This window comes from Natrix helvetica (assembly GCF_964273705.1).
Source record: "Natrix helvetica genome assembly, chromosome: 14".
NCBI lineage: Eukaryota > Metazoa > Chordata > Lepidosauria > Squamata > Natricidae > Natrix > Natrix helvetica.
In genome coordinates, this window is record NC_138564.1 from 109,452 (window position 1) to 179,657 (window position 70,206).

Sequence of the window (70,206 nt, forward strand, 5' to 3'; positions counted from 1 at the left end):
TCCTTTCTATTCCCCCCCTCCCAACTACTACACTATTGAAACAGCATAGAAAATTATAAGAAAGTGTGGCAGGCCAAAGATCCTAAAGAGAACATAACTACAGGCCTGACACCTACTCCTTTCTATTCCCCCCTCCCAACTACTACACTAATGAAACTGCATAGGAAATTAATAAAAAGTGTGGCAGGCCAAAGATCCTAAAAGAAACATAACTATAGGACTGACACGTTACTTTAGACCGAGAGCTCAGTTTCGAATGACATACACATATTAGTGGTACGCTGAGTCGGGAAAGCTAAAAAACCACTCCTTTCGCTGATCTGAGCTTTCCCTGAGGAGTTAGACCAAAGCTTATATCAGAATTGGCAAAAGAACCCAATTAAGCCAGAAACGTTACTTTTGACCCAGAACTCAGTTTCGAATAACATACACACTGGAAGTCTTTAAGATGTTGGATAGCCATCTGTCTCAAACGGTATAGGGTTTCCTGCCTAGGCAGGGGGTTGGACTAGAAGACCTCCAAGGTCCCTTCCAACTCTACTATTGTATTGCATTGTATTGTATTGTATTGTATTGTATTGCATTGTACACATATTAGTGGTGTCCTGAGTTGGGAAAGCTAAAAAACAACTCCATTCACTGATCTGAGCTTTCCCTGAGGAGTTAGACCAAAGCACATCTCAGAATTGGCAAAAGAATCCAAATTAGCCATAAATGTTACTTTTGACCCAGAGCTCAATTTCGAATAACATACACATATTAGTGGTATCCCGCTTCAGGAACGCTAAAAAACCACTCCTTTCGCTGATCTGAGCTTTCTCTGAGGAGTTAGACCAAAGCTTATCTCCCAATTGGCAAAAGAACTCATTTCAGCCAGAAACGTTACTTTTGACCCAGAGCTCAGTTTCGAATAAGATACACATATTATTTCCCAAGGTTTCTGCAACTTCAACCCCTTCTACCGTTTTATTCCTATTAATAATTAAGTCCAGTATAGCAGATCCTCTGGTTCCTTCCTCTACTTTTTGGTGATAAAGTTGTCTGCTTGTGTCAGTACTGGCCAGCTGACCTCGGCCTTCTTTTAAGGCTGTTTTTCCCCTTCCGGAGGTTTTCCTGAAGCCTCCAGAGGACGAAAAACAACCCAATGCACAAACCGGAAGTTCAGGAACAGACTTCCAGTTTGCTCGTTGGGCCATTTTCTGCCCTCAGGAGCATTCAGGAGGCTTCAGAGAAGCCTCCAGAGTACGAAAAACAGCTCTATGGGCTAACCAGAAGTCACTTTTCACCCTCTGGAGCCTTTAGGGAAGCCTCTTGAAGGCTCTGGAGGATGAAAAACGGCCCTACAGGCAAACCGGAATTTTGTTCTCGGGGAACAAAATTTATTTTCACCCTCCCTCTGGACCCTGGGGAGGGTGAAAAATGGGTCCATCGTGCACCAAAAGTGTGTGTGTGTGCCGTGCATGCATGAACGTGGGGTTGTGCACGTAGCATTATGGGTGAGGGGACACCCACACACGACCCCCCCTGCCCTCCCCTTGCTTTTGGCATGCGATGGGAAAAAGGTTAGCCATCACTGCTCTATACCATGTAATATGTATGTGCACATATGGCATATATATATATAGGATTAAATAGCGTATTTTGGATGTTCAATAGTAATAAATAAATAGACAGGGAAATTGTATCTCCTTGAAGCCTTTGAGGCGAGGAAAGGCCAGGCAAGGCGCCCCTTGGCGTAAGTGACGTCAAGCTGGCCACATCCATCCAATCATATGTTCACCAAGTCACATGAACACCAAGCCACGCCCACCAAGCCACACCCACAGAAGCAGTAGAATTTTTTTTTGAATTCCACCACTGAATGAGTGGTATGTCCCACACAAATGACTGTTTCATGTCAGATGGATTGGGATGGATTGGAGCCAAATTGTATGTGCCTGCCAGCCTAAGGGACCCTGTCCTACAGCAGGCTCACAATTTCAAAACTGATGGTCATTTTGGTTTTGTAAAGACTTTGCACTTCCCAGGTGGTGACAGGCGGGTGGACTATGGCAGAGATTATTGCTTCCCTACAGAAGGGGGTAGTGCCCCTTAGGTGTTATATAAATTATCAGCTAGATAATTGAACTGACCTACTGCCTTTCACAGAGGTCACTTATAATAACTCAGTGCATAGTAGTACCAGTTTCACTACTTTCAAGGTACCTTCTGGCCAGGATTTTGCTCCATACCAGAACTGGCCCAAGAGAAGCCTCTGACCCCCTCCTTAGTGGTATAGATTGAACAGCTTCAACATAACTGACCAGTAACACATAAGGTGTTGGAAGATGCACATCAAACCCATAACAGGCTGAAACCAACAGTTCCAAGTGGATGATAAAATATATTTGTCCACAAAGTACTTACAGACTACCCAAAAATCAAAGAAATTGTGATCCAAATATGTAGGATCACATGTGAAAATAATAAACCCAGTTACTCTGCAATTGGACCTGCCAAAGAAGCTTAAACGGATCCATCCTGTTTCATTGTAAGCCTGAAAAGATGTCTCCCCTTCACCCTGCTCAGCCAGCCCCTCCAGTGCTCATTCTTATAGAGGGGGAAGTCAAGGAAATTTTAGACTCTGGAAAGCATAAAAAGAAAATACAATACTTAAGTGGTCTGGAAGCATCTCTCCTTCACAATCAGAATGGGTGAATGCTCGAAATGTTCGGGTCCCTAAACGCCTTCAGGTGTTTCACAAGAAATATCCTGATAAACCTGAGTTAAGTATGTTCCTAAATTGACTTGTTTCATTTCAGCTCCTACTTTAGTTTTGTATTATGCATTTTATTCTTTTTTTACGGAGTTTTAGGGTTGTCAAAGGTTGGTGTGTGTGTGAATGCCAGCTGCGGTTTGCAGTTTGCCTGCCCTTGGCTGCCATAGAAACAGGGAGCACAGGTTCAGCACTTGGGGTGGGGAAGTGAGCTGGTGCTCACGCATTCCCCTTGAGAATCGGGAAGTTCGCTACCCATCAACTGAGTGGAGTTGTTTGGATTGTTCCAAGGTAGACATCGTCCTGGGTCTCTGAAGGCACACAACACCTGCTGAAGAGGTTTTCCCATAACATCATATGGGGCGCTGATTTGTCTTTCTAGGCTGGACCCTGGGGGCAGGGGGAGGGATTTGGAATGACTTTCAATGTGTAACTTTCCCACAGATTTTTCCCAGATCTTTTGTTGCTATCAGTTCACTCTTAGTAAAAGCACCTCTTCTCTAACTCCACGGAGTCGAGGGTTTTCTTTCTTAGTATTTGAACGGAGACAGACCCGACAGCTTGGCTCATCAGGAACCTCTTCGATCTTACATTTGTTGCAGAGTTTGCCTCCCAGTTGATGCCAGGGTCGCTACAATCCCCCATTACTATTGTGGGGTGCTTCCTGCACATCTCAGCTCGCTGACTAGCAAACGGTTCATCTATTTCCTCGGCTTCGTTGGGTGCCCTGCTGTACACGCCTATGGCGATGCCATTTCTTCTTCCTTTTCTATCATCCTGGGGCTTTGGCACTTCTCTAGAGGGGATTCTTTAAGTTCATCGCAACTCCGCCTCGTCTTTTGTCGGGTCTGTTTCTCCTGAGGAATTCATAGCCTTCTGCGAGGGCTTCCAAGCGCTCATCCCTTCCTTGCTCGGGCCAAACCGGAAGGGCTTCCACGCGCCGCCCGCGGCGTCCACACTCCGCCTCTCGCCCAGCCCATCCCGCAGCGACGCCGCCGGAAGCTCCGCCTCCCAGCTCCTCACCTCACCCTCAGCGGCCGGCCCGGTCTCCACGGCGACCCCCTCATACGGGTCCCGAGGGGCCGCGCGTGCGCGTTGGTGTCGTGCGCTAGGCCTTGCCCAGCCATGATGATGATGGCGCTGAGCAAAACCTTCGGGCAGAAGCCCGTCAAGTTCCAGCTCGAGGAGGATGGCGACTTCTACATGATCGGCTCTGAGGTGGGTGGTAGACCGGGCCAGTGCCCCGGCTCCGCGGCCTTGTGGCGGGCAGTTCCAACGCCGCCCTTCCCCCCTCCCTCCCCGTCCGCAGGTGACACCGAGCCCGAGCCCGCTCGTCCCCCCGGCCCTCCCTGCCCGGTGGCGTCGGCGTCTGACCTGCCGGGGGCTCCCCTTGTCTTGCCCTGCAGGTGGGCAACTATCTGCGGATGTTCCGTGGCTCCCTCTACAAGCGCTACCCATCGCTCTGGAGGCGCCTGGCGACGGTCGAGGAGCGCAAGAAGATCGTCGCCTCGTCCCACGGTGAGCCCCGTGGGGGGGAGGGGGAGGGGGCGGTGGGGGCGCGGGGGAGGCCCGGCGTGACGTTCTCTTTGGTCTTCCCCCGCAGAGTCGCAGCGGAGCCACAGCCCGAGAAGATGTGAGTATCCCGCGCGGGGGGAGAGCAGCGGAGTCCCGTGGGAGGGCTCTTGCCCCGAGCGCTCGGGGGGGGGGGGCAAGCAACAAAGAGACTGCTCCGCCCCCTTCGGGCCCTTAACGGCGGAGCAGGGGAAGGCGGGGGGGGGCAGCGACCGAGGGCTGGGGGAGGGGGGGGGCAGCGACTCAAAGGCGGCTCTACCCCGTGGCCGTTTTCGTAGGTTGGCCCTCCTCGGCACGAAGAGCTTGGAAACCGAGGTAAGGGGGTCCCCAGCGGCCCCGCCAGAAGGGAATGTAAAGTACTGATAAAGGAGAATATTTGGAGTTCAGGTCTGGCATGAGGTCTCCAAGGGGTGACTGGCTTACTTTCTTGAAGACGTTTCATGGCCCAACTAGGGAACATCATCAGTGCTAGAATATTATGGTGCCTTGGCTGTGGGTAGCTGTGGCCTTAGAGCCGGGATGGCAAACGTGCCACAGGTGGTATGCGGAGCCCTTTGTGTGGGCATGCGAGCTGTCGCCCAGTGTACCTCCACTGCGTGTGCGCGCACGCTTCCTGCCGGCAGCTGATTTTCAGGTCTCCTGTTCATGTGGAAGATGCACATGCATGCATGGGGTGTGTGGAGGGGGGTGCACTGCGCCCCCCTCCATTTATAGTACCAGGTGACTTTAGGGAGGGCCGAGGGAGGCCGTTTTCACTCTCCCATAGGCTTGAGAAAAGCCTCCAGATCCTGGGGAGGGTGAAAAATGGGACTTCTGGAAGTTCTGTTCTTTGCCCTCTCCAGGCTCCAGAGGCTTTCCGCAAGCCTCTGGAAGGGTGAAAACGGTCCCGTCCCCCCCACCCCGGCTCTGGAGGCCATAAACATGCCCGTTTCTGAATTTCCAGAAGATCTGTTTTTTGCCCTCCCCGGTCTCCGGAGGCTTTCCTTGAGCCTCTGAGAGGGTGAAAACGGCCTCCCCTGGGCTCCGGAGGTCCTCCCTGAAGCCTCCTGGTGCCAAAAGCGGAACTTGTTTTTGGCTTCCAGAGGCTTGAGGAAAGCCTCCAGAGCCTGCGAAGGACGTGCACACATGTGGGGTGGTGGGCGTGCAGGTGAGCGGGTGCATTGCATTGTGGGGTTGGGGCACACGCTATTGCACACATGCTTGCAATTTCAGCAAGTGAGGACAAAAACGTTTGCTATCACTGCCTTAGAGAATCTTTGGTTGGGCTGTTTGCTGTTGCCTTCCTGGTAGTTTCTTGATTGTTGGTTTGATATTAACCCTGGAATTAATCTATGCTGATTTGAGTGCTGACTGCTGGTGGAGAGGTGCTTTGGGTCCTTTCTGGGGAAGAGTCCCTTTTACATAGTTTATAGATGTTGTTAATGTCCATGTGTCTATTGATGGCTGATTTGTCAGAATGCCAGCCTTCTAGAAATTCTTTGGTGTTTTTGGACTTGGCTTGGTCTAGGATGGTCACATTTTGTCAATTGAAATGATGATTAAATCTGTCCGTTGTGAAATTAAAGAATTTTCAACTTGTCTCTGACTGCTAGTTGGTGTTTGCGGATGCATTCTGCCAGTTTTCTGCCTGTTTGTTCTACTAGTTCAGATGTTGGCAACCTTAAACACTCAAAGAGCCATTTGGACCAGAAGAAAAAACACCAGGAACCACAAAACCCTTTCTGTGCCTGACTATTTCCTGAGCAGCTACAGAACTAGCATATGAGGTTGAATTAACTGTTCTCTTTTCTTCTGAAACTTCTCTTTTGTTGGATTTATCCGTGGTTGGCCTACCGGGGATTGAAAAGCTCAATAAATTGCATGCTGGCGGATATCACACATTGGCGGTTGTGATGCATATTTTGAGCGATGGAGCCGCAGCAGAGGGATGAAAGAGCTAGATGAGGCTCCAGAGCAACGGGTTGCTGACCCCTGTACTTGTGGTTATTGCAGTCTACATTGTATGTTGTAGATCAGTGCCCCCTCCCAACAGGGACCTGTTCTGTGGAGAGAAAAGGGGGCGTGTGTCATGTGCTGCCTGCATCCCATGGGCTGTCAGGGAAGGTCTTCTGATTCTTCCTTTTGCTCACTCAGCAGCCCCCAAGCCTCTCTTTGAGCCCCAGATGGTAGTTCCTCCCAAAGGAGGTACCCCAGCATCCTCCTCCTAATGCTACTACTAATATGAAGTCCTGATTAATCTTCCTCCATGGTATCCACCACATTGAATGTATCCTTTTTAAATTAACCAAATGCTCCAAATAGAATCTTGCATTGTAGGGAAGTTGCTTTGCATTTTTTAATTATGGGATGGGATGGAATGGAATTCTTTATTGGCGAAGTGTGATTGGACACACAAGGAATTTGTCTTTGGTGCATATGCTCTCAGTGTACATAAAAAGATAAAATACATTTATCAATGTAACACAATGATAGTCATAGGGTGCAAATAAGTACCGTATTTTTCGGAGTATAAGACACACCTTTTTAGGTCTTGAGATATGATAGAACCTAGAAATTTGAAGGTTTCTACTGTTGATATTGTGTTGTTTAGTATTGTAAGAGGTGGTAGTATGGGAGGGTTTCTTCTAAAGTCTACCACCATTTCTACAGTTTTGAGTGTGTTCAGTTCCAGATTGTTCCGGTCACACCACGAGGCTAATTGTTCAACCTCCCGTCTGTATGCCGATTCATCGTTGTCTCGAATGAAACCAATCACTGTTGTATCATCTGCAGACTTAAGTAGTTTAACAGAGGGATCGTTTGAGATGCAGTCATTGGTATATTGAAAGAAGAAGTGGAGATAGCACACAGTCCTGGGGAACACACAAGTGTGTTCAGGTACTGCTAGCTGATGGTATGGAATGCTGAACTAAAGTCTACAAAGAGGACCCTTGCGTAGGTCTTTGGAGATTCAAAATGTTGTAGGATGTAGTGCAGAGCCATATTAACAGCATCATCTGTCGATCTATTTACTTGGTATGCAAATTGCAGGGGGTCCAATAGCGGATCCGTGATGGTTTTCAAGTTGGTTTGGTTTGGTTTGGTTTATTTGGATTTATATGCTGCCCTTCTCCAAAAGGACTCAGGGCAGCGTACAACATTAAAAAACACACATCCCAAAAGTTAAAAAAGATTAAATCCATATCTAAAAAAAAACAAAACCAAATTTTTTTAAAAAACAATACATTTAAAATAAGTTAAAATTAACAGGCCAGGCCGGCTTGCTGGAAAAGCCAACTTTTTAGGGCGCGTCGGAAGGACCGGAGGTCGGGGATTATGCGAAGCTCCGGGGGCAGCTCATTCCAGAGGGAAGGCGCTCCCACAGAGAAGGCTTCCCCCCTGGGGGTCACCAGCCGACACTGTCTGGCCGGCGGCACCCTGAAGAGGCCAACTCTGTGGGATCGTACTGGACGGTGGGAGGCTACTGGTGGCAGTAGGTGGTCTTGCAGGTACCCTGGGCCTAAGCCATGGAGCGCTTTAAAGGCCATAATTAATACCTTGAATCGCACCCGGAAAACAACCGGCAACCAGTGCAGGCCGCCTAAAAGGGGTGTAACATGGGAGCACCTAGGTACCCCTATGACAACCCGCGCGGCCGCATTCTGGACCAGCTGAAGCTTCCGGGTGCTCTTCAAGGGCAGCCCCATATAGAGAGCGTTGCAGTAGTCCAGGCGAGAAAGGACGAGGGCATGAGTGACTGTGCACAGAGCATCCCGATCCAGGAAGGGGCGCAACTGATGTACCAGATGAACCTGGTAAAAGGCCCCCCTGGTCACGGCTGTCAGGTGTTCTAAACTAAGCCGCACATCCAGGAGGACTCCCAGATTGCGAGCCTTCTCTGAGGGGGCTAAAATTTCTCCCCCTATCGTCAAAGATGGAACAAGATGTATAAATCGGAATGACGGAAACCAAAGTCTTGGAGGGATTGAGCTTGAGTCTGTTCCTCCCCATCCAGATCCGCACATCCTCCAGGCATCGGGACATCACGTCGAGGGCATCGTTTGGGTGGTTTGGGGTAGAGATGAAAAGTTGGGTAACATCAGCATATTGATGATACCGTACCCCAAAACCACGGATGATCTCGCCCAGCGGTTTCATGTATATGTTGAACAGGAGGGGTGAGAGAACAAGTGACGCGCCTGGGGGTCAATCTCTGCCCTCCCAGTCAACACAAACTGCGACCGATCCGACAGGTAGGAGGAGAACCACTGTAAAACGGTGCCCCCCACTCCCAACCCCCCGAGTCGTTGCAGTAGGATACCATGGTCGATGGTATCGAAAGCCGCCGAGAGGTCTAATAGGACCAGGACAGAGGAACAGCCCCTGTCCCGGGCCCGCCAGAGATCATCGACCAACGCAACCAATGCCGTCTCCGTGCTGTACCTGGGCCTGAAACCCGACTGAAACGGATCCAGGTAGACAGCTTCATCCAGGTACTGGGGAAGCTGACGTGCTACCACACTCTCGACAACCTTTGCTACAAAGCGAAGGTTGGAGACCGGACGATAGTTGGCTAAAGAAGCTGGGTCCAGGGACGTCTTCTTGAGGAGGGGCCTCACCACCGCCTCCTTCAAGGTGGTGGGAAAGAACCCCTCTCTCAATGAAGCGTTGGTAATCGCCTGGAGCCAGCCTCGTGTCACCTCCCGGGAAGCCGAAACTAACCAAGAGGGACACAGGTCCAGCACACAAGTGACAGCACTGAGTCTCCCCATAATCCTGTCCATGCCTTCGGGGGTCACAGGGTCAAACCCATCCCAGATTGTCTCCTCAAGATTCATCCCCGTCGGCTCGCCCGAATCTACCCAGTCAGAGTCCAAGCCTGTCCGGATCTGAGCGATTTTATCCTGCAGATACTGAACAAATTCTTTAGCCCTACCCTGCAAGGGGTCTTCCCCAGTTCCTTGGTTAAGTAAGGAGCGGGTCATCCTAAACAGGGTGGCTGGGCGGTTATCTGCGGACATGATAAGAGCGGAAAAATATTGCCATTTTGCCGCTTCTATCGCCACTAAGTAGGATTTAATATGAATTCTTACTAGTGTTCGATCAGATTCTGACCGGCTGGCCCTCCAGCCACTCTCTAGGCGTCTTTTCCGGCGTTTCATCTCCCGGAGCTCCTCGGTAAACCAGGGAGCCATCCGGGATTGACACCGGGTCAGAGGCCGCAAAGGCACAACACGATCCAAAGCCCCAGCGGCAGCCCTATCCCAGGCTTCCACTTAGGGCTTCGGTCGAGTTGTGAGCAAGGGATTCAGGAAAAGTCCCAAGCTCCATCAGGAACCTTTCGGGGTCCATCAGGTGCCTGGGGCAGAACCGTCTAGTCGATAGGATGTAGTGCAGAGCCATCTAGTTGTAGGATGTAGTGCAGAACCATATTAACAGCATCATCTGTCGATCTATTTACTTGGTATGCAAATTGCAGGGGGTCTAATAGTGGATCCGTGATGGTTTTCAAGTGGGACATCACTAGCCTTTCAAAGGTTTTCAATAACTACAAATGTTAGAGCAACTGGTCTGTAATCATTCTGTTCCTTGATGGAGGGCTTCTTAAGCACTGGGATGATGATAGAGCGTTTGAAGCAAGAAGGAACACATTTCTAGTGATTTATTGAAGATTTGGGTGAAGATGGGGGCCAATTGGTCAGCACAGACAAGCAAGAAGGAGTTGTCTGGGCTGGTGCTTTTCCTGGCTTCTGTCTGCGAAATAGATCTTGTACTTCCTTTTCTGTGATCACCAGGGGTTGTGGGGTAGGCTTTTTTTGCTCTCCCAGACTCCTATAAAGCCTCTGGAGTCTGGGGAGGGCAAAAAAAACATGCAAAAAATGGGGGGGAGCGCCTCTCATGCATGTATGCTCACTGGGGGGGGGGGGGGTGTCGCACGTTGCATTATGGGTGCGGCACCCCCTGCGCTCCCCCCCTCTTATGGTACATGAGCCAAAAAAGGCTCATTTCCCACAAAATGGTCACCACACACATAAAACCCTGTAATTCTGAGATAGCGATATCCTGAGACCAATTGTTGACATATATACATAAGCCGCCTCCCTTTTTTTTACTGCAATCCTGTCTGCTCTAACTATCTGAAACCCTGGTATATGCATGCTCAATTTCTTTGTTTAGCCAGGATTCAATAAAGCATAGGACAGATGCGTTGTAAAAATCAGAATTGTATCTATTTAAAAGGAGTGTTTCATTTACGTTCACTTAGCAAGTGAACGTAAATTAGTCAGAAAGATTGAAGGGAGTGGGTTTTTTTTATTTCCCTTATTTCTTAGTCTATTTAAAATTCCTGTCCTTTTATTTTTCTGTCTCCGCCGTCTGCGTTTCCTTTTGGCTGAGCCATAGTTTGGGGAATTTTCTTCCACCTGTGTTAGAATCTCCTCCGCATTGACCCTCTTTGTTTCTCTTCTGCTTGTAGAGTTATTTTGTCTTCAGTATGCATGACTGTAAATGTATACAGGTTCTTAGGTCTAGATCAGTGGTCGGCAAACCACGACTCATGAGCCACATGCAGCTCTTTGGCCCCTTGAGTGTGGCTCTTCTTCACCACCTCACGTTCCTTGTCTTCCGGCTGCGGCCCCACTCCATGGAAAACATAGGCGTGTGCACGCCCCACGCAATTACAGCCCGGAACAGGACCAAAGCCCCTCTCCCAACTGGCCCTTCCTCAGAGGGCTTCAGAAGGAAGCTTCTGCAGAAGCCCGGGCTAGTGAGAACAAGTTCCCGCTGCTACAAAGTCTCCGAGACTGTGATTGTACGGGGTGTGCATGCGCGCCTATGTTTTCTATGGCATGGAGCGAGGCTCTGTGTGGCCGGCGATGACTCCGGAGGCCATCCGCTGGGGGCAGGGTTCCCCTCACGTTCCTCGTCTTCCCGTCTTTGCTTCAACATCCATTGAACGTTTTATGATCTCCCAGGATAGCTACATTATATTGAAATTTGTTTTAGTCAGTACTCCAAAGCCTTTTTGGCAAGTATTGTTAACAAAGCAGCTACACTCCCATCTGATACTACGCAGTGACATTTGTTTTCTGTTTGAAGAACTTGTGCTTGTCTCTATTAAAGTATATTGCTTTCAACTGATTAATTTGTCAGGATCATTTAAAATTTCATTTATGACTTCTTGAACCCTACTTTATGTTTAATATCCAAGGAGACCAAGGATTCCATTGTTCAACCCTAAGCTACATATATAATAGGGCTGGAAGATACTTTGGAAGATTGAAATTATTATTTGCCAGTTTGATAACTCCCTTTATTTCTTCATTCAAGTTGTTCTGTGCTATGATCCCTGGTGGCACAGTGGTTAGAATGCAACTTTTATTCTTATTGGGGTTTTAACTTCTCTGATTATTGTATTTATTTATTTTTACCTCCTTCTTTGTAGTCCGTAGACCGTTGCTTGTGTACGTCGCCCCGAGTCCCTGTGGGGAGAGGGGGCGACTAATAAGTCTGATAAAATAAATAAATAATAAACATTGCAAGCAAACTGCCTGGTGCCAGGAGTCTGATCCTGATGGGCTCAAGGTTGACTCAGCCTTCCATCCTGAGCTTGGCAGAATGAGGACCCAGATTGTTCAGAGCAATATCCTGGGCAACATCCTGACTCAGAGTGCTGTAAAGCACCGTGGAGCAGTACATAAAGTGCTATTGCTATATAATGAATGTATTGGAGAGTACAGGACCCAGAACCAATTTGAGTGCAACATTTTAGCCAGTTAGATGTCTTTTAGTATACAGTCATACTTCAGCATTCGATTGCTTCAAAACTCATCGAATTTGGTATTCAAGATGTTTTGAAGCAGTTATCTTGTCCAGGCACTTGTCTTTCTGCCAGTAGCCAATATGCAAGGAAGAACTTGCTGAACTTAGCTGCCTCCTGACTCACTATTTCTTCTGGTCAAAATAGCAGGTCACGTGGTTTTTTTCAAATCTTATCGGTTTTAGTATTCAGCACATCTTCCAGAATGAATTACCAACAAGGTATATATACTTGTGAAGCTCGACTCGTGTGCTGGGCCACAACCCAGTTGCCTTCCCCCATCCCCCAGGAGCACTCTGCAGGCTTCAGCAGAGTTGGTGGAAGGCAAAAATGCCTGTTTTTGCAAAAAATGGTTTGTTTTCCATCCGTTTTTTGCAAAACCAGGGGCGTTTTTGCCTTCCCCCAGCCCTGCTTAAGCCTGCAGAGTGCTCCTGTGGGCTGGGGAGGACAAAAACCTTTTTTTCTTACCTCTTCAAAATCTTGGTGCGTCTTATACACTGGTGTGTCTTATAGTCCGAAAAATACGGTAGGTGGCATCAAATGATATCTTTTTCAGTAGTTGATCTCTTGTCGCTCTTTCATTATATTGCAAAATTTTATTATTTTAAAATATATAGGGAAGGGTAAAAGGGTGTACAAATTTTTTTTTGCAGCTTCCACACTGGTGGCGAAAATCCCTCCAAGAAACTCACAAACTTAACAATCTTAAAAATAAAATATAAAAGAAAGCATCAGAACAAATTTAACCAATATTAGCAAACATGTGCTCTACTATTTTTCTTTGTTACTTTCTGTAATATCAACAATTACAATTATTCCAAATATATTCATTTTTGTGATCTAAGCCTTTTCGATATTGCTTCTTCTTCCCTGCCCCCCGGAGGGGCCTCAATGCCCCCCCTCCTTATCTTGCATCTTGCTGTCCTTTTCTCTACTCCCACTAAATTCCTCCTCTGGGGGGGAAAGATTCTTTTTAATAAAGGCTTCCGCCTCTTGAATTGTATTAATTCTGATCCTATTTCCCTCCCAGAAGACCATCATCCCCTCTGGTAGCAGCCATCTAAACCAGACCCCCATGTTGTATAGTTTTTTTTGATAAGGAGGAATATTTCCTCCTCCTCTCTTATTTTCTGGGGGATCTGTTTGAGAATGGTGATCTGTTCCTCTTTGTATTTCAATGGTCTCTCCCTTTGGGTCGCAAGCACTTCATCCCTTGTGGATCGCCTGACAAATTTAACATGTACCTCTCTTGGAACATTATGACTTCTGGCATATGCTGAGTTTATCCTATATGCTAGATCCATATCCCACCATAATTGTTTCTTATCTCCCTTAATATAATCTGCTAAAATTGTACTCATAAACTCTTTAAGATCTTTGTTTTCTTCCTCTGGCAGGTTCTGAAATCTAAGAAAAAAGGACATTCTTTCAAATTCTATTTTTGTCAGAAAATTTTCTACATCTGCGTTTCCCTTGCGTATTGCTTTAACCTCCTCCCCCAGCTCCGCCGCTCCCTCCTCCAACACCAAAATTCTCTGTTTATTTCCAGCAATATGTTCTTTAACCTCTCTGAGCTCTTCTTTAAGCTCTGCCATTTCTTTTCTCATTTCATTCTGCCCCCTCATAAGTTCTTTAAACATTTCCGTAACAGATAATTCTTTTGTATCCTCTCCAGCCCCTCCTTTCTGCAGCAATGAGGTGATCTTGGACTGTTGGGTCGTGGGGCTGGGGGCAGCAGATGAGGGAGCTGAGTGGGCCTTGCCCGTCGGTGGTTTCCTTGAAGCCATTTACTAAGTTCAGAGATACAAATCCTTTCCAGGGAAAATGGTGTCCGGGGAAACCCTTTACAGTTCCAAGAGAGAGATACTCCAAGAAATATTTCCAATAATCAAAAGTTCAGAAGAGCCACATACAGAAAGAAGTCCCAGCTTCCCTTTGAGAGAGTGCAACAAACAATCCACTTTGCTTTCTCTTTGGGAGCAGTTTCAAAGGACAAGTTTCATTCATATGTAGACAAAGGAAGGAGGGCGGGCGCCATCTTGGCCCTCCCTTCCGCAGGGAGAGAAGTCACAAAAAGTTTTTCTTTCCCTTTTTTTAAAAGGTGAAAGTCAGCTTTAAAATCATTTCTGGCAATTGTAAAAAGTCATTCTCATTCACTGTACGAGTAACTAATCAGTTATTATTCTCTCTCTCCGAGAGAGTCCTTTTAAATGCCGCTTATTCCGAGGGGGGGGGGTAATAGAACCACCCCCCTCTAATTTCCATTTCAAGAGCCAGAGCACACCAACTCACGGACATCTGTAGCTTTCTTTCAAGATAAACAAAGAGCACCAGGTGGGATCCGCGCCTCCAGCCTTCAGCCACACTTCTCTTTTGATCTGAAACCTCCCAGGGCCGTCCAGCGAAGAGGCGACGTCACTCGCCCCCCCACTGCTCCCCGGCGCCTAGGCGAAGCTGGGAAAACACCCCCACCGGCTGCCGCCGCTGCGGGAGGTCCCAGCAAGCCGCCTTTCGGCAGGAGACCCTTCGCTCAAGTCTCCTGTGCTCCTTTCGGAGCCCGCCAAGGGAGCGATCAGCGGACTACGCATCCGTTGCCATTCGGTCCCGGAAGCGGAAGTCCTCTTGTTGCTCTTTCATTAGACTTCCTCTAAAAGTGAAGACAGCTGGATTCAAGGAGGATCTCTTGGGAAGCTCAGCTGCAGCTCTTTCAAATGTTGGGGTATCAGTATTCCTACTATGTCCCCTGGCATAGATCAACAACTAACAACAACCCCAAATACCTCCCCCCCATTCTACCCAATAGTATTAACTGTGAAGATCATCACTGTAGGGAGTTTCTCACACACAGCTCCTCCAGTCCTTTCTGTGCTTCCACATCCTTTCTGCCAAGCCACCATGGTGTGATCCCCATTGCTCCCCAACCTACAATCATTTTGTTCCGAGGGCTCCAGGGTATAATAGCCTCTCTGGTCCTTCTACCTAGGGAGCTTCCCAAAATATCATGTCAAACTGAGTATGACACCACGTAGCATATGTAGGATTTCATATGCTATGTCATCTGTGTCACGATGTTAAAAAGTTTGCTAGACATGAACTGACTGAAACTGACACTGAAGAGTTAAACTGAGAAAGCTTTATTGCGCAGGTCATAAATGTTATCTGAAAGTGATTTATTGCGCATGTCTTCACACATTCCAGAATTTTTCCTTTGTTCTTTGTCCGACTGCCAAGCATGCTGGCAGGCGGAACATTTATTTTCAAAATGTAACATTTAGTTAATTTTCTGTTTTATTTACTTTCATTAAAATTTTGTTTATTAATTAGAATATACTTCTCAAAGACTTTTTATTTTATTTTCTTAACATCTTAATGGTATGCCGCTGGGAATCAGCCCGGTCCATAGACTTCATTTTTCATCAGGGTGTTTTTTCCCCTGACAATCTGGTCAAATACAGATGCTTGAAAAAGGAAGCACATATTCCTAGTCAGAGTTATAACTAGTTAATACAAATTGTTTCGCTCTGAAATGCTTTCTTCCCATGTTTCTCACACCTTGACTGTGTGGTCTAAGATAAGTCAGTATCATCCTTCATCTTTTTTTCTTAGTCTCTCACACGAGGGCAGATGTTTCCAGTCACTTTATTAGAATATATCCTATAGATATGCACAGACACATGTGGAAGATACAGGAAGAGAAGCCAAAAGGGGGGGAAATTTATCTTGTCCACAAATGTGCTTTTCCAAAAGGCAGCTGGACTTTCTTGGTTTTTCCTTGAAAATGTTTCGCTTCTCATCCAAGAAGGCTCTGAGATGAGAAGCGAAACATTTTCAAGGAAAAACCAAGGAAATCCAGCTGCCTTTTGGAAAAGAACCTTTGGGACAACCATGGCTTGGATGACTGTGAATCTCTGCAGGCATTTTCATCTCTTGCCCAGATTGAAATGGAGTTGGAAGAGAACTTGAAAACCTCTCAACTGCTCCAATGTCATTGCCTTCCATCTTTACCACACTCAAGTCTTAATGTCTGTGCTGATCCTTGCAACAAGCTTTCACATTTTGTTCTGGTCTCAAGCTTGTCAGTTCCTTTCTCAAGGAACTAAAGATTTTTCTATTAGCATCAGGCATGCAATTATGATAGGCAAAAGGTTATTTGCCTTCTTCAGCTCCCTTATGTTTTCCAGGTCCCATCAGATGACGTATTTTTAGGAAAGAGACCTGGAGCATTCCCATTCTGTTAGAGAGTATGGGACAGGCTGAAACCTATAACCCTTGCCCTACATCATGTAGGGCTTTGTAAGTGAGAATCAGCATCTTTGGACTGATTATGGTACCCAGCAGTCAGTACAGCACACAAAGTAGAAGTGTTACATGGGCACACCAATGGCTACTCACACTGCTACATTTGGACCATCTGTAACTACTCCATCCGTGCTGGGGAAGCTCATCTTGGCTTCTGAGGTGCTCTCAACCTCCTTTTTAGAAAATCTTATGTTAAAGGCTTAGCTGTTCTGGAGAGCATTGGGGTGCAGATGGTTTGTTGGCTGTCAGTTAATTGTTCCTGGTCCCATTCCCAAGTATAGAAGAGCTTTTTCCCTAGCTCGCTTTAATGTCTTGCCCTCAGCACTTTTGGATGGTCGTTTTAAGAGGCTCCCGATTAACGAGCGGCTATGCCCTTGTGACAGAGCTGAGGTTGAAACTGTGGAGCACGTCCTATTTTGCCCCATGTATAACGCAGACAGATCTAAGTTACTGTCTTTTCTTGAAATCGTCCCCTTTCCAGGGTGCTGCTCTGGAGAGTCCAAACAAGGGTTAAATACAGCCAATCTGCCCAGAACTGAATTGAAACTTTAAGCCACGCCTCTGGTGCTGATTATCTTCAGTTTTTTTCAATTCAGCAAGCCCAGTGGACGCGTTTAGAGTTTCTCTTAAATTCTGAGATAGATTGCTTGGACTCTCAAGAGTATTTTTAAAAGAATAAGGTAGAGAATTACACAGAGCAGGCTGGTGAGTCAAATAACTTTATTTCAATTGGCTGTTCTCACCCCTGGCTCTCCTGGTGTCCAGGGCTTCGCCCAGGCTCCTCGAAGCCACAGGCAGCTGTTGAGGGAGGCGCGTGGGTCAGAGTGCCGACGCCAGCGCCGCTGGAGCACCCCTACTGGGGGCGATTCCCCGCTGGGAACCCGCTGTTGCCGTCTGCGCTTTTTGCAAGCCGGAGTGCGGCGCGGTCTCCCAGGGCTTTCGGGCATTGTCGGCTTTGAAATTTAGGCATGAAAAGCGGCGGTGAGTTCCGGGCGCCATTTTGAATGCTGCAAGTTTCGTTTTAGATCTTACAAACACATGCCGCAGCTGCCTGAAGCCTGACTCAGCACAGGAGCCGTTTGGAGTCAGCCTTGACCGGTCTGACTGGCGACCTTGGCCCCTGTTCTTGAGAAAAGAAGCAGCGTGGGATTGTGGCCTCCTGGGTCACATCCAGTATTCTCCTGCAGGCGCTGGGAGCTAACAACGCTTGCACGAAAATCCCAGTTACCTGAATCAGGCCTTGCAGATCCCCGTGTCTCCTCTGGAGCATCGTGCTGCGGTGGGCTATTGTGGAGGTGGTGAGTGGTGGTATTCCCCTCCCCTACTACCTACCCTAGTTGACCTAGTACCATGACAGATCAGGCTTCTGAGACTTCTGAGGGTGTCTCTTCCAGAGCCCCCCTAAGACAGGCTGGTAAAGCTGCCAGGGAAGCCATTAGAGGGAGTAAACCCTACTCCAGGCCTGGGCCTAAACAAGGTTCAGGCCCGGATAGGGATGCTTTACGATGCCAGAAGGTGTTAGAGAAGCAGTTCTGCAAAGCCCAATAGCAGGCTTACTCTTCCCTTTCGGTGTCTCCTGGGGAGCCCTCCAGGGAAATTCTTCCAGCCCAGGGACGCCCCATTTCTGACAGTGAGGAGGAAGGCCAGGAATTCTCTCCTACGGCCTCCCTTGCTCTGGCAGCCTCTCCAGGTCCCTCTATGACTGACCAGGCCGATCTTTTTGCCTGTCCTTCGGATCTGGAGGAGGGACCAGCCCCTATGGGGCCCTTGGCGCCCCAACAGCCGCTTCCCAGGCCCGTTCCTGGGGCTCGCCCCATCAAGGACCAGGGACCTAATCTCTCTACTGAGATGCAAGAAATCATTAACAGGGCCATTTCCCAGGGTATTGAGGCGGGCATGCAACAGAGGGGTAAGCGTACTCGCAAAACCCATCATTTGCAGCCCCAGGAGGATCCCAGAGAGACAACCTCTAGCCTGCCGCCTCAATCTCCTCATTCCTCGGCTTCCGAGGATTCTGACTGGGAGGAAGAGGAGGACATTCTCCCTAGGCAGGAAGCTGAGTTCTCTGGAGATGAGAAGGATTCCTCCGAACAACCAGTTTTTTCGGGCCTATTCAAACTGGCCAATTTTAAAACCATTTTAGATAAGGCCAAGATTTCAACACGCTTGGGGTCAACTCCCCCAGCCCAGACGGCCGCAGATCCTGGTGATCTTTCCGGAGACCTCTTTGAGGAGCCGGTATCGGTCCAGGAAATTGTTCCAGTACCCAAAATGTTCCTCAATATGGTTCAGAGGCAATGGGTGCAGCCAGCTACCATGGCCACCCCCAGCAGCAATGACAAGAAGCTGTACACTGTAGATGCCAGTCTGGAGGATTTGCTCAAGCTTCCTCCAATTGATCCCCCTGTAGTGGCTCTCACTTCCTCATCTGTGCTCCTCCCTGATTTATTGGAGGGGCTCAAGGCTGAGGACAAGAGGACCGAGACTGCTTGCCACAAAACTCACCAGGTAGCAGCATGGGCAATTAAGTCATCCACTTTGGCCTCCTTCCTCTCCAGGGCAGCCCTCCTATGGCTGAGACAGTTGTTGAGGAAAGTACCTGCCAAGGACGTTAAATTGAGGCAGGATATCAATAAAATCATGGCAGCCACTGAGTACACCGCAGATGCCACCCTGAGTGCTGCCAAGTTTGCTTCTCGAGCCCTGGCGTCTAATGTTACCTCCCGATGCCTGTTGTGGCTCAGACCCTGGAACGTGGATATGCGCTCCAAGTGGAAGCTTGTCACCACCCCCTTTAAAGGGGACAAACTATTTGGGGAGGTTCTTGATCCTATCCTTGTTGAAAACAAGGACAAGAAGAAGGTGATGCCATCGATCGCTAAGAAATCTGATCGGAAGGGTTCCAACTCCTACAGGAGACAGCCCTTTCGGAACATCGAGCCTTCCACTTGCTCCGCCCCCTTTCATCGGGCGTATCCCCAGCAAAACGATCGGTCCCAGGACCGTCAGCCTTTTCGCTACAGAGGTAGCCAGCAGCACTACTACAAGCGCTCCTTTCGAGGGGGGTCTGGCTCAGGTCCCTTCAGGAGATAATAAATGACCATCACCGGTCAGCTCCCATAGGAGGGCGTCTCCGGCTATTTCATGCCAAGTGGGAGCAGATCACGTCGGACCAGTGGGTCCTACAAACGGTCCGCATGGGTCTCACCCTGGAGTTCCTATCCCTTCCCCCCCGCCACTTCATCAGGTGCCCCGTTCCTTCTTGCCCAGTCAAACGGTCACTCATGGAACAGGAGATCAAGCATCTCAGGGAAATCAGAGCCATAGAGGCAGGTCAGGCGCGGACAGGATTCTACTCAATACTATTCCTGGTCCCCAAAAACTCCGGAGGGTGGAGGGGAATATTGGACCTCAAAAAATTAAATTACCATGTGACCTATCGAAGGTTCAAAATGCAATCCCTCCAGTCTATCCTGGGATGCATCAGACCGGGGGATATATTAACATCCATAGACCTCAAAGAGGCCTACCTCCACGTCCCCATCCGCAAAGCCCACCGCAGGTACCTGAGATTCTCATACGCAGGCTGTCACTACCAGTACCGAGCCCTGCCGTTTTGTCTGTCCTCGGCACCCAGGACATTTACCAAGATCCTCATGGCTTTGGCGTCTTTCCTCAGGTCCCATCCGAACAGACTGCACTGCTACCTGGACGATGTCCTCATCCAGTCATCATCGCATCAGCAGGCAGCCAAAGACCTGGAATACACCATCCAGGTGCTTCAAGATCACGGGTTCTCCATAAACCTGGAGAAAAGTCATCTTCTCCCGAAAACCAGGCTACAACATCTAGGAGCCATCATAGACACCGTCTCGTGCCGGGTCTTCCTGTCTCCAGAAAGGGTGACGAGCCTCAGGGAAAGAGTCGCTCAAGTGCAGCGGTCGCCTCTAGCCAAGGTGGTCCAGCTGTCTCAGCTTCTCGGCAAAATGATTTCGTGCCTGTCCATCGTGCCTTGGGCATGACTCCACTCCCACCCGCTCCAGTGGCTCCTGCTTCCCTACCGAAGGGCCAAGGAAAGCAGTTCGACAAGGCTAATCCCGGACTCCATAGAGGTATGACGTTCCCTCAAGTGGTGGTTGTCCCCGGCCCTGTCAAAGGGGTCCCCCTTCAAGGAGCCCGTCCGTTTCACCATCACGACGGACGCCAGCCTGTACGGCTGGGGAGCTCGTTGCCACAGTCAGCTGGTGCAGGGCAGATGGTCTCCCTCCGAGGCCGCTCACAGCATCAACTGCCTGGAGCTGAGAGCAGTCAGGTTGGCCCTCCGGCAGTTCCAGACCACCATACAAGGAGACCATGTGCGCATTCTAACGGACAATGTGGCAACCAAGGCGCACATCAACCGCCAGGGGGGCACTCGCTCCAGATCCTTGATGAAAGAGGCCGAACTCCTGGGTCACTGGGCGGAGAGACATCTCCTTTCCTTACAGGCGGAACACATCTTGGGCACAACCAACACCCAGGCGGACTGGCTGAGCAGAGCCACGGTCGACCACTCGGAGTGGCGCCTGCACCTGCAACTGTTCCAGCAGCTGTCCCAGAGGTTCGGCCGCCCGCAGGTAGACCTGTTCGCCACCGCATCCAACACACACCTCCCAAGGTTCTTTACGAGGTTCCACGACCCACGGGCCGAAGGAGTCAACGCCTTGCACAGCCCTTGGCCGCGGGGACTTCTGTACGCCTTCCCACCGTTACCTCTTCTTCCCAGAATCATCCAGAAGATCCTGTCGGAGGCGGCGGAGGTACTGCTGGTGGCACCGTTCTGGCCCAGGAGAACCTGGTTTGCGGACCTGGTGAGCCTCTCCATCGAACCACCGTGGCGGTTCCCCCCGCAGGAGATCTCTCTCAGCCAGGGGGTCCTTCAACATCCGGAGCCCCAGTGGCTGCAACTAGCCGTCTGGCACTTGAGAGGGATCTCCTGAGCAGAAGCAGTCTCTTGGCCAAAGTGATTTGCACCATTCAAGCGTCCAGACGTCTGTCCATGACTTGAATCTATGATGCTACCTGGAGAGCCTTCGCCAACTGGTGCGCTGCCTGTGGATCATCTCCCTCCTCTGCCTCGGTTCCTGTCATCCTGGACTTCCTACAGGAGGGTTTGGACAAGGGCCTGGCGCCTAACACTCTGCGGCGTCAGGTGGCAGCTCTTTCAACCATTCTTACTACTGATGGGCATCCCTTGCTTGGCCGGAATCCCACCATTCGCAGTTTCCTCAGGGGTGCGACCAACCTGAGACCCCTGTGGTTCACAGGAATCCATCCTGGGACCTCAATGTAGTTCTATGTGCCCTTATCGGTCCTCCATTTGAACCACTCAGATCTGCCAGTCTCAAACATCTGACATTTAAGACTGCATTTTTGGTCGCCATCAAAACAGCTCAGCGTATTTCAGAGAGGACTTATGCCTAATTCGGCAAGACAGGGTGATTCTCAGGCTGGACCCGTCGTTCATTCCCAAAATCAATTCCTGGTTCCACTGGGCCCAGGAGGTTGTCCTCCTGGACTTTTGTCCACATCCTAGGCACCCGTGGGAGAAACGCTGGCACTTGCTAGATGTGTGCAGGACGCTTCGCAGGTACATCAAGTGCACGGCGGGATGTCAAAGATCTGAATCCCTTTTCATATCCTTCCAGCCGGCTTCCCAGGGCAGGAAAGTGTCCTCCTCTACCATTGGAGGGTGGCTGAGGGCCTGCATCGCCCTCGCTCACGTCCTGCAGTCAAAACCTGTGCCTCACAACATTACAGCACATTCGACTAGGAGCGCCGCCACCACGGCAGCCTGGGCGACCCAGGCTCCAGTTGAAGAAATTCACTGTCCCCATTCGTCCGAAATTATAATTTGGACAGTTTTGCATCAGCGGACGGGGCATTCGGGAGGCAAGTTCTTCAGGGCATTCACACCAGGGTAGAGACCCTGAATGCTGCGGCTTCCCGCCCTAGTGACAATTAGCTTGGGCATGTCCCTTGCTTGGACTCTCCAGAGTAGCGCCCTGGAAAATGACCATTGTCTTACCTGAAGGGTCGTTTTCAGGGTGCTGCGAAGGAGAGTCCACCCCACCCTGGGGTCTGGTTCCGCTGGTGGCAGTGTGAGTTTCCTGTTCCAGTTTTTTGGTTTTTTATTGACTTGTTTACCTGTTGGTTTTCATATTGGACTTCTCAGCGCGCCACAGTCCACGTCTTCATTGAAAAAATCTGAAGATAATCAGCACCAGAGGCGTGGCTTAAAGTTTCAATTCAGTTCTGGGCAGATTGGCTGTATTTAACCCTTGCTTGGACTCTCCTTCGCAGCACCCTGAAAACGACCCTTCAGGTAAGACAATGGTCATTCTAGACCTAATGGCTGTAATTTGTATATTGCCTTGGAGATGACTCGTCATACATTGCCTCTCAGGTTTCCAAATTTTTCTTAAGAGCTGTAACCATTGGAGGAGAACGCTATAACTTCCCTTAGTTAAGCTTTTGATTACTGATTGCTATGATCAATTCTCTTATGTCTCTTTTGTAGTACTCATGTTTTGGTCTGTGACCATAAATAAAGTATGTATATATATGTATATGTGTATATGTGCATATGCATATGCATATACATATACATATACATATACATACTTTATTTATGGTCACAGACCAAAACATATATATATTGCTCCTGGTTAAATGGAATCGTTTAATGATTTTATTATTGATTTCATGGAAATAGGCAAGTTACATAACTTTCTAATAAATAACACTCATGCTCAAACAGGGATTTGCAGGAACATCAGTGGAGAGTGTTTTTGTCTCCCTTTTGTGAAGGGGGTTGGTTAGAACCGGAGCCTACTTTTGGCTAGCGTTGCTTTCCTGGGCAGTCCAGCCTGGGTGCCAGCCTTGATTTTTATTCTTTTAGTTATCTGAGAGGTTGGTGCTTCTCGGGTTCCACAACCCACAGTTTCTGGGTCTCCCTTTCCTGCTCCAGATCATGGGTATACCACCCTGGCCACCAGCGTGACTCTCTTAAAAGCTTCTGAAGTTGAAGAAATCCTGGATGGAAATGATGAGAAGTACAAAGCCGTCTCCATCAGCACTGAACCTCCCACCTACCTTAGGTAACCAGCTGATTTATTTCCCTCTTGCTACATGCAAAGGAGGGCCATTTGCATCTTCTGGGTCTGGTGGTGCAACTGTCTTCCTCGTGAAACTTGCATTGCTGGGTATATACCACAAACTCCACATAAAACTTATGGCAGATGTAAGTGTTGCATGTAAACTCTCACTTGGGAAAGAATATTTTCCAGGGCGCTGCTCTGGAGAGTCCAAGCAAGGGTTAAATACAGCCAATCTGCCCAGAACTGAATTGAAACTTTAAACCATACCTCTGGTGCTGATTATCTTCAGTTTTTTTCAATTCAGCTAGCCCAGTGGACGCGCTTTGAGTTTCTCTTCAATTCTAGATAGATTGCTTGGACTCTCAATTATATTACAGAAAGGAAAAGATCATGATATTTACTTTGGAGCAGGCGGTGAGAAAAATTTGTTTTAATTTCCAATTTGGCTTCTCTCTCACCCCTTGGTGCTCCTGGTGTCCCGAGCTTGCTCGGGCCCCGCAGGGTCGCAGACAGCTGTTGGGGAAGTGCTTAGGTCGACTGCTGATGTCTGCGCCGCCGCAGCAACCCTGTTGCGGGAGGAAATCCCCTCTGAGAGCTCCATTGCTGTCGTCCATGCTTTTTACAAGCCGGCGTTCGGCGCGGCTCCTCAGGGCTCTCCCAAGCGATAGCGGCACTTTTAAAAAGGGCTTGAGAGGCGGCAGGGAGTTCTGGCCGCCATTTTGGAGCCCCGCCAGTTTCTATTTCGATTTTGACCTCATGCCACAGCTGCCTAAAGCCTGACTCTCAGCAGGAGCCGCGTGGAGACCTCATTGACCGGTTAGACTGGCGATCCGGGCTCCTAGACCTTTCGGATTGAAGCTGCAAGTGCTTATGGTCGCCTGGATCGCAGCCCTTACTCTCCTGCAGGCGCTGGGAGCTGGCTTTGCTCGCGCTATACCCCTGCCTTGGCTGAATCTCATCCTGCAACCTTCTGTGTCTCTTCTTGAGCGCTTTGGCTTGCGGTGGGCTACTGTGAGGTGGTGAGTGGAGATGGTTCCCTACCTGTCTCAATTTGGGCCCATTATTAACACCATGGCAGATCATATCACAGAAAACCCTGAACCAATGAGAGTTTCTTCCAGAGCCTTCGCTAGGCAGGCTGGCAAGGCTGCCAGGGAGGCCATCAGAGGCAACAAGCCTTATTCCAAACCCGGGCCTAAGCAGGGACCGGGGCAGGATGAGGATGCCATACGCCGCCAGAAGGCCCTAGAAAAACAATTTTCCAAGGCCCAACAACAGGCCCAAGCTCCCAGTTGGTGAGCCCTGAGGAATCCTCCGGGGAGGTTACCCTTGCCCAGGCTCACCCTATCTCCGATAGTGAAGGGGAAGGCCAGGAATTCTCGCCCACGGCCTCTTTGGCCATGGTAGTTTCACCAGGACCCTCGATGGCGGATCAGGCCGACCTCTTCACCTGTCCTTCGGATCTGGAGGAGGGGCCAGCCCCCGTGGGGCCCTTGGCACCGCAACTTCCACCTCCCAAGCCCAGCCCCAGGCTTCGCCCAGTCGAGGACCAGTGGCCCAACCTCTCAGGAGAAATGCAGGAGGTCATCAACAGGGCTATCTCCCAGGGCATCGAAGCGGGCATGCAACAGAGAGGCAAACACACTCACAAGACCCGCCATCTAGAGCCCCAGGCTGCTCCCAGTGCAGCATCTTTCACCCAGCCTCTTCAGTCCCCCCATTCCTCCCTAGCCTCGGAGGATTCGGACTGGGAGGAGGAGGAAGATTTATTGCCTAGGCAGGAAGCCGAGTTCTTGGGGGATGAAAGTGGTTCTTCCGAAAAGCCTACCTTTTCGGGCCTATTTAAACTGACCAACTTCAAAACCATTCTGAATAAGGCTAAAGTAGCAACCCGCATGGGGTCAACCCCATCGGTTCCGATGACCCATGACCCAGATAACCTATCTGGGGACCTTTTTGAAGAGCCTGTGTCAGCCCAGGAGACAGTTCCGGTACCCAAATTCTTTCTCAATATGGTTCAAAAGCAATGGGCACAGCCTGCTACCATGGCTACCCCCGGTAGCAATGCTAAGAAGCTTTATACAGTAGATGTCAGCCTGGAGGATTTGCTTAAGCTACCTCCAATTGATCCTCCCGTGGCGGCACTTACTTCTATGTCTGTTCTCCCTGACTTACTAGAAGGGCTCAAGGCAGAGGACAAGAGGACTGAGAATGCTTTTCACAAAACTCACCAGGCGGCAGCATGGGCAATTAAGATGTCTGCCTCAGCCTCCTTCCTTTCCAGGGCAGCCCTGCTTTGGTTGAGGCAGTTACTGACAAAAATTCCAGCCAGGGACACCAAGTTGAGGCAGGATATCAATAAGATCATGGCAGCCACAGAGTACACCGCAGATGCCACCCTGAGCGCTGCCAAGTTTGCCTCTTGAGCCCTAGCGTCTAATGTCACCACCAGATGCCTCTTGTGGCTAAGACCCTGGAACGTGGACATGCGTTTCAAGTGGAAGCTTGTCACAGCTCCCTCTAAAGGGGACAAGCTCTTCGGGAAGGTCCTGGACCCTGTCCTAGTGGAAAACAAGGACAAAAAGAAGGTGATGCCACCGGTCACAAAAAAGTCCGATCAGAAGGGTCCCAACTCCTACAGGAGGCAACCCTTTCAGAACACTGAGCCATCCACTAGCTCCGCCCCATTTCATCGGGCGTATCCCCAGCACCAACAACACTACTCTAAACACCCCTTTAGGTGGGGGTCTGGTTCACGCCCCTTTAGAAGATACAAATGACAATCAACGATCAGCTCCCATAGGAGGGCGTCTCCAGTTATTTCACGCCAAGTGGGAGCAGATTACGTCGGACCAGTGGGTCCTACAAACAATCCGCATGGGTCTCACCTTGGAATTCCTCTCCCTCCCCCCCACCATTTCATCAGGTGCCCCGTCCCTTCATGCCCAGTCAAACGGGCTCTCATGGAACAGGAGATCAGGCACCTCAGGGATATCAGGGCCATAGAGGCTGTTCTGGCGGGTCAGGAGGGGACAGGATTTTACTCAATCCTGTTCCTGATCCCCAAAAATTCCGGGGGATGGAGGGAAATATTGGACCTAAAAAGGTTAAACTATCATGTAACCTATCGGAAGTTCAAGATGCAGTCCTTCCAGTCCATCCTGGGATGCATCAGGCCGGGGGATATTTTGACATCCATAGACCTCAAGGAGGCCTACCACCACGTACCCATCCGCAAAGCCCACCGCGATACCTGAGATTCACTTACGCAGGCAGCCACTGCCAGTATCAAGCCTTGCCATTTGGCCTATCATCGGTCCCCAGGACATATACGAAAATCCTCGCAGCTGTGGCGGCCTTCCTCAGATCCCATCCAATAAGACTGCACTGCTACCTGGACGATGTCCTCATCCAGTTGTCATCCCACCAACAGGCGACCTGAGACCTGGAATACACCATACAGGTGCTTCAAGACCACGGGTTCTCCATAAACCTGGAGAAAAGTCATCTTCTTCCGACAACCAGACTACAGCATCTAGGGGCCATCATCGACACTGTCTCCTGCTGGGTCTTCCTATCTCAGGAACGGGTAACGAGCCACAGGGAGAAGGTCGCACAAGTGCAGCAGTCGCCCCTGGCCAAGGTCGTTCAGCTGTCTCAGCTACTAGGCAAAATGATCTTGTGCCTATCCATCCACTGTCCCTCCTGTCCCTCCTGGCAAATGTATTAACTGGTTATTTTAGGGGTATTGTTTTTAACTTATTGTGTGTGTTTTAGGGGTTCAAAATCCTATATTTATATATATTGCTTTGTACAGTTCTTTTAATTCCATTTTTAACCTCCTCCATTCCAACTGTACATATTCAATTTTTATTGTATCTTGATATATTTTGCATGGACTGTACACCGCCTCGAGTCCCTTTTGGGAGAGGGGGCGGTCTAGAAGCATGAATAATAAATAAATAAATAAATCGTGCCATGGGCAAGACTCCACTCCCGCCCACTCCAGTGGCTCCTGCTCCCTTACCAAAGGGCCAATGAAAGCAGTTCGACGAGGCTAATCCCGGTATCCTTGGAGGTACAGCGTTCCCTCAGGTGGTGGCTGTCCCCTGCCCTGACGAAGGGTTCCCTCTTCAAAGAACCGGTCCGTCTCACCATCACAACGGACGCCAGCCTGTACTGCTGGGGAGCTCATTGCCACAGTAAACTGGCGCAGGGCAGGTGGTCTCCTTCCAAGGCTGCTCACAGCATCAACTGACTAGAGCTGAGGGCAGTCAGGTTGGCCCTCCTTCATTTCTAGACCAGCATACAGGGGTGTCACGTGAGGGTACTGACGGGCAATGTTGCGACAAAGGCATACATCAACCGCCAAGGGGGCACTCGTTCCAGATCCCTGATGTCAGAGGCCGATGTCCTAGGGCGGTGGGCGGAGAAACACCTCCTGTCCCTACAGGTGAAACATATTTCGGGCACGACCAACACTCAGGCGGACTGGCTGAGCAGAGCCACGGTCGACCACTCGGAGCAGTGCCTGCATCCGCACCTGTTCCAGCAATTATCCCAGAGATTCGGCTGCCCGCAGGTAGAGCTGTTTGCAACCGCATCCAACACGCACCTCCCAAGTTTCTTCACGAGGTTCCACGACCCACGTGCCGAGGGAGTCAATGCCTTGCACTGCCCTTGGCCGCGGGGACTGCTGTACGCCTTCCCACCGTTACCTCTACTTCTCAGAGTCATCCGGAAGATCCTGTCAGAGGCAGCGGAGATACTGCTGGTGGCACCGTTCTGGCCCAGGAGAACCTGGTTTGTGGACCTGGTGAGCCTCTCTGTCGAACCACCTTGGTGGATCCCACCGCAGGAGATCTCTCTCAGCCAGGGGGCACTTCAACACCCAGAGCCCCAGTGACTGCAACTAACTGTTTGGCACTTGAGAGGGATCTCCTGAGCAGAGGCAGTTTCTCGGCCAAAGTGATCTGCACCATCCAAGCGTCCAGGCGTCCGTCCACAACCCGGATCTATGACGCTACCTAGAGAGTGTTCGCCAACTGGTGTACTGCTTGTGGGTCTTCCGCCTCCTCAGCCTCAATCCCTGTCATTCTGGACTTCCTACAAGATGGATTGGACAAGTGCCTGGTGTCTAACACTACTGTGTCAGGTGGCCGCAATTTCCACCATTCTGGCTCCAGACGTTCATTCCTCGCTCGGCCATCATCCTACCATTCGCAGTTTTCTCAGAGGCGCAACTAACCTGACTCCCCAGTGGTTCACAGATATCCATCTTGGGGCCTCAACGTGGTTCTACGTGCCCTCATCGGCCCCTCGTTTGAACCACTCAAGACTGCCAGTCTTAAACATCTGACATTTAAGACAGCCTTCTTGATCACCATCACCTCGGCACGGCGTATTCCGAAGCTGGCTGCCCTGTCCGTCAGAGAGACTTATACTTGATTCGACAAGACAGGGTAGTTCTCAGACTAGACCCGTCATTCATCCCCAAGATTATCTCCTGGTTCCACCGCGCACAGGAGGTAGTTCTCCCGGCTTTTGTCCGCATCCTAGACATCCGAGTGAGAAACGCTGGCACTTACTAGATGTGCGCAGGACGCTTCGCAGGTACATCAAGTGCACAGTGGGGTTTCGACGCTCTGAATCGCTTTTCATACCATTCCAGCCGGCATCCCAGGACAGGAAAGTGTCCTCCTCTACGATTGGCGGGTGCAGTCCAAACCTGTGCCTAACCACATAACAGCACATTCGACTAGGAGCTCCTCCACCACTGTTGCCTGGGCGACCCAGACACCGATTGAGGAAATTTGCAAGGTGGCTAGCTGGACTTCGTTGTCTCCGTTTGTCCGAAATTATAAGTTGGACAGCTTTGCATCAGCAGAAGGGGCATTCGGGAGGCGAGTTCTACAGGGCATTCACACCAGGGTAGAGACCCTGAATGCTGCTGCTTCCTGCCCTAGTGACAATTAGCTTGGGCATGCCCCTTGCTCGGACTCTCCAGAGCAGCGCCCTGGAAAATGACCATTGTCTTACCCGAAGGGTCGTTTTCAGGGCGCTGCGAAGGAGAGTCCACCCCACCCTGGGGTCTGGTTCCACTGGTGACAGTTCAAATATTTACGGTTCCAGTTGATTTATTTCCTTGTTGGATTTGTTTCCATTGTTGGACTTCTCAGCGTGCAACAGTCCACGTCTTCATTGAAAAAATCTGAAGATAATCAGCACCAGAGGCATGATTTAAAGTTTCAATTCAGTTCTGGGCAGATTGGCTGTATTTAACCCTTGCTTGGACTCTCCTTTGCAGCGCCCTGAAAACGACCCTTCAGGTAAGACAATGGTCATTTTAAAGAATGTGTACTTTTTCCTCTTCATGAGCGCTTTTCTCTTCAAGGGAACAGAAGGCCAAAAGAAACAGCCAGTGGGTTCCAACTCTTCCCAATAGCTCCCATCATCTGGATGCTGTGCCCTGCTCAACCACCATTAACAGAAACCGCCTGGGCCGAGACAAGAAGAGAACGTTCCCACTCTGGTGAGCATAACAATTTGGGGCAAATTGGTTGGGAGTGTAGTACTGGACTGCAGAAGTCTGAATGCTCATTTCAGCATCCCATAAATGGGTTTTTACATGAAAAAGAAGTGTAGTTATGTAGAAAAAGGTGAGATGTTGGTATACAAACCATACCAAATACTTCCATTTTGGAGAGGTACCAGATTTGTTGGTGTGCAAAGTTTTTGCATCAACTAGAGACTAAGCTTTTTCAAATGGAAAAATATTTAGCTTTTAAACTCATAATGACATATAATAGTTAGATTTCATATATATAAGATTACATGTGTCAGGCATGCCTCTGTTCAAAACCCGAAAGAAAACCCTCAACTCGAAGTTTTCAGAGAAGAGGTACTTTTTACTGAGTTTGAAATGATAGCAACAAAAAAAAGCAAGATCTGAAGCAAAAGGTGCAAAAGTTACATATTGAAAGTATCCCCAAATCCCCCCCACCCCAGGACCCAGGCTGAAACTAAAATATATTTAAATGGGATGAAGCAAAATGCTAAGCCCATGTGTATCTACAGCAACTTTAGAACTAACAAGAAGAATATTACTTGGAAGGAGGAGCCAATGATGCGACGATACAGACGTGCGGTCTCGATGCTCTGAGACCGCTGCCGATACTTTTGCCGCTGGATGGTCCAATCGGACCTAAACCGTCCCGTAGAGAAGGTGAACAGGAAGAATACGTCTTGCTGATCTCAGGGACACCGCAAAGTCCTTGATCGATCCAAGAGAAGTTCTTCAAGCCAGCGACATAAAGTCCAGCCCCAGGCTGATGAAGTTGGTTCGGCTCCGGAACGGAAGGGAAGCAGAAAGAGAAAGTGTGTCCATCTGGTGAGTCTTTTGGAAAAGACTGCCCAAATTTTTTTTAAAGTTAAATTAAATCCGAAAGTAGAAGAAAATAAGCGGCGAAATTAATTTATATTGGATTGCTTTGGATAGTGTGTTTCTTTTTCTTTGTAATTTTACTTTGTGGATTGAAGTGCTCGCAACTTTTTTTTTTCTTTTTAAAGAGAACGGATCAGTTTTTCTTCTATTTTTTTATTTTTATTTTTTAATCTATGGATTAAAGTCTTTTTTATTTCAACGAGGACTTTTATTACTTGCTATTAATTCCATGAATTCCATTTCAGAACTCTGGTTCTTTTGAAATAACGTTAGAGAGTGGGAAGCAATACTGCCACTTGGAGGCTGGAGGCTTGAGTTTTTGAAACAATGCACTTTCCCTTTTCCTTTTGATCTCACTGACCTTGTATCTCGAGGCTTGGCAACGTGTTTATAGAAAGTGATAAGAAGCAAGGGCACGAATTGTTTTTACAGGTGCACTTTGAGAGTCTTACTGGCAGTGGGAGAGAAAAAGAAACAGAACCTTTTTTGAAGATCATAAATGAACTTGCGTTTAAGCTAATTTAATATAATAATTTAATATTGAAAGCCAGAGTGGCAGTATCTACCAGCTTGCCAAAATGGCACAATATTCAAAAGAAACAATAACTTTGCAAAACATCTTGGCCAGAATTCAAAATTTATTAGAAATAACAGAGAGAATTGAGAAGAAGATGGAAAAAATAGAGTTTATAATAGCAAAAAATGATGGGGTCAGAGTCCCAAAAACTGAAGGGGAAAATGATTATAAAGACAAGACAACTGATTACTTTACCAATGGAGTGAACGTGGTTGAAAGTGGGAAAAGGGGAGTATGGAAAAGGGAATTAGATTGACAGGAACTCTACCCCAGATTTCAAGGCACAGAAGAAGAAAAAAGAGGAAAAACAATGGAGAGAAAATTTCTCAGAAGCACAATTGATAACCAAAGATAAGCTGATTAAAATAGCAGATGGAGGGCATCGAGATTACTTAAGTGATGCTACAAGCAACAAGCTGCGGAGAGAAGTCCACAAAAATTTTATTAAGGAAATAAATAGATCAATTCCACAAATGACAAAAGAAATAAGACTGTCTTATTATGGAAAGGATAATAAAGAATTAGTTAATTTTAGTAATTAGTGATCAGTAATTTAGTAATCTCTAGAGTGCTATGTTAAATAAATAATTGATAAGGATAATAAGGTACATATATGTGTTGGTTTGATGAGAGGAAATTTGTTATAATTAGCGAATGAATTTCTGTTAATATATTAGAAATAATTAATGAAATGCTATGTGGTTGTGTTTTTAATTTTGGACTATTTCATGCAAAAGGATGTTAAAACAACCACAGTCAAATGAGAAGTGTGGTATGTTGATATATAAAGATTTTTGATTTAAAATACATAATGTGATTTGAATTATAAATAATGACTGGAAGAGATGCATGAAAGTTATTTGTGACCAATCGACACACTTCTACAATATAAGTAGTGATTAGTAATTTAGTAATCTCTAGAGTGCTATGTTAAATAAATAATTGATAAGGATAATAAGGTACATATATGTGTTGGTTTGATGAGAGGAAATTTGATATAATTAGCGAATGAATTTCTGTTAAATAATAACAATAACAATGAAATGACAAGGGATATAGTGAACAATATCTATCTATATATATATATGTACTCGCTTAATAAAAGGAATTGGGATATAAATTGTAAACAGCGATTTGGAAAGGAGGATTAGAAACCTTGTTATCAAACATAATTAATTTTTACTTAGAGCATGCGATAAAGGGGTAATGTTATGAGATGATATTAGAAATAATTAATGAAATGCTACTATGTGGTTGTGTTTTTAATTTTGGACTATTTCATTCAAAAAGATGTTAAAACAACCACGGTCAAATGAGAAATGTGGTACGTTGATGTAAGGTATATAAAGATTTTTGATTTAAAATACATAATGTGATTTGAATTATGAGTAATGACTGTGGAAGAGATGCATGAAAGTTATTTGTGACCAATCGACACACTTCTACAATATAATTAGTGATTAGTAATTTAGTAATCTTTAGAGTGATATGTTAAATAAATAATTGATAATGATAACAAGGTACACACATGTGTTGGTTTGAAGAGAGGAAACTTGATATAATTAATGAATGAATTTCTATTAATAAATAATTATAATAATAATGAAATGACAAGGGGTATAGTTAACATTATATATGTGTGTGTGTGTGTGTGTGGGTGTGTTACAACCCCTGGTATGCCCAAATATGGGAGGAAGCTCACCACTCCCTCTTTCTGTCCTTCGGCTCATCACAGAAAACTATCCAGGCAGAAAACCATATTTTTATTTTTAATGTTGCCTTTTTATATTTGTGTTGTATTTGTGCTGATAAATAAATAAAGGGAGACTAGTATAGATCCATGGCTCAATATACTGTATACTGGCTCAATAAAAGGTATTGGGATACAAATAGTAAACAGCGACTTGGAATAGAGGATTAGAAATTTTGTTATCAATCATAATTAATTCTTACTTAGAACATGTTATAAAGGTGTAATGTTAGTGGATGATATTAGAAATAATTAATGAAATGTCATTATGTGGCTTTGTTTTTAATTTTGGATTATTTCATGCAAAAGGACGTTAAAACAATTATAGTCAAATGAGAATTGTGGGATGTTGATAGTAAAGATTTTTAAAGATTTTATAAAGATTTTTGATTTAAAATATACAATGTGATATGAGCTATAAGTAATGACTATGGAAGAGATGCACGGAAGTTATTTGTAACCAATTGACACACTTCTACAATATGCAATGAAAGATGTTTTTTTTTCTGTGTTATGTTTGTCTGTTTAACCAAAAATAAAAAAATTCTTTAAAAAAAAAGAATATTACTCCTAATTAAGAGAATAATCTACTCTTAAAGAGTATTTCCATCTATAAATGTTGATTTAAAAAGCCATCAATACTTGTCAGTAAGGCACAAAATGTTATCAGTTTATAATAATAACTTATGGTAGTTGATATTCAATCTTCTTTTCTTAGCCAGTGGTTCTAAAATCAAATCAAAAATGAGAGAGTGGACATTTATGGCTAGCTCCTTATGGCATCATAATAGGAGGGTTCTAATATATCTGGTGAAAAATACTCTTAATCGTATGTGATTAACTGCACTAATGGTGTTTTACCAAACATATAGTAGTAGTAATCTTAAATAAACTAAGAAAATTAACAGAAAGAATATGCCAGAGAAGTAACTGCTCTCCCTTCGAAAGGATGAGCATGCCTTGCAGTTCCTTCTCCTTCAAGGGTAGAATCTTCCCTGGAGCCCACCTAATTCTTGCTCCTTGAATCTGCCCTCCCTTGCCCCTGATGTCTGCTGTGTCTAATTCAATGACGGTTCTACTATTTTTTCCCAGCTTTGATGACCATGACCCAGCAGTGATCCACGAAAACGCCTCACAACCAGAGGTGCTGGTCCCAATCCGGCTGGACATGGAAATCGATGGGCAGAAACTGAGAGACGCTTTTACATGGAATATGAATGGTTTGTAAAGAAAGATATGCAAACGATCTAACCATCCTGATTCCAGGCATTGGAAACGTTCATGAACAAATATGGCTTTTCCCTAAAAATATATCTTGCTTATTCTTAACTTCAGATTGGAATGTGTACACACTTGAGTTTTTTTAACTGTGAACAGAAAATGCAGCAGTTTTATAAAGGGTTTTGACCTTTTCAGGTAAATCGGTAAACCAGAAAATATTTTCTTATTAACTGTGCACCAATCAGCATGCTCAGAAAAGGCTATGGAGTTAAACCATTAGCATAAATTGGCCACATCCAAAGCAGCACAGAGATTTATCTTAGGGTCCTCAATAAGGCAACTGCAGCAGGTGCTTGAACTCACAACACTTAGATGGTGCTTTTTTACACTCCTGTGTACAGTCTTGATTTTGTTAATCAGAAGCGAAAGCTTCATAGAACTGTGTTTTGAAAGTCCCCTTTTGCCTGTGAATATATTGTGTATACTGTATTTTAAGTTATTCCGTGAACTGATTAAAGAGAACCGATTAAAACAGTTTTTCTTGTAGCCTGAAAAAAGTGCTTTAGTCGGAACCTTTTTAAAAAACTTTTTAAAGCATTTTTTACTACCTATTCACCCGAACTGATAGTAAAGAAATCCTTTAAAAAGTAAAATAAATGGTTCTGATGATCAGCTGTGACAACCAGCTGTGCCGATCAGCACAGCCTTTTAAAAACTTTTCTAAAGCTTTTTTTTTTTTACTACAAAATGCTTTTAAAAAGTAAAAAAAAAGGTTCTGAGGATTGCGTGGCACAGCTGATTGTCACAGCTGATCATCGGAACCTTTTTAAAAAGCTTTTTTAAAGCATTTTTTATTACCTATTCGCCTGAACCGGAAGTAAAAAAAAGTTTTCAAAAAGTTTTTTAAAAGTTCCGATGATCAGCTGTGCGACAATCAGCTGTGCTTCACGGTTTATATTTGTTAGAAAGCAGAAAATCCTGTGAATGTAAAGTGAATGTAAATCGTGCGGCAGAGCTGTGTCCCCCCCCCCCCCCCATTCCCCCTCTGTTCTACTTACTTTTGCAGACTCGGAAAAAGCTTCTTAGTGCTTGTGTGCATCCCACAAAGCGAACTGTTAGCAGACTTCAGAGCGTTTCACTCCTGCTTTAGAGTATTTATCACTCAGAGGCAAATGTTGTTGTGGCATTTTCCTAATAACACAAGTTTTTGTTTCCATCAGAAAAACTGATGACTCCAGAAATGTTTTCAGAGATTCTCTGTGATGACTTGGATTTAAATCCCCTCACTTTTGTTCCTGCGATCGCATCTGCAATCCGACAGCAAATTGAGTCGTACCCTACCGATAGCATCCTGGAGGACCAGTCAGATCAGCGAGTCATCATTAAGGCAAGGAGAGGGGAGGCAGCGGGGAAAGTCCTGCAAAGCTTTTCTGGCTTGTGAAGAAAAGGTCAAGTGATGGAGAGCATAGAAAAAAGCAAAACAAAGGCTGGAGACCGGAAAAAAGGACATGCAGCAAGTTTTTCCCCACACCATTTATTACATCTCTCTGTGATTTTCTGTCTTTGAAAGCCATTCTTGCCTCCAACACATTTGTACACCAATGATTTAACTTCTCGCCTCTCTTTTTGAGAGAGTACATTACCTCTGACAAAAGGCACGGTCTTTGCCTTTCTCTCATCCGTTTAGTCATTTGTTTATTGGTTTTGTATTCTACTCATTTGTTTTTATCTGTATGATGAAGTCATTCAGCATACTTCTTTCTGCATACACATTCATTCATTGCTCATTAGTTCTGTTTCTGTTGTTTGGTTTTGCTTCACCACATGCTTCTTTTGGAGCCTATTCCCTGTTTTTATGCTTCCATATATGACTTCAGAAGCCCCCTCTGACGAAGAGCAGCTTTGTTCCCATCTGTCCTCAGTCTTTCCTTGTACAGACCATATGCTGCTCCACAGCAGTTCTGCTAACAATGTCAGGTCTACTGTCTTTTTCCATCAACTGTCCCATCTTACTGTAGAGGAACATATTTTGATTCTCTGAGAGCTCGGTTTTAACATAATGTGTTCACAATATGATACATATAAGTCCTTGACCTACAACCACAATTTGCACTAGAATTTCCACTGCTAGGCAAGACAATGGTCACGTGCGTCCCATTGATTTTGGATTAAGCAAATCACATGTCATTAAAGAAATCCTCCTTCCCCCACTTTGCTTCTCAGAAGCCAATTGGGAAGATTGCAAGTGGTCAACATGTGACCCAGGACACTGCAACCATCATAAATAGATGCTGGCTTTCAAATGCCTGAATTTTGATAATATGATTTTAGGAACGATGCAATGGTCATAAGTGCAAGGACTGTTCATAAGTCACTTTTTTCAGTGCCACTGTAACTTCAGTGGTTGTAATTTGAGGACTTCCTGTAACTTGAGCCTGGTCATTTGCATCTCAATTGGAAACTCCGCATTGATTTGTTCAATCTGTTTTGTTTTCTTGGCTGTTCATTGTATCCTCAGGAATTTTCTGCAGTTCCAAAGTTCCAAACCGTCAATATTGTTTCTGTCCCGCTTCTTCAAAGTCCAGTTTCCATGTTCATAGAGTGTTGTAATGGGAAGTGCCAGGATTGTGAATGTGGTCATGTGACATCCTGCTTTGCGACCATATCGCTTAACAGGGCAAATTCTAATGCCAATGTGGTCGTAAATTAAGGACTATTAGCACAGACACATCCCAGCATCTGAATCCAGGGCTTTCATTCCTACTCTTCCAAGTGCCACCGTGCAGTGTTTTTTTTAAATAATACATTTTATGAGTGTATCAAAGTATAAAATATAAAGATAAATTTTCTCCACCATTTAGTACAAAAATACACATATTAAAAAAATCCTCTCTTTTTGTGGCCTTCCTTGATTTTAAGCAGGCCTTTGATTCAATATCCAGGATCACCCTCAGGGAGAAATTAAAATACACCACTATTGATAAACGCCTCCTCTTCCTCATACAAAAATTGTATGCCATTTCCATCTTGAAAGTGAGGTGCAATCCCCAAGGGAGTTTAACTGGCCCAGTAAGGGTACAAAAAGGGGTACGGCAGGGTTGCATCCTGTCCCCCTCCCTCTTTAACTTCTATATCAATCCATTGATTGATCTCTTACAGAACCCTGATTTCCATTCTCCTAACCTAGCACAACGCAAAGTTCCAATTCTCTTATATGCTGATGATGCCGCTATTTCACAAACCCCTAGTGGGCTGAAGAGAGCAATTAGAGCAACACTTGGCTATTGCAGGCAAAACAAGCTGGTCCTTAACTTTGATAAATCAAAAATTTTAGTTTTTGCTAAAAGACCTAGCCAATACTCCTGGAAAATAGAAGGATATAGTTTGGAACAGGTTAGAACATTTAGATGTTCACTTGTGGAATGCCACAGGGGTCGGTCCTCTCGCCTCTCCTGTTCAACACATATGTGAAGCCGCTGGGTGAGATCATCCGTGGTTTTGGGGTTGAGTATGACCTCTACGCTGATGATACTCAGCTGTATATTTCAACCCCAAACCACCCCAACGAGGCTGTCGAAGTGATGTCCCGGTGCTTGGAAGCCGTCTGGGTCTGGATGGGGGACAACAGACTTAAACTCAACCCCTCCAAGACCGAGTGGCTGTGGCTACCGGCACCTCGGTTCAGCCAGCTGATTCCATCGCTGGCCATAGGGGGCGAACAATTGCCCCCTGTGGAACGGGCGCGCAATTTGGGCGTCCTCCTTGATGCCCGGTTGTCAATGGATGACCATGTGGCAGCCGTGGCGAGGGGGGCGTTCCACCAGGTTCGCCTGGTGCGCCAATTGCGCCCCCTACTGGACCGGGATGCCCTACGCACGGTCACTCATGCGCTGGTGACGTCCCGCCTGGATTACTGCAACGCTCTCTACATGGGGCTGCCCTTGGGACGCGCCCGGAGACTGCAGTTAGTTCAGAACGCAGCCGCGCGGGCTGTGATGGGGAGTACGAGGTACTCCCACGTAACACCTCTCCTGCGCGAGCTGCACTGGCTACCTGTGGTTTTTCGGGTGCGTTTCAAGGTGCTGATTACCATCTTTAAAGCGCTCCATGGCACGGGACCTAGTTACTTGCGGGATCGCATCCTCCCACATACATCCCTGCGGCCAATTCGCTCACACAGGGAGGGACTTCTCCTGGTGCCGTCCACTAGGCAATGCCAACGGGCGACACCAAGGAGTAGGGCCTTCTCTGTGATGGGCCCAACCCTCTGGAATGACCTCCCCCCCGACATTAGAACCACTTCTGACCTCCGCTCCTTCCGGCAAAAATTGAAGACTCACCTGTTCCGATTAGCAGGCCTGGCATAATTACAATCTGTCCCTCCTGGCAAATGTATTATTATCTGGCTATCTTAGGGGTTTTTTAATTTGTTGTGTCTGTTTTAGGGATTTAAAATTTATATTTATATTAGCTTTGTACAGTTCTTTTAATTGCATTTTAACCTCCTCCAAACTACATATTTCACTTTTTTATTGTATTTTGTGATATTCTCTATGGACTGTACACCGCCCCGGGTCCCTTCTGGGAGAGGGGGCGGTCTAGAAGCACCAAATATAAATAAATAAATAAATAAATAAATAGATACCTTAGGGTGGTTTTCCACTCGCAAGGGACATGGAAGGCACACCTGGATCACACATTGCAAGCAGCCAATAGGTCCTCAAACACAATTAAACATTTCTTTTACACAGGTAGAGATCAGTTAGTACTTGCTGCATTAAAACTTTTCGAGGCCAAAACATTGGCACAAATTCTATATGGGGCACAAACAGGAATCCTTGCAAAGAGAGACTTGCTAGAAACCATACAAACCAAATTCTTGCAAGCCATCTTAGCTGCACCCAAAGGAACTCCAAATGCCCAGTTAAGAATTGAGACAGGCATGACTCAAATTCAGGTAAGAGCCTGGAAAATGATGATCATTCATTGGCTTAAAATGCATTTCTTTCCAGAGGGACTGTCCACACTAGTGTTGACTGACAATTTCCCCTCCCCCTGGAAATAGGCAATTGATCACAAGCTGGGCTCTTATGGACTCTCACCGGTATTCTTAATGTCTCTAGGCTTTGATCAAGCAAAGCAAGTAGTAAGCAATAGAATGAAGGACATGGAGTTCCAAGAAGAACTAAATAGGTTGCCTCTCCACAGTAGGGACAGAATCAAACAGGGTGTGTGGGAATCGGCAAGATATCTAAATGACCTGAACTTCCCAAAACGAAGAATAGCTTTCTTCAGAGCCAGATTTAACATTCTTCCTTCAGCACTCCTCCAGGGCAGGTATAAGAGAACACCAATAGCAGAACAGGTTAGTATATGTGGTAAAGGAGAAGTGGAAGGTATCTCACATGTTCTATTACACTGTGAGCTATACAGAGTTTGTAGATCTGCACATATTCTCCCCTTAGAGAGATTGCCAGGGAGGGCAGACAATATTTATCAAGTAGGTTTTATTGTCATTTCAACAATATACAGTACAGTACACAGTGAAACGAAACAAAGTTTCCCCAGGACCAAGGTGCTACATCAGACAACATAGATAAAAAGAAAAAGAGCAGCACACAGAACTACACATAGCTCTAAATCTAAGAACTTAGAGAGTGTTGAGGAGTCTAATGGCTTGTGGAAAGAAACTGTTACACAGTGTCTGTGCAGGCCTGAATGCTTCTGTACCTTTTATCTAGGTTTTCTCCTCCAGGACACAAACCCGGCTACCACGTATGCAGTGGCAAAGTTCTGTGTTGCTGCAATGTCCACGAGAAAAAAAATAGTTGTCATCTTGTACCAATTACTTGGACATATCTCTAACAATTTCTGGACCATTATATTTACTCCCATACTTATTGGTTTTGCACCCAGGTAAACCAGGGAGTGACCCAAACAATTTGAGAACATGTATGTTATTATCCACTTTTAACGTCAATACTTTTTAATTATATTTTAATGTCAGTACTTTTAAAAATATTGTAAAAAGTAATGTGTATTGCTGGTCTTTGACCATAATAAAGATTTAAGGAAAAAGATAAATTTTAATAAGTAATAGAAAACTGGGTGTGGGAGAGAAAAAGGGCAAATATGGTAGAAAGAGGGAAAAAGAAAGAAAAAGGCACTGACTCCCAACTCTCTTTAGCACAGCATTGCAACTTCAATTTTTTACTTTTACACACAAATATATATTCGTCCTTTCTATGACAACAAACCTACCTAATCGGCAAAAACGAAATCAATTTCATTTTTTTTTCTTTTGAAAGCACAAAATTTGGAAGCATTTTCCAAATTAAAACAAAAATATATTCTCTTTGGATAAAAATGTCAATTTAACCATCTCTGCCTCTCCTAGTTTGGGAATAGTATATGCTTCTGTTTAATTAATCTTTATAAACTGTCATTTATATTAAAAGAATTCCCTATATTATTTCATTTTTTTAACCCCAAAGTCTGTGTGTTATTTTTAAATTTGATCAATAATATTTTACAAACTTTGGAGATTATTCAGCATTACATAGAAGGACAGAAAACATACATTTTCAAACTCATTTTATAAATACTACCCTATTTCCCTGAAAATAAGGCCTCCCTGGATAATAAGCCCAATCAGGTTTTTGAGAGCATGTGCAAAAATAAGCCCTCCCTTGAAAATAAGCCTGCCTCCCCAAAATTGCCACACAGCAGCACCCATGAGGTGACCACGCTTACCACCTCCTGCACTTCAAAAATAATAAGACCTCCCCGATAATAAGGCCAAGTGCTTATTTTGGGGGTCAAAAGAAAATAAGACCCTGCCTTGTTTTCAGGAAACTACAGTATCGGTCTTAGAGCTTTCTTTCAAAACATATATCAAACTTATAAAAATCCATCCTAACTAATTAAGTCATTACATTTAAGTCAGTACCTCCAACTTATCTTTGTAGAATAAAGTTTTTATTTTCAGGAATATCTATCGTCTCTCTTCTTCAAGAAATTCTCAGCCTTGTTAATATCTATTAAAAAAGTCCCAAAGTTCTGTTAAAAATTGTAGATTAACTTGAAACCCTTCCTCATAGAATAAAAGATCTCTGAGATGTCTATCTTTTTTTCTCAAAGGATTCTCAACCTTGTTAGTATCCCAAGCTTGACCTTTTAAAAATTGTGAATGTACTTGACACTCTTGTTTCAATAGCACTGGCAAGGTTATATTTATACCATCTTAATAGTGTATGATTTGTATTCCAAAATTAGTTATTTGCATTGTCCAGTATTTATTGATACTGATAAACAAAGGGGTAATAATTTTCTACATCTAATTGTATCTCTTGTTTTTAATATCATCTGTATGATTTGTATCTTTAGTCCCTAGCTGGTTTATGGGCAGTGGTGGGATTCAAATTTTTTTACTACTGTTTCTGTGGGTGTGGCTTTGTGGGCTTGGCAGGGGAAGGATACTGCAAAATCCCCATTCCCTCCCCACCCCATCCCACTAATCTGCTTTCCAGCTCCGTTCTCCTGTTCAGGGCAACAAAAGAAGATCAGCTGGGGGACAGTGGAGGCAGGGCAAGCCTATTTGCCAGTTCTCTGAACTACTCTAGAACCTGTCAGAACTGGCTGAATGCTACCTCTGGTATAGGTGATTTTCTGTATGGAGCTTTCAAAGATTTTCCTGATGACAGACTCAAGCTCAGGATTAAGCATTTTTGTAGCTCCCTCTAGTAGTCAAATATTTATTTATTTATATATTCCTTTTCCTGGCCAGAGTTCATGAAAATTAGAAAATTTCAATCACCTACAACAAAGCAATCCAGGGCTGAGAGGCGAGGCCGAAGTCCCGACGATACAACATGCAGTCTCAATGTTCTGAGATCTCAGTTGACACTTTTGCCACTGGGTGGTCCAAATGGACCTAAACCGTCCCGCAGACACGGTGAACAGGAAGAATACGTCTTGCTGATCTCAGGGACATCGCAAAGTCCCTGATTGATCCAAGAGAAAGTCTTCAAGCCGGTGACAAAAAATCCAGCCAAGGCTGACAAAGTCAGGGAGGCTCCAAAACGGAAGAGTATGGAAAGAGAAAGTGTTTCCAGCTGTTGAGGAAATTTTATTGTTTTAAGCGTGACTGCCTATAAAAAACTTAAAATAAATTCAAACTGGAGAACAGAAGAAATAAGCGGCGGAATTAAATCTGGAATGGTTTTTCCAGGGGGTTATCTTTTCCTTTCAGTGCTATCTTCACGGACAGAATTTATGTAAGACCTTAAAAACGAACGGACTAAGCTTTCTTCTATTTTTTTTTTCATTACTCTCCATAACCTATGGTCTAAAACTCTCGTCTGTCATTACTGTGGGTGTTTTTCTAACTCATTTAAGAATTGGATTTTCTTTTCAACTTGAAATACAAAAAAGACTTTTTTAAAAAAAACTTGCAACATTGTAACTAACACTAGGCTTTGAGTATTGGAACCGAAACACGTTTACTTTTTTTCATGGACTATCGGGCTGGCACCTCAAGGTCTTATTGCTTGTTTACAGAAAGCGATAAGAAGACACAGATGCTCCTTTGAAGTATTTATAACCAGAGAGAGGTGATTAAAAGCTACTAAGTTAGAATAATAATGTTTACATAGTTGAAAACAATGGCGCTATCCCAGCAGGAGAAAGAGGCTTTAAGTCTGCAAAAGATATTTTCAGAAATACAGAAATTATCAAATACAAGTGAGAGAATTGAGAAGAAGTTGGATGACTTACTCCATTTAACAGCAAAATATGACGGGGAAGTTGAAGATGTTCATCAAATGGAGAAAGTGGCAGTTAAAATTCAAAAAAAATGAAGAGGAAAATGAATATAAAGAAACTAAAACTGCTGATATTTATGGTGATTGGTTCGTCTGTGAAAATGGAAAGAGTGGAATATTGAAAGAGGAATTAAATGGAGGGGAAACTTACTACAGATGGCAAGATACAGAAGAAGAAAAAAATAAAAGAATTTATGGACCTAAAGAGAGAATGTTTTTAGCAATAGTTTTGATAACACCACTGACAATCAAAGATAAGGTGATTAAAGAAACAGAAGAAGGGCATTGAAATTACAAGAGAGACTGTATAAGCAAAGAGCTGCTAAGAGGAGTCCATACAAAGTTGATTAAAGAAAAGATAAGAGGACTGATAACTACAAACAGCAGAAGATATGAGATTGTTACTGGAAAGATACAGGTTGATAGATGGAAGAGTATAACTTAAAACTAGCTAAACCTAGTGAAATTTAGTGATAATAGATATAGTTAAACAAATAATTGATAATGATAATAATGTATACTATGTGTAGTGTCATGATAAGCAATAATGGGATATGAATATTGAATGGTACCCATGAAAGGAAGATTAGAAACTGTCTTGGATTATATATAAAGATTAATAAATAAATAAATAAAAAGAACTAAGTTAGATATAGTTAAGTTTTGAATATTAGGGGGAAAATGTAATGATATACGATATAGTTAAATAAAGGAGTGATAATGAGAATAAGGTATATATAGGCAAATTGAATGTAAATTGCAAATAAAGATTTGGAAAGAAGGATTAGAAAATTTTATTATTGAATATTATGGATGTTTAGCTAGAATAGGACATAAGGATTCAGTGTTATTGGAGGATTTTAGAAATAGTAAGTGAAATGCTAGTATGTGGTTATGTATTAAATTTTGGTATATTTTATGATGAAGGATGTTTAAACAATTATAGTCAAATGTAAATGGAGGTATGGTGATGGTAACATGTATAAATATCTGAGTTAAAACACTTGAGTTAATATGAATTATGCTTGATGACTGTGGAAGAGATGCACGAAAGCCTTTTGTAACCAACTGATACACTTTCTACAGTATGCAAAAAAGGAAGATTTTATGTGTTGTGTTTGTTTTGAAAAAAAAATTATAAAAAAAAGCAATCAAGGGCTACAAATTATTTTAAAAATAGTAAAATTAAACCACAACTTTTATCCTTATGTTTCTCCACCATTTTTTTAAAAAAATACTCCACATCCTTATTTTAGCTGCCTCCACAACCCTCTTCCTTGTCATTTAACAATAAGAAAGTCTCAAAAATGGTTCAGAGCTTCAAAAAGGCTGTGACTAAAGAGAGTCTCTTTTAGCTAATAAAGATAATAGTCTCCTAAATTAGTTAAGAAATAAGGCACGACTTATTGCCCCTTTGAAAATGATTGTAGCCCTGCCTCCCCCCCCCTCCCCAACTGCTTCATAGCACACCTTCTGAAACTACTTGCAGACCGTTGCTTATCGGAGGACTCTAGGATCTCCCTAACCCAGGAGAATCAGAGAAGTGAAAGGAAAGTCTGTTCCTTCTGTTAAGTTGGAAAAATGACAGTCCAGACAGAGGAGATTCTCTGGGCATGTCAGGTGGCCGGCCATATCACTGTAAGAGTGCAGTGCATTTTTTGACTGCTGGTTCTTTTACTGTTGAAAGTCCTAAAAGGCAGAAGCTCTCCATCATTTCAACATCTTCATTATCAGGTCCAAGGGTCATTGCTGTAACTGGTGCCATTAATGCGGTCTTCTTTATATTTAAGCAGAGGTTTGATTTTTTCATTATGCTTCTCAATTTTCATTACTAAAGTCTGCAGATCAATTAACTTTTCTGCTACTGTTTTTGGTATATAAGCAGTGTATATTTTATTTTAATATGTTAACTGCTATCTTTTGCAATTGCATTGCTATGTTTGGTTAGATGAGTTTCTTTGTATTATAATTGTATGTTATTCTGAAAGATGGAGATACATATATTTTTATAAGCAAGTCCTATGAAGAAGATTCTGATGAGACATCAAACGAGTAGTTTCCTTGCATGACATCTCTGGGTACCTCTGTACTATTCCATTTCTTTGTTGGAGGTTTTTTTTTTTTACTGCTTATCTCTGCATGTCCTGGAACAGGTGGAGCATGGAATTTGTTGCTCTCCAGAGGAAGGCAGCTAGCAGGCAAGGACGCCTTGTGTTGAAGTTCAGACTGTAGCACTCGATTTCTTTGATATTCATATTCTGTAGGATATGGAGAGGGATGGCTAGATTCACATTTGCTTGATATACAAAAAATGAAGACCTCACCTGTGTCTTCTGCTTCTAGCTCAACATTCATGTGGGGAACATTTCCTTGGTGGACCAGTTTGAGTGGGATATGTCTGAGAAGGAGAATTCCCCTGAGAAGTTTGCCCTGAAGTTGTGCTCAGAACTAGGACTGGGTGGTGAGTTCGTCACCACCATCGCTTACAGCATCCGGGGGCAGCTGAGCTGGCATCAGAAGACGTATGCCTTCAGGTATTTATGCTTTGATCCTGTCCCCAAGTGGGGGGATCTGAGGGATGGCCGATTTGTAGACCACCAGGTATTGCTGAATATTTCCTTTGGCTGTGCTGCTCAAGACTGTTGGGAATAGACGTTCTGAGAGGCACAGGTTTCCCACTCCTGCAACGTGGAGTTCAGCTGTTGTGACTGCAAGAGGCTGTAATGCAGCACCTCTGCTTCCTTTCATCTGGGAGTCCAAGTATCTTCCACAATCTGAAGCCAACTTGTCTGCTTAACTTCAGATCCAATTCTGCTGGATGTGGCAGTCCATATAGGGTGTGATTGAGAATAAAAGGATGTGACCCTGTACTCCTTTGGAGCTCAGGACCTTGTTAGCCTTGATTCTCTCTCATGTCATCTGTTAGTGAGAACCCCCTGCCGACCGTGGAGATTGCCATTCGTAACACTGGGGATGCTGACCAGTGGTGCCCTCTGCTTGAAACCCTCACTGATGCAGAGATGGAGAAGAAGATCCGAGACCAAGACCGGAACACAAGGTACCGCCTGCCGCTTCTCGTGAAATTATTATTTTTTCTGCATGAGATCAAATGTACTTGTGAGATATCTGGCAAATAAATTTAACAAATAAATACAAGTGAAAAATTTCCGATATTCCCAGATGTTTCACAGATTTTAAAATTAAAGTCAACTAGTTCTGACGATCAGAAGACTTCCCAGAGTCTTCAGGTAAAGTTTTGGGTGGTTCATGGATCACCAAACAATGTATGAAAATAATTTAATAAATACTACTTTAATTAATAGTTTTAAAAACAACAACCACCACAATGGATTGTTCCATTGACCTTTTGGGATCAGTACTGACCATTTTGAGGAACCTTGGCTAATTGTGCCTCCGTGGTTTGCAGGAAACTTTCCTAAAAATGTTCTTGTGCCATGGATTGTACTGAATTCTATGTATTGAAATGGGAATGATGATTTGTTTTCCCTGCACAGGAGTTGTTCCTGTCTTCTCTTCCAGCCTGTTTTCCAGTTTAAACTAAAGTTATGCCAAGAATCTGCTGATGATTAATCTTGCTGTCTTCCCTTCTAGGCGCATGAGGCGTTTAGCCAACACAGCTCCAGCCTGGTAACCTTGTAGAGGACTTTCGGCCTCCAGACTGTCTCTCCAAAGGACTGGCCTCCTTGGGGGCCTGCAGCTCTCCCTGGACTAGCTTGGCAAGCCAGGAGTCCCTCCTTTCCCCAGTCTCTACCTCTGGGGGTCCAGTAAAGATGAATTGTGGCAGCTGTCCAAACCTTCTTTTCCCACACTTTAACAACTTTTTAAATAAATAATCCATCAAGATGGAAGATGCATTTCCAGATTCTTTTTCTTTGTCCCCAAATGTATACTAATTAGTTTCCCCTTTTTCTCTGTCCATGTGCCTAGCAATCAGTTTTTCTTTGAAATATTGGGGTGGGGTGGGGTCACTAAGCCACTATGTGGCACATTTGGTTTTGGTGTAGCTTGTTGCATGATCTCAGCTCATGTCTTTAGTATATGGTGATTAAGCAAACCAGTATGATGAAGGAACTCAGTTAATGGCTTGTTCTAGAAGTATGTTTCTTCCATTTCTGCCTCACTGTATAATAGTCACTCTGAAGTCCTTGAGTTAACAAAATGAGCTGGTGATATTTCTATTCTGGCTAAACGCGAGTCTCTTTTAAGCCATACCTGTTGTTACCTGCTTTGGAATTTTGCCCAGTTCTGCAATTTCCAGAGACGACTCCTGATTATATATTAATAAACATTTCCAGCCTGATATAAGATATATTGAAATACTATGGGGATATTTTAGAAGCTGTATAATGCTGGTTTTATAAAGGTTTATATTTTTATATTATATTACAAATATAATATATTCATAAACTCTGTTGTGGATGTAGCCTATCTGGATTTTAGCAAAGTGTTTGGTACAGTTGCACATAACAAACTTATGAAAAGTTGTACAGGCTTTGGCTTAACACCTGGGTGGTTCAGTGGGTGAAAAGTTAGCTCAAAGTCAGAGCCCAGGGTGGGATTGTTCATGGGACACTATCTGAGACAAACGGCATGCTCCCAGGCTCAGTTCTAGGTCATCTTCTGTTCCACATTGTAAATGATATAACAGAAAGATTGCTAGGTAAGATTTGTCTTTTTGCTGATGACACAAAAATGTATATCCTGGGGATATTCATAACATGGAAAATGATTTGGCACGACTGAAAAATTGGTCAAAATGTAGAGACTGAAGTTCAATGTTTCTAAATGTAAGATCATGCATTTAGGGAAAATGAATCCTCTTGGAGGGTGCAGTGTTGGACAACAGAAGAAAAAGATGTAGCAGATCATTGCAGTCATCATTGCAAATGATTGCAAAATGAGCAAACAATGTGGCCAGGTAGCTGTGAAGGCAAACAAAATCTGGGATGCACCATTAGAAAGAAAACCAGCAGGAAAAAGGAGGTCCTAATCTTACTATAGAGAGAGCTTTAGTCAGATCCCAGGACCGGGGGTTGGGGACCCGTGTTTTAGAAGGGAGTATTTTTAATATTAAGCAAAACTCATGAACACGGGCATAACCTCAAACTGATTGGAGGGAAGATCAAAAGTCATGTTAGAAAGAGTGACTTCACAAAAAGAATAGTGAAAGCTGGTTACCATGTCAGTCATCAGTAACTGACTTTAAACATGCTTGGGATAAGCACGTGTCTATCATCTGTTAAAAAATAAATGCAAGTTTTAAAATATAAATAAGAAAACAAAAAGGTGTAGTTCATATCAATAGCAGATTTATATACCACTTCAGCCCTCTCAGCAGTTTACAATGTCAGCATTTCCCCCCCAACAATCTGGGTCCTCCTTTTATTGGCTTTGGAAGGATGGAAGGCTGAGTCCTCCTGGAAGAGCCGGAGTGGCACAGTGGTTACAATGCAGCACTGCAAGCTCCTGCTGACTGCCGGCAGTTCGAGCCACACCAGCTCAAGGTTGACTCAGCCTTCCATCCTCTGAGGTCAGTTAAATGAGGACCCAGACTTTTGGGGGCAATAGGCTGACTGTATAGCGCTTAGAGAGAGCTGTGAAGCACTATGAGTGCTGTTGCTATTGCTGTTGAGCTGGTCAGGATACAACTGACAGTGGGGATGCAGTCAGCCTGCAGTGCTGCGTTCTACTCACTGCACCACCACAGTTCATGGTGATGGACCAGCAGTTCTTTTGCCATCATTTTCCTATGTTTCTATATAGCAGCGCCATATAACTGAGTAGTTTTGCTCAGGCTTGTCTGCTCCCTCAAAGGCCGGGAGGGGTGGAGTAAGAGAGCACCAGGAAATCCCAGCATTAGGGTTGGCTAAATGGGTAAAAAAGGCAGGGATCAGCCATAAAGAGTGTGTGTAGTACAGGTAGTTTGCGATGTACAGTCACAATTGAGCCCAATTTTTTTTAAAAAAAATATTTTTTGAATTTTTGTTTTGTTTTAATTGAACAAAAACACAAAAAAAGAATCATCCTTCATTACATCTTGTAGAAAGCGTGTCGATTGGTTACAAATAAATTTCGTCCATTTCTTCCACAATCATCACTTATAATTCATTCATATTGAATTATACATTTTAAATAAAAAATCTTTATATATCTTACTATCAATGTACCACAATTCTCATTTACAATTATTAAACGTGCTTTTATTTGAAATCATTTGAACTTAAAGACACAACCACCTACTTGCATTCCTTAACTATTTCAAAAAACCTCCAATAACATTACACCTTTATAACATATTCTGAAAAAAAGTCAATTAATAAAGTATCTAAGCCTTTTCCTTCCCCCCCTTTCCCCCCAACTCACTATTTAAAACTTATATCTAATTTGCTTTTACCAATACCAACACATGTATATATTATTAAACAATATCCATTAACATTTCCTTATTATTGTAGTTAGCTAAAAATTATTTGCTATTTATATCGCATCTCCTTTCGTCAGACCCAAAAAACATTACACCCTTATGACAAATTCTCAATAAAAATTTGTTAATAAAATTTATAGGTCTTTTTCCCAAGTACCAATTTACAATTTATATCCAAGTTGCTTTTACTAGTTGAGGTTATCATTTCATTATTGTTATCGTAATTAATTATTTGTTAACAAATAAACATTTAATAACAATCTAAAACAATCTACAAAATACTAAAAATCCTACTTATTAATCACCAAAAATTAACTAATTTTTTATCAACTTTCATTGTCAACCTGTATCTTTCCAGTGGCAAAATAGTCTTATCTCTCTTGCCAGATGTTAAGGTTTAAGGTTTATTAAATTTATAGACCGCCCCCTCTCCCCGTAGGGACTCGGGGCGGTGTACAGACCGTTCATGTTCAAGACAACAAAACATAACAAGACATCAAACAAAACAACGCACACATACCGTCTGTGTATAAAATCCAAAACCAATTTAAATAATTAAAAACAATTCTAAAACCAGTTTAAAACCCCAATTTAAAATTTAAAAAGCCATCCAGGAAGGTTAGTAATAGATGTTCCCTGTAAATACAATTACAATTAGGCCAGGCCGGCTAATCGAAACAGGTGGGTCTTGAGTTTCTTGCGGAAGGAGCGGAGATCAGAGGTGGTTCTAATATCGGGGGGGGGGAGGTCGTTCCAGAGGGTTGGGCCCATCACAGAGAAGGCCCTATTCCTAGGCACCGCCCGCCCGCACTGTTTAGCGGAAGGTACCCGGAGGAGACCCTCTCTGTGAGAGCGGATTGGTCGCAGATGTTGTGTCAATCTTCTTTTTATCACATTTATAAAGTTTTTATAAACTTCTCTCCGCACTTTATTGCTTGAAGGATCTCTCAGGTAATCTCGTTGCCCTCGAACTGTTATTGAAATTAGCTTGTCTTTGGTTGTCAGACATGTTTCTGAAAAAATTATCTTCTTAACTCCATCATCGTTGCCCTTTTTTTTCTCCTGTATCTTGAAATCTGGGAAATCTGGCATTTAATAACAAGTAAAATCTGGGAAATCTGGGACTTAAAACACACAGTTAAGTGAATCACTGCAGTTGATCAGTTAGTAACCTGATTGTTAAGTGAACTCTGCCTTCCCCATTGAGTTGTCAAAAGGCTGCAAAAGGGGACTGTCAAGCCGGCCTCCCTCAGCAACTAAGAAAGAAACCACTTAATTCCATTTTGCAGAATTAAGAGTACTTGTACTCGTTATGAAAAGATAGCAGCTAAGCAAAGCAAGGTCTGAAGCAAAAGCGCATGAAATATTACATATCAATATTCTCGAATTGTGAGCCCGTTGAAGAACAATAGTCTTCAGGTTAGCAGGAACATACAATTTGGCCCCTACCCAAGCCAGTTCATCTTTCATGGTACATTTGTTTGAATGTTCCTTGAACCAGTCATCAGACTCAACGCCTTCCTTTACTTTGTACATGAAGTCCATAGTGACCTCTAAATTAGCTGGGCCTTGCCTTCTAGTAACCACCGGGCAGCCAGATTGTTTGCTGGGATTACTGGGTGAACCACGCTCAGCTTAGAGCCTAGACAAGGCATCAGCCAAAAGCTTCATTTCCCCATATAGCCAATTTCCTCTCCGTCTCTGTTAGTTTATGTGAGGTGTAAGTGTATGGCTGCAATTTTCCATCAGCGTTTGTTTGAAGTAATACTGCCCCTGCTGCCACATCACTGGCGTCAGCTTGAACAATAAATGGTGCCTCCATATATGGGTGTTTCAAAACAGGTTCAGTTGCAAAGAGTCACTTAAATTTTTCGAAAGCGGTTTGACACTCCATAGTCCAATTCAAAGGCTTGCCCGGTCTGGGCTTCACCTCCCCTTTTGACTTTAGGAGATTTGTAATGGGCAGAGCGATGCTGGCGAATGAGGGAATAAATTGATGCTAAAAATTCGCAAACCCCAAAAAACTTTGTAATAGTTTGCGGGTGTAAGGAGGTGCCCACTCAGTGACAGCCTGGACTTTCGCTGGGTCCCTCTCGATGCCATTGTGGGAGATGCGATATGGTTTATGGTTTATTTAATTTATGGTTTATTGTTTATTTAATTTATAGACCGCCCCCTCTCCCCGTAGGGACTCGGGGCGGTGTACAGACCAATTCATAATCAAAACAACAAAAAATAACATAAGGCATAGAACAAAAACAACACACACACACTGTCTGTGTATAAAACCCCAAAACCAGTTTAAATAATTAAAAACAATTTTAAAACCCGTTTAAAACCCCAATATAAAATTTAAAAAGCCATCCAGGAAAGTTAGTAATAGATGTTAAATACAGTTACGATTATAATTATAATTAGGCCAGACCAGCTACTCGAAACAGGTGGGTCTTGAGTTTCTTGCGGAAGGAGCGGAGATCAGAGGTGGTTCTAATATCGGGGGGGAGGTCGTTCCAGAGGGTTGGGCCCATCACAGAGAAGGCCCTACTCCTAGGCACCGCCCGCCCGCACTGTTTAGCGGAAGGTACCCGGAGGAGACCCTCTCTGTGAGAGCGGATTGGTCGCAGGGATGTATGGGGTAGAATGCGATCCCGCAAATAACTAGGTCCCGAGCCATGGAGCGCTTTGAAGATGACGATCAACACCTTGAAACGCACCCGAAAGGCCACAGGTAGCCAGTGCAGCTCGCGCAGGAAAGGTGTTACATGGGAGTACCTAGTACTCCCCATAATAACCCACGCGGCTGCATTCTGGACCAGCTGGAGCCTTCGGGTGCATCTCAAGGGGAGCCCCATGTAGAGAGCATTACAGTAATCAAGGCGAGAAGTCACTAGGGCATGGGTGACTGTGCAAAGGGGGTCCCACTCCAGTAAGGGATGCAATTGGCGCACCAGGCGAACCTGGTGGAACGCCCCCCTAGCCACGGCCGTCACATGATCATCTAGCGACAGCCGGGAATCTAGGAGGACGCCCAAATTGTGTACCCTATCCACTGGGGGCAGTTGTTCCCCCCCAATGGCCAGAGATGGAACACATTGGCTAAAGCGGGGCGCCAGTAGCCACAGCCACTCCGTCTTGGTAGCCAAGGTAATCAATCTTCTCTTGATGAAATTCATATTTGGAAAATTTGGCACAAAGTTCAGTGGCCCCGAGTTTCTTGAGTACTGATCGCACAAAAGTCACATGTTCATCACGTGTTTCCATGTAGATAAGTATGTCGTCAAGGTAGACCATCACGCCTTCGTATAGGTGTTTGTGTAAAACTTCATTTATTAATTGCATGAAAACTGCTGGCGCCCCCTATAGACCAAACGGGAGTACTCTGAATTGAAAACATCCCAGAGGACAGTTGAAAGCAGTTTTCCATTCATCCCCCTCTTTGATTCTGACTCTAGTAGGCCTCTCTTAGGTCCAATTTCGTGAAGATCTTCCCTTTACCCAATTGGGCCAACATATCCTTCCTCAGCGGGAGAGGGTATACATTTTCCACGCACACTGTTGAGATTTTTGTAGTTAACACATAGACGAAAGGAGCCATATTTCTTTTCTCTAAACAATACAGGAGCGGCCACACGTGGCCTAGCAGATTCTATGAACCCCCTCTTCACATTTTTCTCAATAAACTTCCGTAATTCCTCCATTTCGCATGGGGTCATCAAGTAAATCTGGGTGTCAACTTCTAAAGCGTTGCCATTACTATTATCAGGTTGGCATTCGACGGAGGATTCCACGCATACCTTCGGCCAGAGTTGGATCTCATATTTCTACAACCTAGTTCATGAATATGATCTATGATGCATGACAGAAAGGAGGAGATTGAGGGGTAAAGTTCAAACGCAATTAAGCGAAAGCCAATTTAGGCTCCACAGAAGTCTGTGCCAAGATGTTAGTCCTAATAAATGAATGATTTTTTTTTAACTTTGTCTCGAGGCTTGTAAATTAATTAGGTCAGCTCTTGGGAACTTCACAGAGAGCCTAAGCTGAACTTTTTAAAAATCTATCAAGATTTCCGGGTTTCCTGAATTCTGGACTCTCCGAGCACTCCCCCAGTATTTGGAGTGCTTGGAGGGAAAATCAGGCAACAATGGAAGAAAGCCTGATTTCAACTGTCGGCCAGCCCCCCCCCCCCCCCCGATCAGAGCTCCATGCTTCCACACTGTGATGTCTTCCCCAGCAGCCGAAGCAAGAAAGGATAAGTACTTTTGGAAATTAACCCCTAAGGCAGCTGAGGTAGAGTTCCCTTATCCCAATTCCCAGATACAGGGAATGGTCTCAAGCAAGCTGGTAAGGGTGGACTGGAGGTGGGACTGGAAACAAGGTAGGCTCCCAAAGTCCCAGATGGAATCCCTAGGGAGTGCAAAAGAGCAACTGAGGGAGGATTTTGACCGAGCCATCCTTCATGTTGAGGGTCCATCATGCTGCCCACAAGAGAGGGGAGGGACACCTGATCCTGTTGAAGGGAGGAGATGCAAACTGGAATGCAGCCCCCCTCCCCCTCCCGATAGAAGGAGAAGGAGCCCAAAACGGCAACCAATGCCTCTCCCACACAGCAGGCAGGCTTCCAAGAGCAGGCAACCCCCTCCCTCTCTCCGAACTAGGGATGAAGAAGATGACCACCCATATCAGGTGCAAACATACAGAGGCAGACAGGAGGTTGGAGGAGTAGGGCTGAATGACCCACCCCAATTCAGGGGAAAGTTTGACGGAGACTCAGACCAGCTAGCCTTATTCCTTGATTCAGCTGATATCCACGCTATGGGCACCTCTACCCATTCCCCAAACCCATGATGAATACCATCGCACAGGTTCTAGAGGGAGAAGCAAGGGAATGTCTAGCAGCCCTCCACAAGAGGAGAGCCCCCCCAACTGTAAGACATAGATGACTTCTTGCAACTGCTAGAGCCCAGATTTGAGGAGGCGGAGGAGGACCCATATGCCAAAGAGGAACTCAGCAACCTAAAGCAGATGGGCCGCCCCATCAAAGAGCACATCCGTGAATTTAGGAGGGTCATAGGAAGGCTACTGGTGCTGGTGCATTTTTTCAGAACAAGCCTAGACAAGCAAATTGCCTAGGTAACTGCATACTGCGACATCCCAAATAAACTCTCTGAGTGGTTCCGAGTAGCAACAAAAGTCGATAGCAGGCTGTGCACCAATGACATGACAAAGCAACCGGACACACAAGAGAGAGGTCAACCTGACCTGAAACCACCCAGATGGCGGGGAAACACAGCACCACAGCAGACCCTGAGACCAGCCCTCTCCCGAAGTCCGCTGAAATGTTACAGATGCGGGGGGATGGGCCACATGGCAGCTGCATGCCTAACCACAGCCCCAAAACCAAGGCCAGACCCACCGCCCAGGGCACGACCAGAACGAGGGCCCAAACGGACCACCAACACACCCAGTAAAGCCCTCCGGGCTGCAGAGGCCCCTTTCCCCTCAGGTGAAAGTGGTGGAACCCCAGGCAATGACAACCAGTTGCCCGAATCATATGACAGCGAGGACGAGGCAGAAAATGGTTGTCAGCATTCCAAATACCATGCATAAAATCAATCAGAGACCAAGGCAGAATGATCCTTAAAGTTCCAATTTAATCATACAGGCATGTTGGCAACGTACTGTGGAATTCCAACTCTGATCTTCCTGGAATTCCACCCAGTTGAAAATTCATGATCTATCCCCACACCCCATAATCCATCACATGTTCCAATCATCATCTTCCACGCTGGCATCTACACCCCTCTGCTTCCGGTCAGATGTTGAGGTGCGGAGACAAAAGATGACCTTGGCTTCTATAAAAGAATGACAACATACATTCCACAATTCTACTCCTTTCTATCCCCCCTCCCAACTACTACACTAATGAAACAGCATAGGAAATTATAAGAAAGTGTGGCAGGCCAAAGATCCTAAAAGGAACATAACTACAGGCCTGACAGGCGGCCTCTCCTCAGAAGAAAAACGTTTCCTGAAAAGAGAATAACATAAAAGTTAATATAACAAAATTAACCACCTCTTCTCCACCCAGGGGAACCCTTTGACTTCTCGAGAAACTTCCCATTGAATTGCTTTACTAATTTCTCCATTTTTAGGTTCCAACTTTTCACCCACGTAGCTTCAGACCAAGGGTAACCCTTCCAATGCACTAAAAGTACTGTAAGCGACCCCTATTCAGCTTGGAGTCTACAATTTTTTCCACCTCAGATTGTGTTTCCCCTTCTATCACTACAGGAGGAAATTGAGCTCGGGTGGATGCTCTTCTGTTAGACCCAATTACTGGTTTCAACAAGCTACAATGAAATTCTGGGTCAATTTCACCTAGACTTCTGGGTAGACGGAGTCGAACTGTAACTGGGTTAACTATCTTCACTATTGGGAATGGACCTAGAAATTTTGGACCCAATTCCTTGCTAGGCATTCTTAATCTTATGTATTTGGTAGATACAAAAACCCCACACGGAAGGGGTTTTGGAGTGAGAGATGTTGATCAGCTTGCTTCTTGTAGGCTTCTGCCGCAAGTGCTAGAGCCTTCTTCGTATTCTCCCATCCGTTCTTTAGCATGTTCATCCATTCACTCAAAGACATGGAGGAAGGAGATTCTCTAGGCAACTCAGGCATGGCAACAAATTCCATGCCACTGGCAATCTGGAAAGGAGTTAATTCAATGCTGCTGTGGATCGCCTCGTTGTACACCACTTCAGCGAAGGATAACAAGTCTGACCAGTTGTCTTGCTGATAGTCCACAAAACACCCGATGTATTGTTCCACCACCGCATTGGCTCCCTCCGCTGCGCAGTTCATGCTGGGATGAACCTCTGAGCTCAGTTCTTGTGTGGACCCAATGGATCTCAGGACCTCTCTCCAGAACCTGGCTGTGAACTGGACTCCACGGTCTGAAATGATCCTCTTGGGTATTCCGTGCAGGCAATAAATGTGTTTCACAAACATTTCCGCTAATTCGTTTGCGGATGGCAATCCTGAGCAAGCAATGAAGTGTGCCTGCTTAGAAACCAAATCAATAACTGTCCAAATTAGTCTGTTCCCACTGCTGTCTGGGAGTTCCACGATGAAGTCCATTGTGACCTCTTCCCATGGTCGGATAGGGCTTTCTGCTGCAGGTTCTGGGCTCTTGGATTCAATTATCCCTGGTTGGCCCTTTTCCTCCTCCGAAGCCTCCCCCTTGGTAGGACTCTTCGTCACTTTAAGTTGGGGATCCTCCTCCGGAGATTGTTTGCCCTTTTCTTCCTCCGAGGCCTCCCCCTTGGTAGGACACTTCATCACCTTAAGTTGGGAATCCTCTTCCAGAGGTTGGTGGCCCAGATGACTCTTTTCTGGTGGCATCTGGGGCCTTCTTCTTACCGCTGTGGCGGTTGGTGCGCATGTTTCTGGCATTGGGGCTTCAGCCAAGCACTCTGACACACTGTGGCCATGTTGACAGCAATGGTGGCATTTTATTGGCCCCCATGAGGAAAGGAACCTAGTTTCATCTCTAAACTTAGGAACATCTTCATTACATTGGCCTGCTCTCCATCTTGCAGCTTCCCCCTTGGTAAACCCTTCTTACATGGTGGAGATTGCTTCTCTGTAGGAAGGTGGGGTAAAAACCTTTTGGGGCATTGCAGATGCACCTTGTCCCGCTTCCCATCCTGCAGGCCTCTCTTTGGTAATCCCTTCTTCCATGGTGGAGATTGCTTCTCTGTAGGGAGGTGGGGTAAGAACCAGTTGGGGCATTGCAGGGGAGACTGGAACCGGTGGGGAGGTCAATCCCTCGGTTGGCCACTGCCCAGTTTTCTGCCATGGTGCCATCTGCTGAGGGAGGGCAGGTGCCCACTGGCATTCCTCCCATCCATGACCTGGGGTTAAGACCCATCCTGGGGTTGCCTGCTTCACAGGGTTCAGTTCAACCAATGATGGCTGGCTAGGGGGTTTTATGTGCCAAGGACCCTCCTGCTGGCTTGGGGGAGTTATGGGCCAAGTAGGTGCCATCTGCTGGCTTGGAGCATTTTCCCATGTTGATGGCAAAGGAGGTGCCCAGTGGCATCTCATCCATCCATACTCTGGGAAGAAAACCCAATCTGGTTTTGCTTCATTTACTGGTTGCAGCCCAATTTGTGGCTGGCAAGTGAAAGATGCTGGCCAAATCCCTTCTTGCTGTCTGGGTTGAAATTCCCATTTTGATAGGGAATCTGTCTCCCACTCAGTTGCAGGATAATAAGCCATTTCATTTATTGCTGTCTGGAAGGAGTCAAAATCTCCACTCCAGGTTTTTTTCCCAAGCCTTGCTTCCAAGCTGGGGGGAAGGAGGGGGAGCATGCACTCACGTTTAGTTGTCCAAAATGGTCCAGGAAGCCCATCAGAGATGATTGCATGGGGATGGCTTGAATCTCCATTCCTTTCATCTTCTAACTGGGTGTAGAAAAGTCTTTTCCAGCCCCCTCCATCCTCTTGCCAGATGCAATAAATTTTGAAGCAGCATTCCATTTGCCTTTTGAAGCTTCGGCACTCAGCTTCTTATCACCAAAAGCTTTCTCATTATTTATTCGCTGATATTTTACGCTGTCCCGGTCAGCGTTGGGAATTCAGCACCCTTTTCACCAGCCCCACCCCCTGCCAGGGGGGGGGGTTGCTAGTGATTTATTTTAAAGGTAGAGTTGGAATAATGTCAGCATTCTAAATACCATGCATGAAATCAATCAGAGACCAAGGCAGAATCATCCTTAAAGTTCCAATTTATTCATACAGGCAAGTTAGCACGTCTATGGAATTCCAACTCTAATGTTCTTCCTGGAATTCCACCCAGTTGAAAGTTCATGATCTATCCCCATACCCCATAATCCATCACATGTTCCAATCATCATCTTCCACACTGGCATCTACACTCCTCTGCTTCCGGTCAGGTGTCGAGGTGCGGAGACAAAAGATGACCTTGGCTTCTATAAAAGAATGACAACAATACATTCCACAATTCTACTCCTTTCTATTCCCCCCTCCCAACTGCTACACTAATGAAGCACATAGGAAATTATAAGAAAGTGTGGCAGGCCAAAGATCCTAAAAGAAACATAACTACAGGCCTGACAGCAATGTGTGCATCCTGAGTCTAAAAGGGCCAGCATTTTTGCTTGGGCGCCAGTAGAGGGCACTTTAAGTTCTACTGGGATGGTCATGGGGCCTGATTGAGAACTAACCAGACGGTCATCATTGGAATCAGTTTCACTTTCCCCTGATGAGGAGGACGGTTCTTCTCCCCTCTGGATGGCAAGGAATTGTGCAACTGGTTCCAGCCCTTTCATGGCGGTGTCCTTCCGTTTCCCAGGTTTTTTTGTCTGGCTTCCTCTCCCCCACCGCAGGGGGCTGTGTTTATGGGGCCTCCTCCTCTTGGAAGGGCTCTTGCTCCTGCTCCTGCTTCCCCTTCCTGATCAACTCCACTGTCTGCCCCCAGGGCCCCCCTTGGGCGAAACAGGTCTTCTTCAGGTCTCTCCTCAAGATCTGGGAGATCAGCTTCTCGTTCGGATCTGATCTCGTGTAAACGTTGTCTCCCCCAAGCCTCCTAGAAGAGTTTCATAGCCTAGGACATCATATGGTCCTCCTCATCAGCGTCCTGCCAAGCAGCTGCCAGTTGCCGATGTCGCCTTGTGGTAACTCCATCTGGAATTTCCTCAGAGTCATATTTCTGTCCCACTTCCAATGACCACCTGGGGTGGATGGACCTTTCCTCCAAATTCAGTTCCGCCATCCGCTCCATCTTCAAGGGACACGAGGATCCAGCCACCCCCATGTCATCCTCCTGGTCGCTGCCTGGGTTGGGCATTCCTTTGAAGGTTTTGGTTTTATTTACACTCCCCTCTGAAGGTGTTAGCTCCGGGATGAGTGTGAAAGTGAGACCTTGCTTAATGTCAAGCCGGCCTCCCTCAGCAACCAAGAAAGAAACCACTTAACTCCATTTTGCAGAATTAAGAGTACTTTTACTGGTTATGAAACAATAGCAGCTAAGCAAAGCAAGGTCTGAGGCAAAAGCGCACGAAATCATACATATCAATATTTGTCCAACTCCCTCCCCCTGGTAACCCCCATCCCATTGTCCAATCTGCAAATCCCTCATGTGTCATGTGGGTTTCATCTCCAAGGAGCATCATCATGTTGGTATGCAGGATGGTTGCCTTTGACCAACTCTAAACACCAGTCTTCAGCATGCACAGTAGATGGTGAGAACAAAACTCCCTTTTAACAATCTCTCCTGTACCAAATCCTCCCCTCCCAAATACCAGCCCCCCCTCCCCATTGCAATGGCAGCCGAAAGCAAATAGCGAAACAGAGGCTGATGGGGACCACATGACCTTGGGACACAGCAGTGGTCATAAGTATGAACTAGTTGTCAAGCATCTGAATTTGGATTGCATGTCCATAGGGATACTGTCATGGTTGTAAGAGTGAAAAATGGCCATAAGTCACTTTTTCAGTACTGTTGTAACTTTGAACAGTCACTAAATGAAGTCGAGGACTACCAGGAAAGAATCTTCCCCTCCCATAAAAAGGGAATGCAGTGGCCTCTCACTGATTTGTATAAATGGTCTCCCCCAACCAATGTTCCCTCTAATTTTTTTTTCAGTGTATGTGGAAAAGTATAGTGTTTGAGCGGCATATTTTCATGCCTGAGCACCTGATTTTTTTTAGCCATAATTGCCATCAGAGCAGGTGTTAGGGAGGGGGCAAGGAGGTAAAGGGTCCCCTCCCTCTCCCTCAGACCCCCAGAAAGGAAGGAAAGGAAGGGAGGGGGAGGGAAAGGAAAGGAAATGGGAAAGAAGAAAAAGAAAGGAAAAGAGAAGAAAGGAAAAAGGAAAGGAAATGGAAAAGAAGGAAAGGAAAAAGGAAAGGAAATGGGAAAGAAGAAAGGAAAGGAAAAGAGAAAGGAAAGGAAAAAAGAAAGGAAATTGGAAAAAGTGAAATTAGTTAATTAGTTAATTACATAGTGAAATTAACACCAACAGTAGCATCTCTGTCTAGTTGTATTTATCTTTAAGAAAAAAAAAATCAAGCAGGCTGATAGATTGCAGAACGGCTTTCAGAAGTGAGTGTCTTATCTGAGCAATATGAAGACCTTTTCTTGAGCTTTACTTCAGGAAATCAGAAGAAAGAATAATCACTATGTAGTGAGCAGACTAACCCGATTAGTTCACTTCCAAAAACTACAGGAAAAACATGATATTATAGAAAAACACAAAAAAGTTCTGTTTTTTTGGCAGCAATCTGCTGTGCAAGTCACTCAGTAGTGATTCATTAGCACTTCCTCAGTTCTCCTGCATTTAAAAAAAAGCTAGCAGAAAGTCCTAACATTAGCTGACTTAGGCTAGCAACATCAAAAGGGCTCTGAAAAAAAAATCCAAAGAGATAAGGATTCTGCTTCCATCATTAAAGAGAGCTGTCAATTTGTAATTATCAAAAACAAGATACCATTTATTTGGCCTCTGCACCAATCCATCCTCAAACTTTTGCCCCATATTCATGAGAAGTAGAAATCACAGGATGAAAGGTATGGGACTTAAAAATGCAAGTAGAAAAATAGAAACCACCTTTGGTGGGAAGGTAACAGTGTTCTGTGCACCTTCGACATTCATTCATGCCAGCCACATGACAACGAAGACATCTTCGGACAGCCCTGGCTCTTCAGCTTTGAAATGGAGATGAGCACCACCCTCTAGAGTTGAGAACGACTAGCACATATGTGTGAGGAGAACCTTTACCTTTATTATTATTTGTGAACCTAGCCAGTTGTTGATTGAAAAGCAAAGAGATTGCCGGAGGGGCGGGGATGACGTTGCGACAATACGACGTGCTATCTTGAAGCTCCAAGATCGCCGTCGATATCTCTGCCACTGGACAGAGATATTTCCCTTAAGTTTGGAATATAAAGAGGGATGCAAAAGTAGAGGAAAAGAAGTAACACTGCCACCTAGAAACTTGGAGGCTTGGAAATATTGTTTTTTTCCTTTGAGCATTTGATCTATACTTCAAGGCCTTGCAGTTTGTTTATTGTTATGCAGTTTGTTATGATAGTGAGAAGAGCACAGATTGTTTATACAGGTGCTCCTTCGGAGTACTAACAGTAGCTGGACTGGAGTGAAAAGAAAGCGTGACTTGAAAGTGACAAGATTGCAGCGAATGTCAGCGTTCCAAATACCATGCAAAATAAATCAGAGTCCAGAACAGAATCATCCTTAAAGTTCCAATTTAATATTACAGGCATGTTTGCATTGTGCTATGAAATTCCAACTCTGATTTACATCCTGAGAGTTCTCCCAGTTGAAGTTCATGATCTATCACCCGCCCCCATAAATCAATCACATGCCCCAATCCATTTCTTCCAAGCTGGCATCTCCACCCAGCTTCTTCCGGTCACATGTCGAGGTGCGGAGACAAAAGATAACCTTGAGCTTCTAGAAAGAATGACAACAAAACATTCCACAATTCTACTCCTTTCTATACCCCCCTCCAAACTGCTACACGAATGAAACAGCGTAAGAAATTATAAGAAAGTGTGGCAGGCCAAAGATTCTTAAAGGAACCTCTGCAGGGCTGACAGGCGACCTTTCTTCAAAAAAAACACTTTGTCTGCAAAAGAAGTAAAAGTAGAAATTACTATACACAATTAACCACCTCTGCCTCCCCCAGGGGGACCCTTTGGCTTATCAGGGAACTTCTCATGGAATTGGTACACTAAATTATCCGCTTTCAGTTCCCAACTTTTCACCCACGTAGCTTCAGACAAAGGGTACCCCTTCCAATGCACTAAATATTGTACGCGACCTTTATACAGCCTGGAATTTAAGATTTTTTTCACCTCATAATGTGTTTCCCTCTTCTACCACTACAGGAGGAGGTGGAGCTTGGGTGGATGGCCTTATGCTACACCCCATTACTGGCTTCAATAAGCTACAATGGAATACCAGATAAATTTTCCCTAGGAGTCTGGGTAGGCTGAGTCGAACTGTAACTGGGTTAATTATCTTTTCTATTGGGAAAGGACCTAGAAATTTTGGACCTAATTTCTTACTAGGCATCCTTAATCTTATGTATTTAGTAGACACAAAAACTTTGTCCCCCACTCGAAAGGGGGGTTGGAGGGAGCGATGTTTATCAGCTTGCTTCTTGTAGGCTTCTGTCGCATCTGCTAGGGCCTTTTTCGCATTTTCCCATCCCTTCTTTAGTGCCTCCAGCCATTCATTCAGAGACATGGAGGAGGGAGGTTCTTTAGGTAGTTCAGGCATGGGAACGAATTCCATGCCACTGGTAATCTGGAAAGGAGCTAATCCTGTACTGCTGTGCACCGCATTATTATATGCTACTTCGGCGAAAGGTAGCAAGTCCGACCAATTGCCTTGCTGATAGTCCACATAACACCGGATGTACTGTTCCACCATCGCATTGGCCCTCTCTGCTGCCCCATTTGTGCTGGGATGAAATGCTGAGCTGAGTCCCTGTGTGGACCCGATCGATTTTAGGAATTCTCTCCAGAACTTGGCGGTGAATTGAACTCCATGATCTGAAATTATCCTTTTTGGTACCCCATGCAGGTGATAAATGTGTTTCACAAACATTTTCGCTAATTTCTTTGCGGATGGTAGGCCTGAACAAGCGATAAAGTGTGCTTGCTTGGAAAACAAATTAATAACTGTCCAGATTACCACTGCTATCTGGAAGCTCGATGATGAAGTCCATTGCTATCTCTTCCCATGGTCGCTAGGTTTTCATCGTGGCGCAAGTAGCATAGCTTTTTAAATAATCTTCCACCTCTGATCTCTTCGGCCACCAATATTGACGCCTGGCGAGGTGGAGAGTTTTCAGGAATCCGAAATGACCTCCTAGTTTCGCATCATGACTCCGCTGTAGTACTTGCAGTCTCATCTCTGCAGGGACATACAGTTTGGACCCCTTCCAGGCTATGCCATCATTCATCGTTAGGCTGTCATTGTTGTTGTTGAACCACGGGTCTGTTCGGAGGGCTGCTTTCAGTTTGGTTTTCAGCTTATCTTGGCTTCGAGTGGTGACTTGAGCTGCCTTTTGGTGAGAAGGAGATATGACGGGGTGTACAACTTCTTCCTTCTTACTGTCAAACGGGTTTTCTCGACAGTGCATCTGCTAACAAGTTCTTTCCTGCGGGGATGGTTAATTTCAAATTTGAACCTTTGGAAATATTGGGCCCAATGAACTTGTTTGGGGGATAACCTTCGATGGGCAAGGAGAGCTTCGAGGTTTTTATGATCAGTCCATACCTCGAACAGTATATCCCCCCTTCCAGGAAATGTCTCCAGGTGAGCATGCTCCACCTGATCGCGAATGCCTCCTTCTCCCAAATGGGCCACCTTCTTTCCATAGTGGTGAGTTTCTTGGAGATGTAAGTGCATGGCAAGAGGTGGCCTTCTTTACTCTTTTGCAGTAGCACTGCAGCTATCGCGACATCACTGGCATCCGTTTGGATTATGAAAGGTCGCTCTGGGTCGGGGTGTTGCAATATGGGTTCTTGGGCAAAGAGGCGTTTTAATTTCACAAAGGCCTTTTGACAGTCCATTGTCCATTTTAATGGTTCATTTGCTTTCGGTTTAGTTGGGGAAGGCCCCGTCTTTAATAGTTCAGTCAATGGTAGGGAAATTTCAGTGAATGTCGGAATAAACTGCCTATAAAAATTTGCAAATCCAAGGAAGCTTTGTAATTGTTTGCGAGTGCTTGGAGGTTTCCAATCTAACACCGCTTTCACTTTTCCTGGATCCATTTCTACTCCTTCATTGGAGATACGATACCCCAGGTAATCTAGAAAGGTCTTGTGGAACTCACACTTTGACAATTTTGCGTATAGTTTGGCAGCTAGAAGTTTTTTCAGGACTTGCCTTACCAGTTTCACATGTTCTTCCAGGGTCTCAGAGAAGATCAAGATGTCATCTAAATAGACAAGTACTCCGCGGTACAGGTGGTCATGTAGCACTTCATTTATGTACTGCATGAATACTGCGGGTGCTCCTTGTAGTCCAAAAGGCATGACTTTATATTGAAAACTGCCTAAGGGAGTATTAAAAGCGGTCTTCCACTCATCCCCTTTCCGGATTCGTATACGGTAATACGCCTCTCTCAAATCCAGCTTGGTGAAGATCTTGCCCTTAGCCAAGTGGTTCAAAATATCTTTCATGAGAGGGAGGGGATAGCTATTCTTTTCGCATACCGCATTCAAAGCTCGTAAGTCCACACAGAGGTAAACCCCCCCCCCCATCTTTCTTTTCCCTGAAGAGCACTGGGGCCGCTACTTTTGATTTTGCTGGTTCAATAAACCCTCTTTTCAAATTGGTGTCGATGTACTTCCTCAATTCTATCATCTCTTTAGGCGTCATAGAGTACATTTTGGGCTTTGGTAAGGTTACCCCAGGTTTGAACTCTATTGCACAATCTGTGGTGCGGTGAGGTGGAAGGTAGTTTCCGTCTTCCTCACTGAACACCTCCGCCAGATCCCAATAGATCTTTGGGACTCGTTGGATTCCCGGAGGTTTAGTGTCTGCTGTGGTTGCTGCAGGTTCTGGATGGGTTGGGCTGTTAGGTTCCAATGTTCCTGGGTGGCCTTTTGGTTCCACCGGTGGTAACGGCCCAAGTCCAATAGTCACCTTTCTAACGCCATCCTCCCACTTTATAGTAGGTTCCCACTTATCCAACCATGCAAGCCCTAGGATAATTGACTCCTGCATTCCAGGGGCCACGATGAATCTGAGAAACTCATAGTGGCGGCCTATCACCAGCTTTACTAACTCAGTGATCTTTGTAGCTGGAGCTCCCCCAATTAGGGTTCCATCCACTTGCTCAAACGGAATGGGATGTTTTAGGGGGTCTGGTGCATATACCTAATTGCTCCACTATTGACATTCTGATTAAGCATCAGGTGCAGCCGGTATCTATAATCACCCCAACTTCCCCTTCTACCCCCGTTTTTGGTATTTGGAGTTTGGCTTTTATCTGGAAGGGGTGGATAGGTGCACTCACCATTGGGTCATCTTCTGGATTTCCTTCCTCCTTCTTCACTGAAATTTCGTCCTGCCCAGGATTGGGTCAGAACTGGGATTCAGTACCCCTATGAAAGTACAATTTTGGGGGGGGGGGAGAGTTGGAATAATGTCAGCGTTTCAAATACCATGCAAAATAAATCAGAGTCCAGAACAAAATCATCCTTAAAGTTCCAATTTAATATTACAGGAATGTTTGCATTGCGCTATGAAATTCCAACTCTGATTTACATCCTGAGAGTTCACCCAGTTGAAAGTTCATGATTTATCATCACCCCCATAAATCAATCACATGCCCCAATCCATTTCTTCCACGCTGGCATTTCCACCCAGCTTCTTCCGGTCACATGTTGAGGTGCGGAGACAAAAGATGACCTTGAGCTTCTAGAAAGAATGACAACAAAACATTCCACAATTCTACTCCTTTCTATACCCCCCCTCCCAACTATTACACTAATGAAACAGCGTAAGAAATTATAAGAAAGTGTGGCAGGCCAAAGATTCTTAAAGGAACCTCTGCAGGCCTGACAGCGAACTTGTTTGGAACTTAATAAAAAAAGCTTTGGATTCTATATAGGTGGCAGTTGTTTACTATCTGGAGGAACAGATCAATATAGATGATGTCGCAGCACAAAAAAGAAAAGGAATTGACATTGCAGATGATTATGCAAAAAATACAAGTAAGAATAGAGATTATTGAAAAGAGAATGGAGAATATTGAACAAAGAACAGGAAAAACAGATGGAAAAATTGAGATTATCCACCAAATGGTGATGAAATACGAGGACAGATTTCCAAAAATTGAAGAAAAAGATGAACAAAGAGATAAGAAAATTGGAGATATTGACAATAAATTGAGCATGGTTGAAAAAGACTAAAGTGGAATATTGGAATGGGAGAGCGACAGATCAGAATTCTACCTTAGATTCCAGAATATAGAAGAAGAAAAGGTAGAAATTTGGCAGAAGCAATGATAGAAATTCTGGCAGAAGCATCAGTGATAACCAAAGGGAAGTTGATGGAAGGAACAGACGAGGGGTTTCGAGCTCTTACAAGATATGCAGTGAAAAACAAGTTGCCAAGAGAAGCCCATACAAGATCTACTAGAACACAAATACTACAAATTGCAAGAGATTGCCAAGCACTCCTCTGCAGGTGGCTGCCCTGACCATGTAAGGAAGGGCAGAAAATATGTATGTTTTCCCTAAGGAAGAACTGTATGGTAGGAAATAATGTAGACCAATGGAAGGTTTACAAAATAGTTATCTGCTTTCCTGTTTCTGCTAGTAGAAGGCAGAAAAAAGTGGACAAATATAATAATAATAAATAAATATTTATTTCTTAGCCACACCCTCTCCCGAAGGACTCGGGGCGGCGTACAATAAAACATAGGAAATAAATATATAGACAAACATACATATGACAAAAACGTATACCAAGACATATACAAGGAGGAGGTGAGCTGATGAATAAAAACAATTAAAAACACAATGTTTAAAAACCCCTAAATAATTGAATACAATTAAAATACCCCAAATAAAAAACCCGTCAGGAGCGATATAGTTGGATCAAAGTTGAGCCAGGCCAGCTACTTGAAATAGGTGGGTCTTGAGCTTTACACGAAAGGAGCGGAGGTCAGAGGTATTCCTAATATCCGGGGGGAGGTCATTCCACAGGGCTGGGCCCGCCACAGAGAAGGCTCTACTCCTAGGCGCCGCCCCCCGGCACTGCCTGGTGGACGGCACCTGGAAGAGACCCTCTCTGTGCGAGCGGATTGGTCGCAGGGATGTATGGGGCAGAATACGATCCCGCAAGTAACTAGGTCCTGAGCCATGGAGCGCTTTGAAGATCATTATCAAAACCTTGAAACGCACCCGATAGACCACAGGAAGCCAGTGCAGCTCGCTCAGGAGAGGTGTTACATGGGAGTACCTAGTACTCCCCATAATTACCCGCGCGGCTGCGTTCTGGACCAACTGTAGCCTCCGGGTGCATTTCAAGGGAAGCCCCATGTAGAGAGCGTTACAGTAGTCCAAGCGAGACGTCACCAGCGCATGAGTGACCGTGCGTAAGGCGTCCCGGTCCAGTAGGGGGCGCAATTGGCGCACCAGGCGAACCTGGTGGAATGCCCCCCTTGCCACATGGTCATCCATGGACAGCCGGGCATCCAGGAGGACGCCCAAATTGTGCGCCTGCTCCACGGGGGCGAGTTGGATGCCCCCGATGGCCAATGATGGAATTAATTGGCTGAACCGGGGAGCCGGTACCCACAGCCACTCCGTCTTGGAGGGGTTGAGTTTGAGTCGGTTGTCATCCATCCATATCCATTGCAGTTGTTTCTATTCTTGAATTAAATTTAGTTTATAGACCAAAAGGTGGTTTTTTTTATCAGGGAGTGTGTGATGCTTCAACCAGAATCCCCAGTAATGTTTGTTTCTCCATTCCAAAAGTCCCATCTTTTGTGATTTTGATCTGTGTATGAAGAATACTGAAGAGAAGGACTGGGGGTGACACGAGAGTAGCCTTGTAGTATTTAGGGGGCTCTCATAGAGAAAAGGGACTCAACCTCTTTTCCAAAGTACCAGAAGCAGGACAAGAAGTAATGGTTAGAAGAGCTTGTGGGCACTCCATCACTGGAGGTTTTCAAGAAGAGAATTAGGAGCTATTTGTCCAGAATTATAAAAGAGTTTTTTGCCATGGGCAGGGAGTTGGACTAGAAGACTCCTTGTCCTTTCCAACCCTATTATTTTATGTTCTGTTTTGTATTTAAACTTTCTCAGAAACATGAGTTACCGTGCATGTCCATAACACCTCCCTCTGCCCTAAGAAAAGAGCCCTCTAGGCAAAGGTGTATGGTTAATGATGTGTAACTCACAGGACAGGAAATTGGAGTGTAAAATTTACAGCTTAAAATACAGGAAGATCAACAGAACAATAAAAAATCCACTTACGAATTGTTCCTGTGGGCTTTGGTTTTACTGTCCCAGATGGAGAGGCAGCATGGTAGAGAGGTTAATATTTAACACACACTTTCTTCCCAATTTCAATTCATCATGTATTATCTGAATTGCAACTTACCTTCATCATGTCCAGCAATTGCAAACCTCTAGTAGATAATGGAACAACAGAACTGAGAGTCAGATGGTCTAGGCCGTAGGTGTCAAACTCTTGGTGTCATGCTGCCATCATGTGACGTTTTGCAACATTTTCCCCCTTCATGGAGCTGGGATGGGTGTGGCCTGCACATGATACATCTGGCCAATGGGCTGCAAGTTTGACACCCCTGGTCTAGGCTGTGGAGAGCTGTTCAAGACCATCTTTGGTCATGAAAGCTTTGTGGACTTTCAGCCCAACCTGACTTACAGGGTTGTGGGAATGCTCTAGATCAGTGATGGTGAACCTTTTTCTTATGGCGTGCCAAAATTGTGCATGTGTGCACTATCACACGCAAATGTGTGCCAACATAAATTAAATCCTCCCCACCCACCTGCACATGTGCATATGATACCTCCCCCACGCATGTGCGCATGACCACTCCCCAGACTCCGGAGGCTTTTCTGAAGCCTGGGGAGGGCAAAAACAGTCTCCCCTGCCTCCCTGGAGGCCCTCCAGAAGCCAGAAATGGATTGTTTCTGAACTTCCGGTTGGCCTGTTGGGCCTTTTTTTCATCCTCCCCAACCTCTGGAGGCTTTCCTGAAGCCTGGGGAGGGTGAAAATGGCTTCCCCCGGCCCTCCGAGAGGGCAAAAAATCCGCTTGTCAGCACACACATGTGTGCCAGAGCTGATGGCTGGCATGGTTCCACGTGCCACCTGTGGCACGCATGCCATAGGTTCGCCATCATGGCTCTAGATGAAAGTGAGGTTGTAAGTTAGTGAATTATGAGCTGGAAGATGAGACAGACCAAGGCTCACATTCTAGCAAAGACCCCCCCTTCAAAGACCCTCTGCCTTTGTTTCATGGTTCTGGAGTTTGTTCTGGTCACACTGTACAGGGTGTGTGAGCAACAAAAGCCACACATGCAAGGCAGGGCTGCCTCGGAGGGCATCAAACCCATTAAGAGCCCCTCAAAAATTAACCCCATTGATTCTGACATCACTAGCAGATCATGCTTGCTCTTCAGCCGATCAGGAAGGCTAGTTATTCACTGTGAAAGTGGAGGGGCTTCTGAACAACATTGTCCCCCAGTCTGTAGGCATCTGGTCCACTTGCTCCTTGCCTCCTGCTCACGATTCAGTGGAAACTTTCAGAGTAGCTTCCCACCTGCCAAGCTAAACGTTTGCATTATG

At 45.3% G+C, this 70,206-nt stretch overlaps 1 protein-coding gene across 2 annotated transcripts; it reads left to right on the top strand.

Moving 5' to 3' along the window:
* The first annotated feature begins 3,799 nt into the window (after positions 1–3,799).
* Positions 3,800–47,246, top strand: SMARCB1 (SWI/SNF related BAF chromatin remodeling complex subunit B1). Of its 2 annotated transcripts, XM_081966189.1 has the most exons (10): positions 3,802–3,973; positions 4,162–4,273; positions 4,359–4,388; positions 23,434–23,563; positions 29,958–30,095; positions 34,427–34,554; positions 35,776–35,942; positions 45,721–45,911; positions 46,304–46,435; positions 46,990–47,246. In XM_081966189.1, exons 1-10 carry the CDS (start codon positions 3,881–3,883, stop codon positions 47,027–47,029), a joined length of 1,161 nt encoding a protein of 386 aa, XP_081822315.1. In that variant the 5' UTR covers positions 3,802–3,880; the 3' UTR covers positions 47,030–47,246. The 2 variants fall into 2 exon arrangements, with proteins under 2 accessions (XP_081822316.1, XP_081822315.1); XM_081966190.1 differs by lacking the exon at positions 4,359–4,388 and having other exon boundaries at positions 3,800–3,973.
* The last annotated feature ends 22,960 nt before the right edge of the window (positions 47,247–70,206 follow it).

What these genes read in the sequence shown, in the direction of transcription:
- SMARCB1 (XM_081966189.1), top strand. Translation starts at nt 3,881, where the DNA reads ATGATGATGATGGCGCTGAGCAAAACCTTCGGGCAGAAGCCCGTCAAG. An exon ending in GAGCCACAGCCCGAGAAGAT is followed by an intron (nt 4,389 to 23,433) that starts GTGAGTATCCCG and finishes TTCCTGCTCCAG; the next exon opens with ATCATGGGTATACCACCCTG. An exon ending in AAGAGAACGTTCCCACTCTG is followed by an intron (nt 30,096 to 34,426) that starts GTGAGCATAACA and finishes ATTTTTTCCCAG; the next exon opens with CTTTGATGACCATGACCCAG.